Below are 72089 nucleotides of genomic sequence, written 5' to 3' on the forward strand. Positions count from 1 at the left end.
TCCATTTAATTAAGCCTTTTTATACCTTTTTTCGTAAATGCGCGATATTCCAGTCCACTGTTGTTTGGGACATAGCCTTTTTAGAGCCCAAATATTATTCAATCCAATAGAACATTCAGTATTTTTCATTCACATATTTCAATTTTACACATTTCAACAGCAAGAAATCAATAATTCTCACAATTAAATGATCAAATCCAGAAATCCCTCAATGAAACTCACAACAGCTCATGCACATCCGCACGATCCATCAAGTGTACATACAATCGGAAACAAATACACACGCACCAAAACATGGTGGCAACATCAACTAAAACTATTATGCACATCTCTAGGCTTCTTCTGTTCTTCGTTCACAGCAGCAGCCACTCGACGACTTTAGATGCTGATCTACATAAATTATTAGTAAGATACAGTGGAAGTTAAATGATTGTCAATAAAAAAATATCCATTCAAGAGAATAAAAATTACACCTAAATTCCCAAATGCCTCAGTTCAGTAAACACTAAGCATGGCATGGCAAAACTTCCAAAACTTGACTGCAACACATTGACCTGGTGATGTTCTACTAAGGCCCTGTTCGGTTTACAGGAATTTCAAAGAAAAGGTACAGGAACCCAAAACGGAGGAAATCTGCTAAGAACTAGCGTTCGGCACGCATGATTTCAACCATCAGATTCCTCTGACTTTCACAGGAAAATAAAAATCTAACCGGAGCTCGTGTCTTCGCGTAAGAGCGAAGCAGCCCAGAGCTAACAATGAGTGCAGGCTGACAGTTGCACTGTACATCCTAATAAAATATACCTTTGTGTGCCAGCAGCTTGGAGACCAAAGCAGCTAGTACGTTACATGCCGAATAAATTATATTTTAATCTATACTTCACAACCCATGCATAAGCCGACTCCTATGTGTTTTTGCAACGACCCGAACTCGTTTTTCTCAAGCTTTCCTACGTTTCTAGATCCGCAGTTTTGCTCTGCTTCTCCTTTCCCATTCCTACTGTTTCTTAAATTCCTGTGTTTTAATACCCTTTGTTCCGAACAGGGCCTAAGACATTCAAGCTCATAGTAGGCGGCAACAATACTAACATATAGGTACCAGCAATCACACGCAAACTGGTTTGGGTCAACAACAGCAACAAGGCTACGAAGAACCACACAGGAAATGGTTAACGCCAACAGATGCCGGGCCTATCAAAAACCACGGAAACTAACATACCATCTGAATATATGATCGTTTCCAGTGCAGAGGATCTAGCAGTGCTCCCAAATCTAGAGAGACTTGCGGGAAGGGGCGGCTGGGCAAGGGGAGCGCGACTCACAGGTGGGGGTAACCGAGCATGTCGTTGCTTGCCTCGCGCTGGCATAACTTGTTGGTCGTGTTCGCTGTTATAGTCAAGCAGCAGCCTCTTGTACTCGAAGGCCTATAAAATAAAATGGATAAGTTAGATTGATTATTGTAGGTGCAGCACATTTTCTGGAAGAGGCATAAACATGGAATGAAATAGATGTAGTATCATCACTACATGAAAGGAGCATTATACTTGGAAGTAAAAAACAGCATCCTGTCACCAAACAAACACTACTTGACAGGAAACTGTGCATTTCGTCCTTGTATCCATTAGTAGCAAGATAGCAGCAATGATTCACATGGCACGAATAATTCATTATGAGGAAACATGTTACTGGGTATGAAACAAACTATTTACACAGGTAAAATGGACACATGTACAATACATAGCTTGTAGTAAGCAGAAAACACTAGTGCTCATATACCAAAATCAACGACAGTACTTATGGACAAGCGTAACAAGGTTAAACATCAGAGAAAGCACTTGCTAAGATATCATCATTTAGGGGCATTTCCATCACCAATGTGGCAAACTGCAAAGCTGGTCAGCAGAACATATCTGTCACCAGTTACAAGCATATTCTTGTTCATGCATAACTATAGTCACCTCTATTTCAAAAACAGAAGCAAATCAACCACCCTTCAAAATTTTTGTACTATCTAAACCAACAAAGATGTCAACTTAAATACTTCTAGAAATCAGTGCCCATACGCACTTGTAGGTTGCAGAAACACTAGGGTTTCACCACAACAGTGCACAAACTGCAACAAATGAATAAACAAATTAAACAAAATGCCACAATTTCCTCGGTGCCTACAGTACCACTATGATTCATTGACATTGCCAGGGGCAAGGGAAGCACCCAGCGAGTGTTTCTACAAAGCTAGAGAGAGGGATAGCAGCAGAGTAGAGCGGACCTTGGTCATCTTGTGTGGCAGCCTGAAGGTTGTCCACCTCCTCGTAGCCTTCTCCTCGCCATCATTGTGGTCGTGGTCAGGCGAAGACAGAAGAGGTTAGATCTGCAGCAGGAAGCAAGCTCATCATATTCATCCTTGCCAACAATGTACAGGCAGACGTCTCCGATCATGATATACACGATGGAAACCGACCTGGGAGAGTGTCAACATCAGATATTTATGGACGAGGAGTTAAGAGACACATATGCTTGGTTCAGACTAAAGTCATGACAAACATGGAACTGGAGTTGATGATTCGTATGTACCAGCTCCAATCCTCTAGCATGTGGTTAGTTGTAGGGATGCCTAAAGGTCAATCTTAGGAATTCTTGCAGTACTGGGCTAATAATATAAATCCGGTGCCCAAAAGGCTAGTGGTCCAAATAACAAATCAAGTCCATGGCTAATTTGTAATTCTGGGAAAATGTAATGCAGTGATAGCTCACAATGATGGCTTTGGCATAGTAGAGAGCAAACTAAATAAAAATGGCTTAGTTCACCCACTTGAATAGAATAACAACTCATGTAAACGTTTAATCAAAACGTGATGCTTTGGTTTTAGTCAAGGTTTAATCAAATCGACACATACAAAACTGAACCAAGACCTGATTTGTTTCATATATAGCTGCACAATTGCAAGTATCCAGATCTGGGGTAGGGGGTAGAGGGGAAGTTCACCACGCTAGGAGAGCAAGAGGACGCAGCCGTCGGTCCACGCGCTGGAGGATAGGAGGCCTTGCTACTCCACCTCCTCTGACCAAGAGAGCTCTTCGGGGACAGCCGTGTCGAGGAGGACGACATCCAGCACACTGCCGGATGGGCGGAGAATGGGGTCCAGGGGCATTGCCTGCGCGTTAACAAACTTCAAGACAACCTCAAAAAATCAAATGCGTCGAGCATGGCACATACCCCAGCAGCATGGGCTCATGTCTAATGTATGAAAAATTCTTCAATTATTTATAAAGAATATATATTCTTTAATTACTTTATCATTATATAGTGTTTCCCAATTACCATGCTCACTAATGGAAAATTACATCTTAAAAGTTAATTGTACAAGCAAGTCGGCTCAGGTTTCTGTACGAACAATACCATGACCATGGTCTCCGAGCTAGAATTATCCTATGATATGAAATACGGCTTGGTTTGAGATGTACAAAAATGCAAAACCATAGACTTCTATAGGGAAAATGAATAGTGTGCATGCATCCACCCCGTGCGTGTCTCTCACAGTATCACAGAAAACGTCTGCGTCCTCACTTGGTCCTAGTGTTAATTCTGCTGCTAAGATATCATGATTCCTTTTCTAAAAAAAGATGTCCAGATTACGTGGTCTCCTTCAGAAGCTAGCTAGCCACACGCTCTACCGGTCTCTCTCGGCGCTTAGCATTGATCGAGTCATCGGAAGCTAGCTAGCTAAGTCAAATTCTCCGGCCATGTACCCAGAAATAATGTATCTCTCGACACCAAACACTGCAACGATGGCAGAGCCTAATGCAAAACAAATAGGGAGCCCTCTAGTGGATCTGACGATGTATCTATCATAACACTGGGAAGGGACAGAAGAAAAATGAGGGGATTTGGGCTGTGCGAATTGGATCAACCTTGGCGGCCGCCGGTGAGCTTGACCTGGACGCCCTTGTCAACGAACTTGCCAGGTCGAGCGCCATCTCCTTGCGCCCTGCCTGAGTAAAAAAACAAACAAACAACACATCATCAACGGGACGCTCGCACCAACACGAATCGAATCATCGAACCAGCCCGCAGCACCAGCTTACCATCTCACCAGCCAAATCCTCCTCCGCCGACATGCTCTCGCCTCAGGGACGCGGACCGAGGGGGAGCCTGGGCGGACCAAGGAGGAAGACGTCGGCGTTGGGCGTTGAAGATCTGGCGGCACGCGTAGAGTAGTCAGGGGGCTCCTCTTCTCGCTTGTCTATGAATCTCGCCCGATCTGCTCCGCGGCAGGCGTCTTCGTTGAGCAGCGAGGCGAACAGAGTAGTTGGCGTGTTTGTTGATGGTGAAGCAGGCGGCCGCCGATGGCGAAGATGGCTGGAGCAGCTAGGCGACGTGGGTGGGGCGGCGGTGGTGGATGGGCGGCAAAGGTGGGGGGTGGGAGGGTGCAGACCGGCGGCGAGGGGACAGGGAGATGGCGGCGGATCTGGATCGGGGAGCAGCGGTGGGAGGCGGCTGCAAGCGCTAGGGTTGAGAGGGGTTTGCTGCAAGAGAGAGCGAGAGAGAGAGAGCGCGCGGAGCGCTAGTATGGACGGGCGGACGGATGTATGGATGGATAGATGTTTGCCATGTCATCGATCCAGGGCACAACTGATTCCACCAATCAGAGTTAAGCTTATATAATTTTTCTTTTTTTTCTTTCGTTTCTCTTATAGTTTTTACCTTCTTATTCAGGATAAACATTCAACATATTAACTTATTATATTTTATTCAAATGAACCAATTTTTTGCATGTGTGTGTATGTAGGGATGACAAACAATGTTGATTTGCGGGGGTTTCATTTTCTTTGCGCGAAAAAACCATTTTTCATTTTCCGAGTGACCAAAATAAGTTTTTCTTATGATGGACCTATCAAATTTTCATGGCATAGTTTATTCAAATGATCTCATATTGTGCACATGGGTGCATCTTGGAATTCTAAACAATGTTGCCTAAGGGAATTTTCATTTACTTCGCACGGAAAATTCATTTTCCATTTCCGAGTGCCCGAAATGAGTTTTTTTTGTGAAGGACCTACCATATATTTGTTACAAAATCATACCAAATAAATTTTCTAAAATACTAGGACATATTTAATGTACAATTGACCAAATGGTTGGGTGTCAAAAACTTTGATCCACCTCTCGTGAAATAGACAAATTCTCGCCGATTCAGTAGGAAGCGGGTCAAATTTGAACTGCAGCTGCCTCATAGTTTGCTCTTTATTTTTTCCAAAAATCATTTCTAGGTACATAAATACCTATTTAATCAGAGAAACACGAAAAAAAATTCCAAGATTCAACCACTAGCTAGGAACGGTCATGCCCGCCGTTTTGACGCATTTTGAAACAGACATAAAAATTTCAAAAAAATCAAAAAATTGGGAAACCTTCACATTGTGTCATTATATGTGACCAAGTTTCCAGGAAAAATAATAAACTTGTAACACGACAATTATTTTTAAAAAGTGTTCTCAAAAATGAGCTATCGCGCGTGAAGATTCAGGGTTTTCAAGCCAAATGATCAATCTTATGGCCACATTCATGGCATAGTTTGTTCAGATGATCTCATATTGTGCACAAGGGTGCATCTTGGAATTCCAAACAATGTTTCCTAAGGGAGTTTTCATTTTCTTTGCACAGAAAATTTATTTTCCATTTTCCGAGTGCCTGAATTGAGTTCTTTTTGTGAAGGACCTACCATATATTTGTTGCAAAATTGGATCAAATCATTTTTTCTAAAATACTAGGCCATATTTGATTCACAATTGACCAAATGGTTGGGTGTCAAAAGTTTTGATCGACCTCTGGTGAAAAAGACAAATTCCCGCCGATTTAGTAGGAAGCGGGTCAAATTTGAACTGCAGCTGCCTCATAGTTTGCTCTTTATTTTTTTCCAAAAATCATTTCTAGGTACATAAGTATCTATTTAATAAGAGAAACACCAAAAAAATTCAAGATTCAACCACTAGCTAGGAACGGTCATGTCCGTCGTTTTGACCGCATTTTGAAACGGGCATAAAAAAATCAAAAAAATCAAAAAATCGGGAAACCTTCGCATTGTGTCATTATATGTGACCAGGTTTCCAGGAAAAATAATAAACTTGTAATACGACAATTATTTTTAAAAAGTGTTCTCAAAAATGAGCTATCACGCGTGAAGATTCAGGGTTTTCAAGCCAAATGATCAATCTTATGGCCACATTCATGGCATAGTTTGTTCAAATGATCTCATATTGTGCACAAGGGTGCATCTTGGAATTCCAAACAATGTTGTCTAAGGGGGTTTTCATTTTCTTTGCACGGAAAATTCATTTTCCATTTTCCGAGTGCCTGAATTGAGTTCTTTTTGTGAAGGACCTACCATATATTTGTTGCAAAATTGGATCAAATCATTTTTCTAAAATACTAGGCCATATTTGATTCACAATTGACCAAATGGTTGGGTGTCAAAAGTTTTGATCCACCTCTGGTGAAAAAGACAAATTCCCGCTGATTTAGTAGGAAGCGAGTCAAATTTGAACTGCAGCTGCCTCATAGTTTGCTCTTTATTTTTTCCAAAAATCATTTCTAGGTACATAAGTATCTATTTAATCATAGAAACACCAATAAAATTCCAAGATTCAACCACTAGATAGTAACGGTCATGCCCGCAGTTTTGACCGCATTTTGAAACGGGCATAAAAAATTCAAAAAAAAATCAAAAAATTGAGAAACCTTCGCATTGTGTCATTATATGTTACCAAGTTTCCAGGAAAAATAATAAACTTGTAATACGGCAATTATTTTAAAAAAGTGTTCTCAGAAATTGAGCTATCACGCGTGAAGGTTCAGGGTTTTCAAGCCAAATGATCAATCTTATGGTCACATTCATGGCATAGTTTGTTCAAATGATATCATATTGTGCACAAGGGTGCATCTTGGAATTCCAAACAATGTTGCCTAAGGGAGTTTTCATTTCCTTTGCACGGAAAATTCATTTTCCATTTTCCAAGTGCCCGAAATGAGTTTTTTTTGTGAAGGACCTACCATATATTTGTTGCAAAATTGGACCAAATTAATTTTCTAAAATACTAGGCCATATGTAATGCACAATTGACAAAATGGTTGGGTGTTAAAAGTTTTGATCCACCTCTCGTGAAAAAGACAAATTCCCGCCGATTCAGTAGGAAGCGGGTCAAATTTGAACTACATCTGCCTTATTATTTGCTCTTTATTTTTTCCAAAAATCATTTCTAGTTACATAAGTATCTATTGAAGCATAAATACATGGTTTGGTGGCGATACGTCGAGGTTTGGATGGTGGCCCAGGGCCCCAACTCCAAAGCATGTGAACTCGCATGCCTGGTGCGTGGTCACCGCGTGACCTTGGCGTTGACATGCGTTCTGGGAGGCCTAGGCATGTCTAGTGGGTTGGGCACTCCCCAGGTAGGTGCTAGGTAGAAAATTACAACAGAAGAATCTCACGAGGAGATCGACCTATGCTCAAAGATGAATTAACAGCCAAGTGTTTGTTTGGCAGTATGGGAAATGCACATGGCCAATGGGCGTGAGTTTTGGCTGAGGATAATCATCTACTAAGAAGAATGTCTTCGCAAATTTTCAGATCAAAAGGAGGATCCTAGGTGGTACTTGCTTTGTAAAGTACCACACTGGACAGAAATATGAATGTTGAAGCTGGGCTCAAAATAATGAATGGATTGAGCTGAAATTTGGTGGAGGATGGTTATTTGGGCATCGGAAAGCACCGTAGAAAATTGATACCATTTGGACATGCCTAAGTGGTACTTCCTTCACAATGCTCTTCTATGGACAGAAACTTGGGAAAACTAGTGAGAGAAATTGGATAAAGAAATGAGCTCAAATTTGTTGTAGGTAAGTTACATAGGTATGGTCATGCCTTGGTAGATTTTCAGATCATTTGGGTAAGCCTAGCTAGTACTTACTTCACAAAGCTTCTCTCGAGGTAGAAACTTTGGAAATTTCCTGAGAAAGATTTACTAGGAAAATGGAGCTGAATATTATCATGTGGCAATGATTTGGGTATGGAAGAGTGCCCAAAGAGGTTGAGGGTAATAGGAGGGGTCTAGATAACTCTTGCTTTGCAACGTGCCAATCTGGCCATAAAATATAAATTGAACCTGGGCTCACATAGATGATTCGACTGAGCTGCAATTTGGAGGAGGGTGATAGTTTGGGCATATGAAGGAACTATATAAATTTCATGTCATTTGGATATATAAAAGGTACTTCCTTCACAATGCTTCTAGGTGGACAAAAACTTTGGAAATTTGTCCAGGAAGATTTGCTAGGCAAATGGAGCTGAATTTTGTCATGCAGCAATGATTTGGATAGGAAAGAGTGCCCAAGAATTCTGAGGGCAATCAAGAATATATAAATAGCATTTCCTTCATAAAGTGCTATTGTGAGCAGAATAGGAAAATGAATATTGTTGAATTATTTTTGAACTAGGCAAGGAAGGATTTTTACATATTTGATGAAGATATGACCCAAAGAATTTATGAGATTTTTTTGGGAATTTTCGGAATGACAGAAATATAGATTGCTTCACAACCTAGGGCAAAAATTGACACATGGACATGACACATAGGCAAAACTGATGAGATGGCACCAAGTCATACCAATCCACCACAATTTACAAGGTTATGATCATCTATATTGGTCATGATCAGCTAGAAATAAGGCAGCAGACTAGTGTTGTCTGCTTTATGACCATTTCGTGTAAGGAAATTACGACCTTTCTGACCAAAATGGTCGCAATGGTTTAGGGTTTGGAGCCCCCCCGAACAGCTTTTGACCAATTGGTCTAAAAAGGTCATAGATTTATGACCAATTCTTCCAGGGTCACTGACAGAAGGTCATAAGTTGACATATTTCTTGTAGTGTGTTTACCCAGGTTCGGGCCCTCTTGATGGAGGTAAAACCCTACGTCCTGCTTGATTGTTCTTGATGATATGAGTATTACAAGAGTTGATCTACCACGAGATCAAAGAGGCTAAACCCTAGAAGCTAGCCTATGGTATGATTGTTGTTGTCCGTCCTACGGACTAAACCCTCCGGTTTATATAGACACCGGAGGGGGCTAGGGTTACACAGAGTCGGTTACAAGGAAGGAGATCTACATATCTGTATTTCCAAGCTTGCCTTCCACGCCAAGGAGAGTCCCATCCGGACACGGGACGAAGTCTTCAATCTTGTATCTTCATAGTCCAACAGTCCGGCCAAAGGATATAATCCGGCTGTCCGGATACCCCCTAATCCAGGACTCCCTCGGTAGCCCCTGAACCTGGCTTCAATGACGATGAGTCCGGCACGCAGATTGTCTTCGGCATTGCAAGGCGGGTTCCTCCTCCGAATACTTCATAGAAGATTTTGAACACAACGATCGTGTCTGGCTCTGCAAAACAAGTTCCACATACCACCGTAGAGAGAATAATATTTCCATAAATCTAATCTGCTGACGTACCCCGTAGTGTGACATCACACCACAGCCAGGTCTTTATTCGAATCATTTTTCATAACCAATCTCAGCGTGTTTCGTGAGGCGGTTTCCTTGGCACGTCTTGTCGAAGCAGAGATTGTGTCCCCTTTATTACGGGATTCTCATCAATACGGACGTGGGTAACCCAATCGTGCCTATTGGTAGGACTCCTAGATCTTAGGCAAGTCCCAAACGGCTACGAGGAGGACGCTTGATATTCACCCTCTTTATAAAGGGGATAAGGCCTTTTCCTCTCGATCTTAATCGAATCCGCCTCCTGCCTCGAGTTCCAACACCCAAGGCTCAGGTTTAGGCACTTCAGACCTTCAACTATGTCCGGATCCAACCTTCAAGGTCGGTAGATGCCTTCCTCCATCACGGAGGAGGACATCAAGACGTTGAGAGAGGCCAGATATCTGACCGCCGAAATTTCGCATCGGCTGCCTGCCCGAGGGCAAGTCATCCCTACTCCCGAACCAAACGAGAGCGTCGTGTTCGTCTCCCACTTCCTCCGAGGACTAGGCCTCGCTCTGGATCCCTTTGTTAGGGGTCTTATGTTCTATTACGGGCTAGATTTTCACGATCTGGCCCCGGATTCCCTTCTTCACATCTCGACATTTATTGTCGTATGTGAGGCCTTCCTCCGCATTACCCCTCACGTCGGCCTGTGGCTCAAGACCTTCGATGTGAAGCCGAAGATGATCGAGGGGCAGCATGCAGCGTGCGGAGGCGCTTCAATAAGAAAAATTGCTGATGCTCCATGGACTGAGGGTTACTTCCCAGAGGTGTCCGGATTGCGGCAGAGGGAGTGGTTCTACATCACAGCTCCCAGAAGTGCCAAGTGGGTAGCTGCCCCCACCTTTCGCTCAGGCCCCCCACCACAACTGATGTCATGGATCAGCAGGGGGCTGAGCTGGGGTCCAGCCAAGGACTTGCCAATACTGCCAAGCCGTATCCGAGATCTCTTTGAGGGAGATTTCAGTCTGGTTATGGTAGTGTAAGTCATGCTAGTTCGTCAAGTCCAGCCTTGCAAACGACGGCCCCTTCGCATGTGGGAATTCAACCCGGAAGTACCGCGAGCTATTCAACATTTCCTCGGCATGACGCATGAAGAGATGTACAAATTGTTCTTCAGACCACAAATAATGTGTCCGGACATCACTAAGGATGCAGGTCTGAGCTGCAATCGCCCGGATACCCAAGTAAGTAGCCCCGCATCCAAACACACACTGTCCGTTTATTTATCGCAACATTGCCCTAAAAAAGCCGCTCTTTGACTCAGGATTGGATAGGGAAGGCAAAGTTGATCAGGTGTTCGGCCCCCTCCCTGAGACCTCACCAAATCCCGTGCTAACCAGGATGTTGGAGATCACGTCTTATCAAGCGCCCTTAGGAGAAGATAAAGGGGGAACAAGGAGGCTAGCGCCTCCGCGAAGGAGGTTACCCGGGGGGAGGAACTGAAACTTCCTCTCCCCAGGGACAGAAGAGAACTGCCTCTGAGGACCCGGAGACAAGGGTCTCCAAACGGGGGAAGAAATCTCCACCGGAGGGTCCTGCCCTGGGGGATACCCTGGCCGCACTATGCCCTCAAGGGGATCAGCCCTCCACCGAGCTGTAAGTAAAAAGGTAAATGAAAATATCTCGCTTTACCTCTGAGGAAAATAACCGAGGCATTTATCTTGCAGTAGAGCTTGCCCGAGCCAAGGAGCAAGCAAGGAGTAGCAATGCGGCCGCTTTAAAGGCGGCCGAAGAGTTAAGGGCCGAACAGGCCGCACATTGCGAGAGCAAAGAAAAAATTACCAAGATGGCCGTGGAGTTAAAAGATGCTACTGACCATTACCGGCTTCTTGAAGAAGAAAACCGGGTGAAGGCGACGGACCTGGAGAAGGCCTGGGTGGCTGCCAAGGAAGCCCGCTCCAAAATTAGAGCGACGAAGGAGGAGTTGAATCAAGCCGCGGATATCATTTCTGGGAAGCCCTTCTTGTTGCGGACTAAGTTTGGAGATCCGAAATATGCTCCTCTGGACCGGCTATGGAGTTCTGCGGACGAGTACATGGATTTGGCTGCAAGTGCTGCTGATGCAGCCGAGTACTTCAAGGATCAGAAAGGTCCTGAAGTGGAGAAGCTGTTCTGGTCACAGTTTCATGCTCCAGTCCGTCCGCTGTTGCTGAATGAGCGATTGACCGGTTGGGCCGAGCTCCATAGATTATCCGGACTTGCCATGAGGTCCGTTGTGGATCATCTGTGGCCAGGAGGGCCAAGGCCGAATAGCTACTTTAGCTTAGTGCAACAATTCCTTGGTGCTGTGCCACACATCGATGTTGTAAAGAGGTCGGCGTGCATAGAAGGCTCGCGGATGGCCCTTTCCCGTGTCAAAACATACTGGGCGGAGATGGATGCCACCACTGTTGCGGCACAGGGTTCGGTCATAAGCCGAGTGGCTGCCGAGCACTACTTTGAAGAAGTTCTTGAAGGCACTCTTTTGATAGAGGCTCAGTGCTCGAAGAATATTATGTTTACGTGACATGTATTCCCATTGTAAAAACAATGTTTTATTGAGTTTATCAAGGCTGTATTTATACTTTTGCCCGAAAGTACTATGATGCCTCCTGTCCGGCCGTTTATGTATATAACCTGAAAGATGGCAGTCGTCGGCTTCAGCCCCCACGCATATAATGTGGGGGTGTTCGCAGAAGACGCATGTTCACACTTGATCCAACGTCTTGGTCCATTAAGGAGGTGATAGCGCAGCGAACTAGGCAATCAGACTATAATGCTTTAACACTTTCACTTAGCCAGAGGAGTTTGATAGTGGGGCTACTATATAGCCCCTGGTGGCTCTGCGCTCATCCGGATTCGGGGCGCGTACATGCCTGGCCGGGAAACAGCCCTTCATTAAGGCGGAGGAATCCCGAAGATTCCGCTAGGTCATCAAGTGGTTGACCAGTCTCACGCTATATCATGACAATGAGTTTTCGGCTTTCTTTACTGAGGTGCTCGTCTGGATGAACCAGGGCACAATCGCAGTAGTTCTCCTGGTGCCGCCTTAGCCGATAGAGCGGAACGTAAGGCAGCAAAACACAGGAGCCGGGCAAACCCAACATTTGACCAAAGACATGATTCGGAGCTGATGCATATAAGGCCAAATTCGCGACGCCGAACACTCCCTAAGGTATTCGGTCTTTATGATGTAAACCGGGCCTAAACAGTGCCCTTTGTAATAAGCCCCTAGTGTCCAAGTACGTGCAATATTCTGACGTGGCCACATGCCAATACGTCAGCATCCTTCTCAATTGTATTGAGAATTCGGGGGATGTGTATCAACAAGAGATAGTAAAAAAGGTTTACGCAGGGTCTTAATCTAAAAAGAATCCTTGGAACGGGTCCCTGCTGCACGTCTGTGCCTGTGTCTCCGTTGTGTCGTATCCTGGACGGGTGTAGCATGATGGTCATCTATAAAAGAGAGGAACTTAGTTGAAAAATTGTCATGCAAAAAGGTAGGTTATACTAAATAAACCATGTACAGTTCAAGATAAGTAAGGTTGAGCCTAATTGTCACTTGTTTACACGCGTTGAGCCCCTTATATTGTTATAGGGGTATAGCCATCAAACATGTATCAATTATATATTGCCGAACCGGACTCGTCTAACCATGTCCGTGGTCTTAACGACCTGTCAGATGCTCTAGTTGGTGAGGCCGTCTAGTGTGCGGCTGCCAAGGCGGCCGCACGGTCTTCCGCGCTTAAGGAGCGCTCCATATTTCCACTTACTGTAATGATGCCACGTGGACCGGGCATCTTAAGCATGCGAGAAGCGTAATGCGGTATTGCGTTAAAGCGAGCGAAAGCTTCGTGTCCGAGTAGTGCTTGATAGCCACTTTGGAACGGAGTGATGTGGAAGGTTAACTTTTCGCTGCGGAAGTTATCGGGAAAGCCGAATATAACCTCTAGTAGCAGGGAGCCCGTGCAATGGGCTTCTGGGCCTGGCGTTACTCCTTTAAAGGTAGTATTGCTATGGCTAATTTTTGTTGGGTCTATCCCCATTTTGCAGACTGTGTCCTGATATATCAGGTTTAAACTACTGCCTCGTCCATCAGGACTCGTGTGAAGTGGTATCCGTCAATTATCGGGTCTAACACCAAGGCAGCCCATCCTGCATGCCAGATACTTGCCAAGTAATCCCGATGGTCAAAGGTGATCGGTTGGGACGACCAGTGGCAGAACTCCGCGGTGATAGGCCCTGGGGCATGTGTCTCTAGGAGTGCCTCTTTGTTTCTCCCCTTTATCACGTGTAACACGTTTACTGTTTTGACTTCTGGTGGGAATTTCTTCTGTTCCCCAGTGCTTTGCTTGCGAGGCTGATTCTCATCTTCGCTTGGTGTATCCTGCCCCTTGTGTTCGGCGTTGAGCTTGCCGGACTGCTTGAAGACCCAACATTCTCTATGGGTATGATTTGCAGGTTTATCGGGGGTGCTGTGGATCTGACATATTTTGTCCAGAATCTTGTTTAGGCTGGACAGTTCGTCTCTGTTGCCTTTGGAGGGCAACTTTTGCTGACCTGGCCGAGAGCTTCTGAATCCGGCGTTTACCGCCGTGCTCTTCGGGTTGTCTTCTTTATTCCAGCGCTTGTTTTTGCTGCGTCGTGGCTTCCCGTTTCCATCCCTGACTTCGGATGTACTTGGGTCGCTGGTGCTGCATCGGGCTAACCAGCTGTCCTCGCCCGCGCAAAAGCGGGTCATGAGGCTTGTTAATGCTGCCATTGTTCTCAGCTTGTCTTGGCCGAGGTGTCTGGCAAGCCATTTGTCTCGAACGCTGTGCTTGAAAGCTGCTAAGGCTTCGGTGTCCGGACAGTAGACTATTTAGTTCTTTTTAATGAGAAACCTGTTCCAAAGCTTTCGGGCTGACTCTCCGGGCTGTTGAGTTATATGACTTAAATCGTATGCATCCGGTGGTCGGACATAGGTCCCTTGAAAATTTTCCCGAAAAGCATCTTCGAGCTCTTCCCAGCTTCCAATGGAGTTTTCGGGGAGGCTTTTAAGCCAGTGCCGAGCTGGCCCTTTGAGCTTGAGGGGTAAGTACTTGATGGCGTGGAGATCGTCTCCTCGAGCCATGTGGATATGGAGGATGTAGTCCTCAATCCAGACCCTAGGGTCTGTCGTTCCGTCGTACGCCTCTATGTTTACGGGTTTGAATCCCTCTGGAAATTCATGGTCCAGCACCTCATCGGTGAAACATAGGGGGTGTGCGGCACCCCTGTATTTGGGTGTACCGTGGTGTTCGGATTTTTGTTGTGTTGCATTGCATGATGGAGCGTGTGAAAGTGCAACTATCCCTAGGTGTTTTTGGTAATTCATAACAACATATAGCTCATTGAGCTAATGCTATTCCAAGATGATTATTTCAGGAAAGCTCAATGATTGGCATGGCATGGATGTGAAAGTGGAACCCTCAAAATGCTAAGGACAAAGGATTGGCTCAAGCTCAAAAGCTCAAGACTCTTCATTTTATATATTTTAGTGATCCAAGATCACATTGAGTCTTTAGGAAAAGCCAATACTATCAAGGAGGGATGAGGTGTTGCTTAATGAGCCTCTTGCTTCATGTGCTTAGTGATATGCTCCAAAACCCTCAACTACTTTCCCATATCCACATATGACCTAAACCCTAAGCCAAACTCGGTCCTACCGATTCTTTCTATCCGGCGCCACCGAGTTTCACTTGTCATAAGCCACTGCCAAACCCTAGCAATTCGGTTCTACCGATAGGGATCTCGGTCTCACCGAGATGGGATTGCAAACTCTCTGTTTCCCTTTCGTAACTTTTCGGTCTCACCGAAAGAGCGAATCGGTCCCACCGAGATTGCAATGTAAATTCAGTGTTTCCTTTTTGTAACTTTTCGGTCTCACGGAAAGAGCAAATCAGTCCCACCGAGTTTGCCTGACCAACTCTCTGGTTAGCTAATTACCAAAATCGGTCTCACCGAGTTTGGGTAATCGGTCTCACTGAGATTACGTTATGCCCAAACCCTAACCATATCGGTCCTACCGAGTTGCATGTCAGTCCCACCGAAAATCTCTAACGGTCACTAGGTTTACCTTTTCGGTCCGCCCGAGTTTGTTGATTCGGTCCCACCGAGATTGGAAAACTGTGTGTAACGGTTGGATTTTGTGTGGAGGCTATATATACCCCTCCACCTCCTCTTCATTCGTGGAGAGAGCCATCAGAACACATACACAATTCCAACTCATATGTTCTGAGAGAGAACCACCTACTCATGTGTTGAGACCAAGATATTCCATTCCTACCATATGAATCTTGATCTCTAGCCTTCCCCAAGTTGCTTTCCACTCAAATCTTCTTTCCACAAAATCCAAATCCTATGAGAGAGAGTTGAGTGTTGGGGAGACTATCATTTGAAGCACAAGAGCAAGGAGTTCATTACCTGCACACCATTTGTTACTTCTTGGAGAGTGGTGTCTCCTAGATTGGCTAGGTGTCACTTGGGAGCCTCCGACAAGATTGTGGAGTTGAACCAAGGAGTTTGTAAGGGCAAGGAGATCGCCTACTTCGTGAAGATCTACCGCTAGTGAGGCAAGTCCTTCGTGGGCGATGGCCATGGTGGGATAGACAAGGTTGCTACTTCGTGGACCCTTTGTGGGTGGTTGCTTCTTCGTGGACCCTTCATGGGTGGAGCCCTTCGTGGACTCGCGCAACCGTTACCCTTCGTGGGTGGAGCCCTCCGTGGACTCGCGCAACCGTTACCCTTCGTGGGTTGAAGTCTCCATCAACGTGGATGTAGGATAGCACCACCTATCCGAACCACGGGAAAAACATCCGTGTCTCCAATTGCGTTTGAATTCTCCAAACCCTTCCCTTTACATTCTTGCAAGTTGCATGCTTTACTTTCCGCTGCCAATATACTCTTTGCATGCTTGCTTGAATTGTGTGATGATTGCTTGACTTGTCCTACAGTAGCTAAAATCTGCCAAGAACTAAAATTGGGAAAAGGTTAAGTTTTTATTTGGTCAAGTAGTCTAATCACCCCCCCCTCTAGACATACTTTCGATCCTACGCGTGCTTGCTTGGCCCGTAGATGGATCTGGTTGCGTCGTCGTTTTGATGCGAGCCCTCACGTGGATCGCGTACTAGCTTGTGTGCGGCGTTGTTTGCCGCTGTAAGTTGGCCACGAGGTCGTCTATCCGACCGGATGGCTGTTTAGTTTTTTGATTGCGGAGGATCTAAGGCCTCCTTATCGAATTCTGGTAGCAGCTTTCGCTTCGGGTAGCTCTTTGTGTGGCGACTACCGCCGTATTTTGCTGCAGTGTTGAGTACTTTACTCCATCTAATTCTGAGTGTTTCTTGTGCATCCCTGAGCCTTTGCTTCTGCTTTTTCAGACTCCTCACGGTGGCAACAAGCCTTTTATGGGTATTCTGTTGCTCCGGGTGCCTGTCCGGTGTGATGTCATCCGGACTGTTATCTTCGCCGGAGTCGGGTTGTTCGGTTTGATTCTCTGTGTTGCCGTGGTCGGACGGTGGTTCAATGCCCTGCTTGTCGTCTGCTGGCTCACCCTGCTCTATCGCTGGGTCTATATGATCGATGTTTCTGCCGAGGCGGGATTTGGAGCGGCGCTTACGCCGCCGCTTTGACTGCTTCTCGAGGGAACGATCCTCTGCTGCGTCCTTCCGTTCCTTGTCGTCATTTTGTTTCGGTGTGTCCACCATGTATACATCATATGATGAAGTGGGCATCCAGTGCCCTGTGGGCAGTGGCTCCTGTTCGTCTCCTGCATCGTCGTCCATACCGTGGATGTCTTCGGAGTCGAAGTCGAGCATGTCGGTCAAATCGTCGACAGTGGCTACTAAGTGGGTGGTGGGTGGGCGGCGAATTTCTTCGTCATCCGCATCCCAATCCTGCCGGACATAGTTCGGCCAGGATTCTCCTGACAAGGAGAGAGACTTTAATGAATTCAGTATGTCGCCGAAGGGCGAGTGCTGAAAGATATCCGCAAAGGTGAACTCCATGATCGGCGCCCAGTCGGATTCGATAGGCATGGGCGCAGGCGGTTCGGAGTCCGTGGCTGGGGAAGGATCCGACAGTTCGGCGACATGGCTCTCGTTAGTGGTGAAGTTAGTATTTGGCTCTATCGTCACTGAGAGTGCGGCCTCCATGGCAGGGTCTATCCACCCGTCCTTGGATGGCGAAACTAGCTCCGAATTGAGGGTCGGAGTGGTCGCCGGTGCGATCTCCCAAACACTGTCCGATGGTAGAGCTAAATCATGCTCATCGTGACCGTGCGGCGCACTCGGCAAGGGCTCGAATCCGTCGAAGATCAAGTCTCCGTGGATGTCGGCCGTGTGGTTTATGCTTCCAAACCTGACCTGGTGGCCAGGGGCGTAGCTCTCGATCTACTCCAGATGGCCAAGCGAGTTGGCCCGCAGTGCGGAGCCGCCGAATACAAAGATCTATCCGAGGAGAAAAGTCTCACCCTGGACTACATCGCTATCGATGATTGAAGGAGCCATCCAGCCTTATGGTGACGACACAGAGGAACTCTCAATGAAAGCACCAATGTCGGTGTAAAAACCGGCGGATCTCGGGTAGGGGGTCCCGAACTGTGCATCTAAGGCGGATGGTAACAGGAGGCAGGGGACACGATGTTTATCCTGGTTCGGGCCCTCTTGATGGAGGTAAAACCCTACGTCCTGCTTGATTGTTCTTGATGATATGAGTATTACAAGAGTTGATCTACCGCGAGATCGAAGAGGCTAAACCCTAGAAGCTAGCCTATGGTATGATTGTTGTTGTTCGTCCTACGGACTAAACCCTCCGGTTTATATAGACACCGGAGGGGGCTAGGGTTACACAGAGTCGGTTACAAGGAAGGAGATCTACATATTCGTATTGCCAAGCTTGACTTCCACGCCAAGGAGAGTCCCATCCGGACATGGGACGAAGTCTTCAATCTTGTATCTTCATAGTCAACAGTCCGGCCAAAGGATATAATCTGACTGTCCGGATACCCCCTAATCCAGGACTCCCTCAGTCTCCACGCTTAACGTTCGATGGCGATTTGTATTATGAGTTATGTGATTTGATGTACCGAATGTTGTCCTGAGTCCCGGATGAGATCACATACATGACGAGGAGTCTCGAAATGGTCAAGACATAAAGATCGGTATATTGGAAGGCTATATTCGGACATCGGAAAGGTTCCGAGTGATTCGGGTATTTTTCGGAGTACCGGAGAGTTACGGGAATTTGCCAGGGGAAGTAGTGGGCCTTAATGAGCCATACGGGAAAGGAGAGAAGGGCCTCAAGGGGTGGCCGCGCCCCCCCATGGAAAGTCCGAATTGGGTGCTCACTATAGTATCAAAACATTTCCGGCAAACAACCAAAGTCTGGCACAACTACAGTAGCACAACAATATAGGATCCTCACTATAGTAGCACAACAAACACATGCACATGTACTCTCCTCTAGCATCTGCATGGATAGAGCTCTATATAGTGTGGGTTTTGGGATGCTCACTATCTGCCTGTTGAGGATGTGGGTGTGGTGTCGATGATCTTCGAGCGGCGTCGTCGAGCAGTACGTCGGTGATCTACCTGTGCGTCAAGCATTCACAAGATCAATTATTGTAGACACACAAGATCAATTGTGGACCTACAATCCGCCTAATAAAATGCTCATTTTCATTTTATTTACTCTATCAACAAACTAAACACTCATTTTCATTTACTCTAGCAACGAAATTCAAATGGATAGCAATAATATGAATTATGAACCAATTTGTCGTTGCATTAGCAAGCATTTGAACACTCTAACAATAGGCATTTTAATAGCAATATGAACACTCTAACAACAGACATTTGAACACTCTAACAACAGACATTTTAACACTCTAACAACATGCATTTTAACATCATTCTAACATGCATTTCAACATTTGGACAACAATCATTTGAACAAAACAAGCATATGAAGAGGGAGGGAAGAGGGGGTGGCACACCTCGGGTTTGGGATCAGGGTCGGGGTCGCCGGGGCAGAGGGGGTGCGTCCTTATCCTCCTCGTCGATCTGCAGAGAGACCAAATTTGGTCAGAGAGAGACCTGCCGGCGGAGAGAAGATGCTGCCAGCCTATGGAGGGGTATGCTCGGGGGAGGGGCGACATGGGGGGAGGGGCCGGGCCAGGGGTGCACCTAGGGCAGGGGGTAGCACGGGGGGAGGGAGCGTCGGGGTGGCCAGTGGCCGGCGTCGGGTTCGGGTGTGGCGCGCGTCGACGGCGGCGTGGGAGGGTGCGGCGTCGGTGGTGGCGTGGGAGCTTAGAGAAAGGGGATCGAGCGAGAGTGAGAGAGAGGAAAGAGATAAGTGTGTGGCTCGATCGTGTTGTGTAGGCAACTTAGCTATAGCGCGGCGTGGCAAAATGCGTTATAGCTAACTTAGGTATAGCGCTGCCCATCACAAACCGCGCTACTGCTAACTTTTTCTTTTACTTTCCTTTATCCTTTTCTTTTTCTTTCGTTTCATATTCCACAAACTTCGTTCCTTTTTCTTTTTCTTTTTGTTTCATTTCAGTTTCCACAATTTATTAGTTGCTTTTTCTTTTTCTTTCATTTCATTTTGCAAAACTTTCTTCCTTTTTCTTTTTTTATTTGCACTTTTCATTTTCTTATCTTTCATTTGCATTTGTACAAGTTTGTATAGAAGGGGTATATATAGCGCTAGCTAGCTAGGGTTTAATTTGGTCTATCGTTGGAGCAATACCACTGTTGTTACCCTCCGGATAATAATTAGTATAATATATATTACATCATTTGACCGCTAATGGCGGTAAACAAAATAGACACACACAAAATTTGTGGATTACTTTGTCAGCTTGGGTGACGACGATGCTTCAGACTGATCTTCTTCCCTCTTTTTTTCATTGTCGAATAATCGAGCCAATGGTCGTGACTTTTCCTTTTCCAGGGATTACGATCTTTCTTAGGTAATGTAGTCTTCATTCTTCTTTTAACATATGTTTCACCGTCACCGTCATCAGCATCATCTTCCCTCATCGGGTCACCGTACTGGTCGTAGTCTTCCTCGTTGGCGACTCCATCCATTCAGATGATGCTCCTTTTACCTCTCCTCACGACAACACGGCTGGGATTGATCGGGTCGGTTATGAAGAAACATTGTGTCACATGTTTAGCATGTACCCATGGCTCATTTTTGGCGGTGACGTTGACAGTACTGCTATCGGAGTCGGGTATACACATGGTAGTGAAATTTCGGTTTTCTCTTTGTACATTCTTAGCCCATCTGACACAGAACATCCTCGCGCTATGCAATCTAGAGTAGTTAAGCTCCCATATCTCTTCGCCCCTTCCGTAATATCTTTCAGTTACATTCCCGGTTATGGCTTCCATCGTCACCCCTGAGTTTTGGTCATCACTGTTTATATCTTTCTCCTCCGTGTAGAACGTGTATCCGTTGATATCGTATGCTTGATAAGTCGCGAGGTTGGTCGACGGGCCATGTGCTAAGGCGTATACGAGTGTTCCGTTTGGACAACCCTCTTCCGGGGGATTAGCCAGAACTCGCTCTTTGAACCAACGCAAGAAAGTGGAGTTGTGCTCTCTAATAACTTCAGCGTCCATCCTGTGCACCCCACAGTCATGGTACTTCTTTGCGATGGTCTCTTTGTGCAGTGTCACGAAATCTTCTAGCACATCTAGGTGTTGTAGCACTACTAAGTTTGCCCTGTCAAGGTCGTTTTGTCGGCCCGAGCGTAACACATTCACATCCCTATGACCGTCGGTGTGACCTTCGCCTTCGAGCCTTCCACAGTGCTTGTTGACCGGTGTCGGTGTCAAAACCGGCGGATCTCGGGTAGGGGGTCCCGAACTGTGCGTCTAGGCCAGATGGTAACAGGAGGCAGGGGACACGATGTTTTACCCAGGTTCGGGCCCTCTTGATGGAGGTAAAACCCTACGTCCTGCTTGATTAATATTGATGATATGGGTAGTACAAGAGTAGATCTACCACGAGATCAGAGAGGCTAAACCCTAGAAGCTAGCCTATGGTATGATTGTTATTCGTCCTACGGACTAAAACTCTTCGGTTTATATAGACACCGGAGAGGGCTAGGGTTACACAGAGTCGGTTACAATGGTAGGAGATCTACATATCCGTATCGCCAAGCTTGCCTTCCACGCCAAGGAAAGTCCCTTCCGGACACGGGACGAAGTCTTCAATCTTGTATCTTCATAGTCCAGGAGTCCGGTTGATGATATAGTCCGGCTATCCGGACACCCCCTAATCCAGGACTCCCTCAGTAGCCCCTGAACCAGGCTTCAATGACGACGAGTCCGGCGCGCAGATTGTCTTCGGCATTGCAAGGCGGGTTCCTCCTCCAAGTACTTCATAGAAGATTTTGAACACAAAGGTAGTGTCCGGCTCTGCAAAATAAGTTTTCACATATTGCCATAGAGAGAATAATATTTACACAAATCTAATCTGCTGACGTATTCCGCAGCGTGACATCACACCACGGCCAAGTCTTTATTCGAATCGTTTTACTGTCCCACCTCAGTGCGTTTAGTGAGGCGGTTTCCTTGGCACGTCTTGTTAAAGCAGAGATTGTGTCCCCTTATTCCGGGATTCTCATCAATACGGGCGTGGGTAACCCAACCGCGCCATTGACTACGACGCTTGGGAGATAAGAGAGTTTTACCAGGCTGGTGGGGGCGCATAGTCGTGTCCGCCCATATAAGGGGATAAGGATCCGCCTTTTCATCCACGCCTTCTTCCTCCTTTGCCTATCCATTTCCGCGCACTCGAGCTCCAGCGCCCAAGTCCGCACACCCCACCTCAACCTTCTCCAGCCATGTCCGGAGCGGGAGGCAAGTGGATGGTCTCCTCCATCACGGAGGGACACATCAAAAAACTGAGGAAGGTCAGATACTTGTCTAACGGCATTGCGCACCGGCTTCCCGAAGAGGGGCAGCTCATCCCCACCCCTAGGCCCCATGAGAGGGTGGTGTTCCTCCCCCATTTCCTCCGCGGACTGGGCTTCCCTCTCCACCCATTTGTCCGGGGGCTCATGTTCTACTATGGCCTGGATTTCCATGGTCTGGCCCCGAACTTTGTCCTCAATATCTCGGCGTTTATCGTCGTGTGCGAGGCTTTCTTCTGCATCCGCCCCCATTTTGGCTTATGGCTCAAGACTTTCAACGTCAAGCCGAAGGTGGTGCGCGGCACCCAGGCGGAGTGCGGAGGCGCCATGGTGGGCAAGATGCCCAACGTCCTATGGCCCGAGGGCTCCTTCGTGGAGTCCCTAAAGGGGTGGCAATCAGGGTGGTTTTACATCACCGAGCCGCGCGACCCTGAATGGGTCGCAGCCCCCGAGTTCCGATCCGGACCCCCTACGCGGCCCACCTCCTGGAAAGAGACGGGCCTGTCGTGGGGTAAAGAAGGAGAGTTGACCGGACTCCAAACATGCGTCCAAACCCTGGTGGACAAGAAGCTCCAACTTGTCAACGTAGTCCAGGTTATGCTCATCCGCCGGATCCTCCCGTGTCAACAACAGGCTTTCAACCTGTGGGAATTCGACCCAGCGCAGCACCGAACTCTGAGCAGGCTCTTCGACACGACGTACGAAGATGCTTGGAAGGTGCTTTCAAAGGGCGCCGAAGCCCCCACATCAGCTACCGAGGATCGCGGATTCAGCACGCAGCGTCGCGCTCGTGCGGTAAGCGGTTTTTACCTTTATAGGGTATTAGTTTTTCATAGTTTGACTCCATGCGGGATCTTAAGCTCCCTTACCTTTGAAAGGATTGGCAGGAGACGTCCAGACAGATCAACTGTCCGGCTCCTTTGCCCGAAGGCCCATCGGACGCTCGCTTGGTGAAGCTGCTGGTTCCGGCACCCTATGTGGTGCCGGAGAAGAAGGCCAAGAAGAAGGCCACGGGGATGCGGAAGAGTGCCCGGCGCCTGGGGGTGTCAGATTCATCATCCGACGACTCCAAGACGCACTCCTCCCGTGAAGACGAGGAGGAGGAAGAAGAGACCTCTCCCCCTCCAGCGGGGGGAGAGAAGAAAAGGAAGGCCGCCCCAACTGGGGAGGCCGAAGGGTCCAAGAAGGGGAAAACCCTTCCTCCGGACGGCTCCACCAACGTCGACGACGACGAAGAGGAGTGGCCGCACAGGGCCAAGCCCCTGGCGAGATCGTAAGTGTCCGGATACCAGAGTGATTCATAGTATTCCTCCATTGCACAGCTTTTCCTTATGTCGAACATGTTTATGCAGTCCACCCAAAGACTGGCTTGATGTGTCGTCGAGCGGTTCCCTGGATTTGTCGGATGTGAATTCGCTTCCGACGGCTACCTCCCCCACCCTACAGACGACGCCGAGGTGCTGTCACAACAGGTTCCAAGCCAGGAGGAGGTGGTCCTGGAGGCGCCGCAAGGCGACCTCCCGGACTCCAGGCGTAAAGGGGATAAAACTCCCAAGGGCTCCGAGTCCGGCCTTGAGCCAGACACCGCATCGGAACCTTCAATGGTTCCGGACTCCAGTAGGCAGCCTCCTTCCAAGAGGAGCGAGCCTACCGAGCCGGTGACCTCCGTCCAACTGGAGGCACCGGACAATTTGCTAGAGATGCTTAATGGCGCCTCCATCGACGAGGAGCACCGCACTATTATGAGTGCGGTGATCCAAAAGGTTCAGTCCGCCAAGAACGGACTGACTGAAGCCTGTGCCAACCTTCTAACAGGCTTTGAGGTAAGTAAAGAATATGTAAAAATATTACCGCATAGACAGTAGCCCCTGATGCTCTGTTCGGCGTTCGGAAAGAAAAGACGAATAGAGGATCTAATAACATTCGCAGGAGTCTAACATAATCAAGTCAATATGCCTATGCAGGCTTCACTGCTGGCCTCCGCCGCACTGACTGCGGAGGTGGATACGCTGAAGCAAAACCTTGCGCGGTCCGAGAACGAGCTCGGCCATGCCAAGAGGCAACTCGAGGAGAAGGAAGGTAAGTAATACCTTGCGCAAGTATATAGAGAAGATGTGGTTGCAAAAATGACAGGATCAACGTGCTATTATAGGGGCCACGACCGAGGTGGCAACCCTTAAGCAAGCGCTGTCCGAGGCTGAAAACAGAGCGGCCGCAGAGCGCACGGAGAGAGGGAAGCAGGAGGCGCGGGTGGAGGAGGTGCAGAAAGAGCTCCAGGTTCTCGTGAAAAAACACGAGAGTTTGGTGCTTAACTCAAAGACGCAAGCGTCCGAGCTTGCGGCTGCCCTTAAAAGCGCGAAGACTGCCAAGGCCGAAGCCTAGAAAGCCCTAAAAGAAATTGAAGCGATGAAGAAGATAGCGGTGGGTAAGGCATTCATTATGCAAAGCAAGCACGTGAAAGTGAACTACTTGTTACTTACCCGAGTCCGGAGCTCTCCAGGAGCATTCGCAGATTTGCCCCGCAGTGCGTCGGATGCCGCCGCCTACTACCGAGCTGAAGAGGGGAGCTCGACGGAGAAGGTGTTCTGATCTCAGTATGCTGAGGCCGGACACCTGGTGCCTTTGAGCGACCAGCTGAAGCAAATGGTCGAGCTCCACAAGGTTGCCGAACAGGCCATAAAGGGCCTCATAGTTCGGCTGTGGCCTCGAGAGGCTCTGCCTGGGAGCTACTTCGGGCTGGTGAGGCGGCTAGTGGATGCCTGTCCACGGCTTGAAGTAATCAAGCGCTCCGTCTGCATCGAAGGTGCCCGTAGGGCGCTTGCCCGTGCTAAAGTGCACTAGGGCAAGATGGATGCGGAGAAGCTGGTGAAGGACGGGCCGCCGCCGGGCAAGGAGCATCGCGTCCCGGAAGCGTATTATGAGGGCGTCCTGAAGGGTGCCCGTCTTATAGCGGATGAATGCTCCAAAGATGTAATTTTTGAGTAAACTCTCATTTGTGATCCTGTACGCTGAAAACTTGTTCATATGCGCTAAGCAACGCTTTTGAATTTAAAATATTACCTTCTGTGAGGCCGTTTATCAAATTTGAGAGATGGTGAGTCGTCGGCTTCTGCCCCCATGCCACGAGTGCTGGGGTGTTTAGGATAAACATGAGCGCTCTTTTTCCCATTCTTGGGTCCTTCGAGGGAGGCGCTCAACACAACGAACAAGGCAATCGGACTATAATGCTTGAACACTCTCACTTAGCCATAGAATTCTATAATTTTAAATTTCGGCGAAGCCCCTAGTGTTCGGAAGACCGAGTTCGGGGCGCTATCCACGCCTAGGCCGGAGAAAGCCGACTCCTCGCTCTAAGCGGCATAAGTCTTTAGGACTCGAAAACCTCTCGAACAGTGACGAGCTCTCACCTTATCATGACGGTCAGTTTTAGCTTTCTCTGCTGAGGTGCTTAGCCCAGCTCAACTGGGACACAATCGCAGTAGTTCTCCTAGTGCCATCTTAGCTGATATAACAAAACGTAAGGTACCAAAACATAGGAGCTGGGCAAACCCAACATTTGACCCAAGACATGAGTCGGAGCCGATGCATATAATGCTATAAGTTCGGGGTGCCGCAGTTGTGAAAGTGTTCGGACTTCTCACGCCGTATTGTGGGGTACTTGAGCCCCTGGCGTATTGGCCGTACCAAAGTGTACGGGTGCAACATGTCATTAATGAACATATATTCGTAAAAAAGGTAACACAATAATTGATGGAAGCTATGCATTGTTTATTTAAAAAGGATGCGATCAAAGCGGGACGATACAAATAGTGCGATAAGCAAAATATGGGACTATCAAATATGTCCTTTCCTGGGGCGAGCTGCGGAATGTTATGCGAAACAGGTATACTGCTCATTATAGAGACCACCTTAGAGTTCCGTAGTGCGGCGTAGCTTTCTGCTTCCCTGGTTGTATCGTTTGTGCGGCAATTGTACTGCCGGACAAGCCTTCCGAAGAAAGGAGTCCTGAAAATAAGAGAAAATTTAAGAAATCGGCAGCCCCTAGTGTGGTTTAAGCCGTCTTTCGGGCGTGCCGTGATGGTGCCCCTCCCCCTGTGCCCATGGTATTTCTAGAGCATAGTTATGTACATGCAACACTGGTTTCGCAAGTTCGCGAGGGCTGGGGTTGGGGCTGCATTGCTACGCTTGCTCGGAACGTGCCAGGCGGTCTTGTTGTAGGTTACTCCGGGCGCGCTTGACGGTGTCCGGACGTTTAATGGCCGGACTGGAGAATTGCCTTGAGAGGCTGCTTTGTACTTCCGTTGCGATAGCCGCCGTATGCTCCTCCATTCGGAGAGAGCGTTCGGTGTTTCCATTGACCGTGATGACTCCTCGAGGGCCTGGCATCTTGAGCTTGAGGTATGCGTAGTGCGGCACCGCATTGAACTTGGCAAATGCGGTTCGCCCGAGCAGTGCGTGATAGCCACTGCGGAACGGTACTATGTCGAAGATTAACTCCTCGCTTCAGAAATTATCCGGAGATCCGAAGACCACTTCAAGTGTAACTGAGCCTGTACAGTTGGCCTCTACACCTGGTATGACGCCTTTAAAGGTTGTTCTAGTAGGTTTAATCCTCGAGGGATCGATGCCCATTTTCCGCACTGTATCCTGGTAAAGCAGGTTCAGGCTGCTGCCGCCGTCCATAAGGACTCTAGTGAGGTGAAATCCGTCAATAAATGGGTCTAGAACCAATGCGGCTAATCCGCCATGACGGATGCTAGTGGGGTGGTCCCTTCGATCAAAAGTGATTGGGCAGGAAGACCATGGGTTGAACTTTGGGGCGACTGGCTCCATCGCGTATACGTTCCTTAGCGCACGCTTCCGCTCCCTCTTGGGGATGTGGGTTGCGTATATCATGTTCACCGTCTGCACTTGTGGGGGAAAACCTTTCTGTCCACTGTTGTTCGGCGATTGGGGCTCCTCCTCGTCATCGCTATGCAGCCCCTTGTCTCTGCTTTCGGCCTTTAACTTGCCTGCCTGCTTGAACACCCAACAATCCCTGTTGGTGTGATTGGCTGGTTTTTCGGGGGTGCCATGTATCTGGCATGAGCGGTCGAGTATTCGGTCCAAACTGGACGAGCCCGGAGTATTTCTTTTGAAAGGCTTTTTCCGCTGACCGGGTTTAGAGCCTCTAAATCCGGCATTAACTGCCGTATCCTCAGCATTGTCGCCGTTAATGCAGCGCTTTTACTTGTTGTGACGCGACCTGCCACTGCTGTCCTTGGTATCCGAATTACCAGGGCTCTTGGTCATGTTATTGCTGCGAGCTAGCCAGCTGTCTTCTCCCGCGCAAAAGCGGGTCATAAGTGTCGTGAGGGCTGCCATAGATTTCGGCTTTTCCTGTCCTAGGTGCCGTGCAAGCCACTCGTCGTGGATGTTATGCTTGAAGGCTGCTAGGGCCTTTGTGTCCGGACAGTCGACGATTTGATTTTTCTTGGTTAGGAACCGTGTCCAGAATTGTCTGGCCGATTCCTCTGGCTGCTGAATTATGTGGCTTAGGTCATCGGCGTCTGGTGGTCGCACATAAGTGCCCTGGAAATTGTCGAGGAATGCGGCTTCCAGGTCCTCCCAACAACCAATTGATTCTGCTGGCAAGCTGTTAAGCCAATGCCGGGCTGGTCCTTTAAGTTTGAGTGGGAGGTATTTGATGGCGTGTAGGTCATCACCGCGGGCCATGTGGATATGAAGGAGATAGTCCTCGATCCATACTGCAGGATCTGTTGTGCCATCGTATGATTCGATGTTCACGGGTTTGAAACCCTCGGGGATTTGATGATTCATTACTTCATCTGTGAAGCATAGTGGGTGTGCGGCGCCTCTGTATTGGGCTACATCACGATGCAGCTCAAACGAGCTTTGTCTAATGTGTTCGGCCCGGCCGGATTTACTGTATCCGGCGTGACGAGTATCGTCTCGTGCCGTGGGGTGCCCACGTGATCCGTAGATCGATCTTGTTTGCCTTGCCTTGTCCTCCAATATATCTCGCAGGTCTGGCGCATTTTCCCATGCCTTGGTAGTTTTTGAGCGGCGCCGGGGTGCGGCTTGAGTGGAGGGCCGAGAGGCCTCTCTGTCGCGGCCACGGGGTGGCCGGTCGGCCGCATCATGCGTTGGTGATATAGGTTTAGGTGCTTCCTCCTCTAATTGGGGTAGCAACGTGCGCTTTGGGTAGCTCTTGGAGGGGCGTTCGAGTTCATACTCTTCGGCCGCAAGGACTTCAGTCCATATGTCGGCTAGCAAATCTTGATCAGCTCTAAGCTGTTGCTGTTTTTTCTTGAGGCTGCTCGCCGTGGCCATAAGCCTGCATTTGAAACGCTCTTGTTCGACGAGATCCTCCGGCACGACAAATTCGTCGTCGTCGAGGCTTGCCTCGTCTTCGGAGGGAGGCATATAATTATCGTCCTCGACCTCTCTGTCTGCCGCTCTCTCATGAGGGCTGGCTTCTCTATCCTCCTGTGCTGAATCTTGCTGGAGGTGGTTGTCTTTGGCACTGTCCGGGGTGTTATTATCCCCCGTGCCGGAATCACCGTTTTTGTTTTGGCGGGATTTAGAGCGGCGCCGCTGACGCCGGCGCTTAGGCTGCTTCTTGGAGGGGTCATCCTCCGCTGTTCCATCGCCATTGCCTTCTTTTGGGGTGTCCACCATGTATATATCATACGACGAGGTGGCTTTCCAGTGCCCTATAGGTGCTGGTTCTTGATCGTCTCCTGCATCGGCGTCCATACCATCGATGTCTTCGGAGTCGAAGTCGAGCATGTCGGTTAAATCATCGACAGTGGCTACGAAGTGGGTGGTGGGTGGGCTTTGAATTTCTTCATCATCCGCATCCCAACCTTGCCGACCATAGTCCGGCCAGGGCTCTCCTAACAAAGAGAGAGACTTTAGTGAATTCAGAATATCGCCGAAGGGCGAGTGCTGAAAGATGTCTGCAATGGTGAACTCCATGATCGGCGCCCAATCGGGTTCGATCGGTCGGGGTGCGGAGGGCTCGGAGTCTAGAGAGGAGTCCGGCTCCTTGGAGTTATGGGCTTCGCAGAGAATAGGGCTGGTGTTCGGCTCGATCGCCGTAGAGATTGCAGCCCCCGAGGCGGTGTCTAACCACCCATCCTCGGTTGGTGTGATCGGCTCCGAGCTAGGGGTCGGAGCGGACGCAGGTGCGGCCTCCATGGCACTGTTCGGCGGCAGAGCTAAATCATGCCCATCGTGACAGTGCGGCGCGCTCGGCTGTGGTTCGAATGCGTCGAAGATCAAGTCTCCGCGGATGTCGGCCGTGTAGTTCAAACTTCCAAATCTGACCTGATGGCCAGGGGCGTAGCTTTCGATCTGCTCCAGATGACCAAGCGAATTGGCCCGCAGTGCAAAGCCGCCGAATACGAAGATCTGTCCGGGGAGAAAAGTCTCACCCTGGATCGCATCGCTGTTGATGATCGGAGAAGCCATCGGGCCTAAAAGTGACGACACAGAGGAACTCTCAATGAAATCACCAATGTTGGTGTCAAAACCGGCGGATCTCGGGTAGGGGGTCCCGAACTGTGCGTCTAGGACGGATGGTAACAGGAGGCAGGGGACACGATGTTTTACCCAGGTTCGGGCCCTCTTGATGGAGGTAAAACCCTACGTCCTGCTTGATTAATATTGATGATATGGGTAGTACAAGAGTATATCTACCACAAGATCAGAGAGGCTAAACTCTAGAAGCTAGCCTATGGTATGATTGTTATTCGTCCTACAGATTAAAACTCTCCGGTTTATATAGACACCGGAGAGGGCTAGGGTTACACAGAGTCGGTTACAATGGTAGGAGATCTACATATCCGTATCGCCAAGCTTGCCTTCCGCGCCAAGGAAAGTCCCTTCCGGACACGGGATGAAGTCTTCAATCTTGTATCTTCATAGTCCAGGACACCCCCTAATCCAGGACTCCCTCAACCGGTAAACCAACAACAGGGTCTCCAGTGCCTACTAGATAACTCTCACAGAAAGAGATGCACTCTTTGGCCAGATATCCCTGGGCTATGCTTCCATCTGGACGGGACATGTTACGAACGAATCCTTTGATGACCCAATTTATCCTCTCGAATGGCATCATGTTGTGCAGGAATGTCGTTCCTAGGTCGATGATGTCGTCCATGATGTGGACACATAGATGCACCATGACATCAAAGAAGTGGGCAGGAAGTACATCTCTAGCTCATTTAGTATAACGATCTCTTCCTGTAGCCTATGGAGTTGCTTCACACTGATCGACTTTCAAGAGATAGCATCAAAAAAGTGGCATAGGTCACTAAGCCTCTCATGCACATGTGTGTCCATAATCCCTCTAAGTGCAATCGGGAGTAACTGCGTCATCATCACATGACAGTCATGAGACTTCATCGCACTGAACCTTTTTTTCTTAGTGTCCAAATATCTGCTTATCTTCCCATAGTATCCGGAACTAACTTTGATTATGGCAAGGCACTTGAACAATTAATCGACCTCCTTCGGATCTAAGGTGAAGCAAGAGGGGGGGCAATATTGTTCTTCCTTCTTGTTTACTTTTTCGCCCCTATCTTCCGTCTCCTCTCCGTCTCGGTCTCCTCTAACGACTTTTTACCGAGCATTTGGAGATCTTTCCTGATATTCAAAAATTCCAAGTCTTTTCTTGCCTTCAGCCCATCCTTGGTCCTCTCCGGCATGTTCATCAATGTTCCAAGCAAACTCTCAAGGATATTTTTTGTGATATTCATTTGACCAAGGCTATGAGGCGTGTCGAGTTTGTGCCAGTATTCCAAGTCCCAGAAAACAGATCTCGTCTTCCATGCCTTCAGCAGGGGCTCCGGCGCCTTTTTCTTCGTCTTTCCCGGCGAGGGGCACTCTTCCTAGTTCTTCAATAACTCATATATTTTTGCACCGCTACACTTATGTGGAGGACCTTGATGCTTGGCCTTACCATTGAATAGATCTCCATGCTTTCTCCACAGGTCATCCTTCTTGAGCCATCTTCGATGCCCCATGTACACGATTTTCTGAGACCTGCCATCTTTCGATAGCTGCTGAGAAGTTGTATCATCCATGTTGTAGGATCGAAAGTATGTCTAGAGGGGTGGTGATTAGACTACTTGACCAAATAAAAATCTAGCCTTTTCCCAATTTTAAGTCTTGGCAGATTTTAGCAACTTAGCACAAGTCAAGCAACCAACATACACATGCAAGTCTAAGAGTATAGCAGTGGAATGTAAAACATTTTCATATGAAGGTAAAGGGAGGAGTTTGGAGGGAGCAAACACAATGTAGACACGGAGATTTTTGGCGTGGTTCCGATAGGTGGTGCTATCGTACATCCATGTCGATGGAGACTTCAACCCACGAAGGGTAACAGTTGCGCGAGTCCACAGAGGGCTCCACCCACGAAGGGTCCACGAAGAAGCAACCTTGTCTATCCCACCATGGCCATCGCCCATGAAGGACTTGCCTCACTAGGGTAGATCTTCACGAAGTAGGCGATCCCCTTGCCCGTACAAACTCCTTGGTTAAACTCCACAATCTTGACGGAGGCTCCGAAGTGACACCTAACCAATATAGGAGACACCACTCTCCAAAAGATAATAGATGGTGTGTTGATGATGAACTCCTTGCTCTTGTGCTTCAAATGATAGTCTCCCCAACACTCAACTCTCTCTCACAGATTTGGATTTGGTGGAAAGATGTTTTGAGTGGAAAGCAACTTGGGGAAGGCTACAGATCAAGATTCATATGGTTGGAATGGAATATCTTGGTCTCAACACATGAGTAGGTGGTTCTCTCTCAGAAAATGTATGCTGGAAGTGTAGGCACATTCTGATGGCTCTCTCCACTAATGAAGAGTGGGTGGAGGGGTATATATAGCCTCCACACAAAATCTAACCGTTACACACAATTCACCAAACTCGGTGGGACCGAATCAGAAAACTCAGTCAGACCGATTCAGTTCAAAATGTGAATGTTAGGCTTTTCGGTGGGACTGACATGTCAACTCGGTGGGACCGATTCCATTAGGGTTAGGGCATAAGATAATGTCGGTGAGACCGATTACACAAACTCGGTAGGACTGACTTTGGTAATAAGCTAACCAGAGAGTTGGCCAGGAAAACTCGATGGGATCGATTCGCTCATTTTGGTGAGACTGAAATGTTACGAAAGGGAAATAGAGAGTTTGCTTTGCGAACTCAGTGGGACCGATCGCTCATCTCAGTTGGGCCGAAACGTTACGAAAGGAAACAGAGAGTTTGCAATCCCATCTCGGTGAGACCAAGATCCCTGGCGGTGAGACCGAAGTGACTAGTGTTTCTGGCAGTGGCAATGTCAAGTGAACTCGGTGGCGCTGGATAGAACATTTCGGTGGGTCCGAGTTTGACTTTTGGTTTAGGACATATGTGCATATGAGAAAGTGGTTGAGGGTTTTTGGAGCATATCACTAAGCATTTTGACCAAGTAAGCCATTAAGCAACACCTCATCCCCTTTTAATAGTATTGGCTTTTCCTATGGACTCAATGTGATCTTGGATCACTAAAATGAAAATGTAGAGTCTTGAGCTTGAGCCAATGTGTTTCCTTAGCATTTTGAGGGGTCCACATTCCTAATCCATGCCATGCCAATCACTGAACTTTCTGAAATGATCATCTCGAAATAGTATTAGTTCAATGAGCTATATGTTGTTAGTAATTACCCAAACCACCCAGGGATAGTTGCACTTTCACACGCACCTCGTGCATCCGCAATATCCGTGGCACACCTGGCCAGAGAGATAGCCGTAACCGAGATAGCCCTACACCGTCGTGATCAGCGCGACTCTCATGTAGAAATACTCTCCTATGCTTGAATCCCATGTCTTGGCCGACATTGTCCATAAGGTCTGTAGCGCCTCTTTCAGTAACCCGAGATACAGATTTATATCATTTCCCGGTTTTCTAGGCCCTTGAATAAGCATAGCCATGTGTATGTATTTTTCTTTCATGCACAACCATGGGGGGAGGTTGTACATCCATACAAACACTGGCCATGTGCTATGATTGGTGTTCTGGTTGCCAAATAGTTTCATGCCATCACTACTAACACCAAGCACGACGTTCCTTGGATCATTTGCGAAAAAAATCAAATTCAGCATTAATACTCTCCACTGGCTAGCATCTGCGAGGTGTCTCAGCTTCGGATCATCTCCGTCATCTGGCTTCACACTCTCCGTGTGCCAGCGCATAAGCTTTGCTTCCATAGGATCTACGAAATACCACTATAGACGCGGAGTGATCGAAAAGTACCATACAACTATCTTTGGAGCTCTGTTTTCGTCCTTTTTAAATTGTGAAGCATTGCACTTTGGGCAGATGGTTTTTTCCGCATACTTGTTCTGATATATGATGCAACCATTGATGCATGTGTGATATCTAATGTGTGGCAGATCAAGAGGGCACACGATTTTCTTTGCCTCCTCGACACTAGTAGGACACAGGCTTCCCACGGGAAGAACCTTCTTTAGATACTTCAAAAGCTCATCCAGGCTTGCATCTGTCCATTTGCTTTTTGCCTTTGTCTTTAGAAGTTCTAGTGTGAAACTCAAGCGGGTCACCTCGGGATTGAAGGAAATATGCCCTAGAGGCAATAATAAAGTTATTATTTATTTCCATATTTCATGATAAATGTTTATTATTCATGCTATAATTATATTAACCAGAAACTTAGTACATGTGTGAATACATAGACAAAATAAAGTGTCCCTAGTATGCCTCTACTTGACTAGTTCGTTTATCAAAGATGGTTATGTTTCCTAACCATAGACATGTGTTGTCATTTGATGAACGCGATCACATCATTAGGAGAATGATGTGATGGACAAAACCCATCCATTAGCTTAGCACGATGATCGTTTAGTTTGTTGCTATTGCTTTCTCCATAACTATACATGTTCCTATGAGTATGAGATCATGCAACTCCCGAATACCGGAGGAACAATTTATGTGCTACCAAATATCACAACGTAACTAGGTGATTATAAAGGTGCTCTACAGGTGTCTCCGATGGTGTTTGTTGAGTTGGCATAGATCAAGATTGGGATTTGTCACTTTGATTGTCAGAGAGGTATCTCTAGGTCCTCTCGGTAATGCACATCACTATAAGCTTTGCAAGCAATGTAGCTAATGAGTTAGTTACGGGATGTAGCATTACGGAACGATAAAAGAGACTTGCCGGTAACGAGATTGAACTAGGTATTGAGATACCGACGATTGAATCTTGGGCAAGTAACATACCGATGACAAAGGGAACAACGTATATCGTAATGTGGTTTGACAGATAAAGATCTTCGTAGAATATGTAGGAACCAATATGAGCATCTAGGTTCCGCTATTGGTTATTGACCGGAGACATGTCTCGGTCTTGTCTACATAGTTCTCGAACCCGTAGGGTCCGCACGCTTAACGTTCGGTGATGATCGGTATTACGAGTTTATGTGTTTTGATGTACCGAAGGTAGTTCGGAGCCCCGGATTTGATCACAGTCATGACGAGGAGTCTCGAAATGTTCGAGACATAAAGGTCAATATATTGGAAGCCTATGTTTGGACATCGGAATGGTTCCAGGTGAAATCGGGAGTATACCGGAGTACCATGAGGTTACCAGAACCCCCTGGGAGGTATATGGGCCTTATTAGGCCTTAGTGGAAGAGAGGGGAAAGAAGCAAAGGAGGGGGCATGCCCCCCAAGCCCAATCCAAATTGGGAGGGGGTCCGCCCCCCTTTCCTTCCTTCTTCCCTGTCCTTCCTTCTCTCCTAGAACCAACAAAGGGAAGGGGGGAATCCTACTTCCGGTGGGAGTAGGACTCCTTGGGGTGCGCCTAGAGAGGCCGCCCCCTCCCCCTCCTCCACTCCTTTATATACGGGGGAGGGGGGCACCCCATGGACACACAAGTTGATCATTGATCTTTAGCCATGTGCGGTGCCCCCTCCACCATAATCCACCTAGGTAATATCGTAGTGGTGCTTAGGCGAAGCCCTGTTCCGGTAGCAACATCATCGCCGTCATCATGCCGTCCTGTTGACGAAGCTCTCCCTCGAAGCTCTACTGGATCGTGAGTTAGTGGGACGTCACCGAGCTGAACGCGTGCAGATCGCGGAGGTGCCGTATCTTCGGTACTAGACCGGTCGATCGTGAAGATGTACGACTACATCAACCGCGTTGTCATAACGCTTCCGCTTATGGTCTACGAGGGCACGTAGACGATACTCTCCCCTCTCGTTGCTATGCATCACCATGATCTTGCGTGTGCTTAGGATTTTTTTTTGAAATTACTGCATTCCCCAACAGTGGCATCCGAGCCAGGTCTATGCGTAGATGTTATATGCATGAGTAGAACACAAAGGAGTTGTGGGCGTGGGTATATACATATTGCTTGCCGTCACTAGTTGATTCTTGATTCGGCGGTATTGTTACGCGTGCACTTACGCTTACACAAGACTGGTTCTACCGACGTGCTTCGCACACAGGTGGCTGGTGGGTGTCAGTTTCTCCAACTTTAGTTGAATCGGATTCAATGAAGAGGGTTGTTTCTGAAGATCAAAAAACAATCACTATACCACGTTGTGGTTATTGATGCGTAGGTAAGAACGGTTCTTGCTCAGCCCATAGCAGCCACGTAAAACTTGCAACAACAAAGTTAGAGGACGTCTAACTTGTTTTTGCAGGGCTTGTTGTGATGTGATATGGTCAAGACGTGATGAGATATAAGTTCTTGTATGAGATGATCATGTTTTTGTTGAAGTTATTGGCAACTAGCAGAAGCCTTATGGTTGTCTATTTATTGCATAAGATGCAAGCGCCAAATAATTGCTTTACTTTATCGATATGCGATAGCAATAGTTGCAAGAGCAATAGTTGGCGAGACGACCATGTGATGAAACGTTGATAGAGATCAAGATGATGGAGATCATGGTGTCATGCCAGTGACGATAGAGATCATGACGGTACTTTGGAGATGGAGATCAAAGGCACAAGATGATCATGGCCATATCATGTCACAAATTTTGATTGCATGTGATGTTTATCCTTTATGCATCTTATTTTGCTTAGTTCGGCGGTAGCATTATAAGATGATCTCTCACTAAATTTCAAGGTATAAGTGTTCTCCCTGAGTATGCACCATTGCGACAGTTCCTCGTGCCGAGACACCACGTGATGATTGGGTGTGATAAGCTCTACGTTCACATACAACGGGTGCAAGCCAGTTTTGCACATGCGGAATACTCAGGTTAAACTTGACGAGCCTAGCATATGAAGATATGGCCTCGGAACACTTAGGTCGAGCATGAATCATATAGTAGATATGATCAACATAATGATGTTCACCATTGAAAACTACTCCATCTTATGTGATGATCAGACATGGTTTAGTTGATTTGGATCACGTGATCATTTAGATGACTAGAGGGATGTCTATCTAAGTGGGAGTTCTTAAGTAATATGATTAATTGAATTTTAATTTATCATGAACTTAGTCCTGATAGTATTTGCATAACTATGTTGTAGATAAATAGCTCGTGATGTAGCTCCCCATTTATTTTTGATATGTTCCTAGAGAAAAACTATGTTGAAAGATGACAGTAGCAATGATGCGGACTAGGTCCGTGATCTGAGGATTATCCTCATTGCTGCACAGAAGAATTATGTCCTTGATGCATCACTAGGTGGCAGACCTATTGCAGGAGCAGATACAGACGTTATGAACGTTTGGCAAAGCTCGGTATGATGACTACTTGATAGTTCAGTGCACCATGCTTTACGGCTTAGAACCGGGACTTCAAAAACATTTTGAACGCCACAGAGCATATAAGATGTTCCAAGAGCTGAAATTTGTATTTCAGAATCATGCCCGAGTCGAGAGGTATGAGACCTCTGACAAAGTGTTTTGCCTACAAGATGGAGGAGAATTACTCAACCAGTGAGCATGTGCTCAGAATGTCTGAGTACTACAATCGCTTGAATCAAGTGGGAGTTAATCTTCCAGATAAGATAGTGATTGACATAGTTCTCTAGTCACTATCACCAAGTTACTGGAACTTCATGATGAACTATAATATGTAAGGGATGACGAAAACGATTCCCGAGCTCTTCGCGATGCTTAAATCAGCGAAGGTAGAAATCAAGAAAAGCATCAAGTGTTGATGGTTGACAAGACCACTAGTTTCAAGTAAAAGGGCAAGGGAAAGAAAGGGAACTTCAAGAAGAATGGCAAGCAAGTTGCCACTCCCATGAAGAAGCCCAAAGCTAGACCCAAGCCTGAAACTGAGTGCTTCTACTGTAAAGGAAATGGTCACTGGAAGTGGAACTGCCCTAGATACTTGGTGGATAAGAAGGATGGCAAAGTGAACAAAGGTATATTTGATATACATGTTATTGATGTGTACTTTACTAATGTTTATGGCAACCCCACAGTATTTGATACTGGTTCAGTTGCTAAGAGTAGTAACTCGAAATAGGAGTCGCAAAAAAATAGAGACTAGTTAAGGGAGAAGTGATGATGTGAGTTGGAAGTGATTCCAAGGTTGATAAGATCACCATCGCACACTCCCTTTACCTTCGGGATTAGTGTTGAACCTAAAATAAATGTTTTTTTGGAAGCTAACCTAAAATAAATGTCATTTGGTGTTTGCGTTGAGCATAATATGATTGGATCATGTTTATTGCAATTTGATTATTCATTTAAGTCAAAGAATAATTGTTATTCTGTTTACATGAATAAAGCCTTCTGAGGTCATACACCCAAGGTGAATGGTTTATTGAATCTCGATCGTAGTGATACACATATTCATAGTATGAAGCCAAAAGATGCAGACTTGATAATGATAGTGCAACTTATTTGTGCCACTGCCGTTTAGGTCATATTGGTATAAAGCGCATGAAGAAACTCCGTTCTGATGGACTTCTGGAATCACTTGGTACTTGCGAACCATGCCTCATGGGCAAGATGACTAAAACTCCATTCTCCGGAACAATGGAGCGAGCAATAGAGTTATTGGAAATCATACATACTGATATATGTGGTCCAATGAACATTGAAGCTCGCGGCGGATATCGTTATTTTCTAGCCTTCACAGATGATTTGAGCAGATATGGGTATATCTACTTGATGAAACATAAGTCTGAAACATTTGAAAAGTTCAAAGAATTTTAGAGTGAAGTGGAAAATCATTGTAACAAAAAATAAAGTTTCTGCGATCTAATTGTGGAGGAGAATATTTGAGTTACGAGTTTGGTCTTCATTTGAAACAATGCGAAATAGTTTCGAAACTCATGCCACCTAGAGCACCAAAGCATAATGGTGTGTCCTAACATCATAACCGTACTTTATTAGATATGGTGCAATCTATGATGTCTCTTATCGATTTATCACTATCGTTTTGGGGTTATGCATTAGAGACAACTGCATTCACGTTAAATAGGGCACCATATAAATCCATTGAGACGAGACCATATGAACTGTGGTTTAGCAAGAAACCTAAGCGGTCGTTTCTTAAAGTTTGGGATTGCGATGCTTATGTGAAAAAATTTCATCCTGATAAGCTCAAACCCAAATTGGAGAAGTGTGTCTTCATAGGATACCAAAAAGTAACTGTTGGGTACACCTTCTATCACAGATCCGAAGGCAAGATATTCGTTGCTAAGAATGGATCCTTTCTAGAGAAGGAGTTTCTCTCGAAAGAAGTGAGTAGGAGGAGAGTAGAACTTGATGAGGTAATTGTACCTTCTCCCGAATTGGAAAGTAGTTCATCACAGAAATCAGTTCCAGTGATTCCAACACCAATTAGTGAGGAAGCTAATGATGAAACTTTAGATCAAGTTACTACCGAACCTTGTAGGACAACCAGAGTATGGCCCGCACCAGAGTGGTACGGTAATCCTTTCTGGAAGTCATGTTACTAGACCATGACGAACCTACGAACTATGAGGAAGCGATGATGAGCCTATATTCCGTGAAATGGCTTGAGGCCATGAAATCTGAAATCGGATCCATGTATGAGAACAAAGTATGGACTTTGATTGACTTGCCCGATGATCGGTGAGTCATTAAGAATAAATGGATCTTCAAGAGGAAGATGGACGCTGATAGTAGTGTTACTATCTACAAAGCTCGAATAGTCGCAAATTTTTTTCGACAAGTTCAAGGTGTTGACTATGATGAGATTTTCTCACTCGTATCGATGCTTAAAAGTCTGTCCGAATCATGTTAGCAGTTGCCGAAATTTATGAAATCTGGCAAATGGATGTCAAAACTGCATTCCTTAATGGATTTCTTAAAGAAGAGTTTTCACTACAAAAAAATACACTTCCGTGATGATACTTGTTTGTCAGAGTAGGTCGCTTTTTTTGCCATGCATGTACATCCATGACAAATTTATGACAGAATCAAGATAGTCATACCTATGCTGTCATAGAAGTGTTCCATGACATTACCAAAATTATCATCACGGAAGTGTCCACTTCCATGACGATAAATCGCGCGTCACAGAAGTGCTTTCGTCAAGGGTGACCGACACGTGGCATCCACCGTAACGGAACGCCGTTAAGCTATCGGGTCAGGTTTTGGATCCAATAACCCGTTAACAGCCCCAACCAATGGGGATTTTCCACATGTAAAATCATCATTGGCTAGAGGAAACATATGTTGGCTCATCTTCGGGACAGATGTCATCCACTCACTAGACAGAAGGCGCCTATGATACGTCAACACGTGGCACGACCCAACAAGTTTAAATGGCCCGGCCCAACTAAAGGCCCACAAGATTTTGCGGGCCATAATGGGCTGGCCCAGCTAAAGGCCCATGAGATTTTGCGGACCATAATGGGCTGGCCCAGCTAAAGGCCCACAAGATTTCGCGGGCCATAATGGGTCGGCCCAGGTAAAGGCCCACAAGATTTTCGTGTGCCATAATAGGCCGGTCCAGGTAAAGGCCCGGTGACTCTAGCCCATAATGAACAATAATTTTATTTATACCTGTTAACGGCCTGTGATTTACATGGGCCGTTTCCAGCCCGTGTTAGCTTTCGGCCTATTGACGGCCCATACGTTCTTGGGCTCCTTTTCGGCCCTCGATTACTTCCGGCCCGTTACTGGCCCGTTCCCCTAATGGGCCAAATTCGGCCCATGGCAACAGTCCGCCCGTTACTGGCCTGTTCCACTAATGGGCCAAATTCGGCCCATGGCAAGAGTCGGCCCGTTACTGGCCTGTTACCCTAATGGGCCAAATTCGGCCCATGGCAAGAGTCGGCCCGTTTCTGGCCTGTTAACCCATTGCACCATTTCCAGCCCGTCCTATATTCTGGCCCATTAACGACCCATTATGCCTGTGACAGAATTAAGCCTTTGCTGTCCTACGGCCTGTTAACGGCCTGTTACCGTGCTGGGCCGATACCAATTACGCCAGATTATGGCCCATGTAGACCCATTTATCCGACGGCCCGAGGCCCACCAATTACAGGCCCATTTATCAACGGCCCGTAGGAGACCCATGGATCCTACGGCCCATATATGGCCCATGGTAGTTGCGGCCACTAGCAAACCAGGGAAAAAGAAGACTAGGAAATAAATAAGGCCGAAACTAACGCTAGGCTATTAAGGCGATTGCACAGATTACATCCACTCGGCATCAAAAATCGCCACCAGTGCAAATATAGGGAACACCCTACACTATACAAAAATGGCTTGCTGTTTTCTTCAAGCGGTAGCTGCACGTTAAGAATACATTTTGTATCGCACCAAAACAAATTACAACTATATAACAAAAGGAAGGTTGGCATAAAACTTAACAGTCTAGGAGATAAATGCACCACCAGTAGTTCAGAAGCTCAGTTCATTTGACCTGACTGTTACGTTTTCATGCTGTATTATCCGATGGAGCACCATAACCCTCGCCTTCATTTCCCCTAGGCTCTTGAACAACATAGAAAATGTCTGATAGTCTGGTTTCAAAACCATGCATATCTTGACGACATTGAGCAATGTTTCTCCTTGTTTCACAAAGGGTCTCTGTTAGGGAATGGACTTGTGTCTGGAGCGCAGATACAACATTGCTTTGAGCTTGAATATCTTGATCATGAGGCAGTTTGGACGATATTGCCTTAACAACCAACCCAGTATTACGCAGGAACGTGCTTTTGGCACTGTTAGTGGACAGGTACTGACCCACTGCAGCAAGAGCTGACATTGCGGTTATAGTTGCCTCGCCACCTTTAGAAGGTGGCGGTTCCACCATTTTTCCATAGCTCGCTGAAAAGTTGAGGTTTTACATTAGTAGTACCAGAACATAAGATATTAAGGAGGCAGCAAAACCAAACAAAATAGCTTTGGTCTATATACATAACTTATTCTGGTGAACCCATGTAAAATATTAGTTGTATTTTATTGCAAAGTACATAATAAAACCAGGTTCCAAACATATGACCATGTACCATTGCTAATGTATTGTCTATTTCTTCACATTGTATTGAGGGCTAAGGATAAAGAGACGAAGTTTATAATACGGTAAGCATAGTATGACGTCATTCATATCACAAAACAACTGAGAACAGACAAACAAGCAATTGTAACGTTGTGTGGGCAAGTCCAGCACGGAACTAGATTACGGGTCAAGATCAAAGGAACATCACTCCTCTCTTTTAAACCTTGTATGGTGCAATGATACGCTAAGACAATTGTGTATAAAATTGAAAAGAGTAATAGACATTGGCTGCAAACCATGCAGTTCAAGGCACAAGTCAGAGTAAGTAGTAGTTAAAAGGCATGAGGATTAAGGACTTACAATAGCGGCTTTGACTGGTGTAGTCATGCCCTTCTTCTTGCTGGTGTGAAAGTCCTTGAAGATTTCCACAGCATTTGGTTCAGGTACTTTTTGGTCCTTGCGAGCTTTCCTCTGCATTTGGAACAAGTCAATATAGATCTGATAATATGGTACAGCAAAAAGAGTGAAACACCAGCTAATTACAAGAGCCTCGCAGTGTGCAATATAGCTACGAGATCCTGTCGTCTGTTGGAATTTCACTTTCGTACGGTTGGCCTTGTTCTTTGAATAGTTCACCTATGAGAAGATAGATTTGTGTGGCACATGCGTAAATAGGACTTCAACATGTGATCTGATGACATATATATAATGTACCTGATACTTCGGATCGGACCAGTGTTTAACGAGGCCTCTTCAGTCTTCATCAGATATATTTTCCACTCGAGATGTTTGGGCAAGTTCACTGTTAGCCTTGCCTTCAAAGTGAGTTTTCCTCAAGTTATACCGATACTGTCGCAGAGTAGACTTGAAAACATGGGTGCAAGCTTGTCTGGTTGCATCATCTTGGCTATCCAACTTGAACCTCATCTGTTGAAAATTATGGGAGTCTCATTATCAGCAACCTAGAAAGTATTGGACAGAGCAAGACGATATTACTAGTTTCCATACATAACCATACTTACAGATAAATGGTCGAGGAAGATGTTGAACTGGGTTTCGTCTTTGTCATTCCTGTACTGAATCCATGTTGGGAGGATACGTACATGACACCTAACAGCAACTGCTGCCTCTGATACTAACTTGGCTGACTCTGTAGCATCACGTGGCCTTTTTAGACCTGCCTCAAAACGGATCTCCATTATTCCTCCTCTAGATTTAGTTAACCTATCGAGCATTATCCCTGATGTTTGTTTCCTCTTGCGCCTAGGTGCTAGTCCAACAACAAACATAGGAAGTGTTAGTGTACATCAAACTGTGAGACTACATATAAAGAAGCATGCAACTGTAACTTGACTCCAACAACTACCTTGTTGCTGTTGAAGCTCACAAGGTTCATCTGATATTGCCAACTCGTCTTGTGTCAAGAGTGCTTGGGAAGTAGTGTCAGGTGGCAAGGGAGCTTGGGAACGTGTTGCTAGCTTAGTTGACGTAAGAGTACATCGTGCAGCTGGTAGTACTATGGTAGGTGTTGCAAGAACTAGGGCTGTCTCTGCTTGTTTGGTGGCAGCTATTTGTTTCTGTTTGTCTTTTTTTGCAACTCGTGTAGCATGGGATGCCGTGTTTGTAGAATTTTCTGCTGGACTTTGACCTTCTATTGCACCATCAGTACTAGCTGAATCTGCAGGATTCATCCGCTTCTCATTCCCTGCCATTCTGTGTTTCTTCCTCTTTCTCTGTGCCATGTTAAGTCAAGCCGACAAGAAAAACAAATAACAATTTAGTTCTTCAGAACAAATTGATGCGTGATGCAGACGAACTGAACTTTGATGTTAGACAACCACATGATAGGAGGATGTAATATGTATGAAAAACAGGACGGAAGAGATAACCAGAACTATGATGTGTAAACTAAGAAGAAGGCATTTCACCAAATTAGAAGCAATGCAATGGAAGGTAGACACCATATGAAAGATGCTACAAATATCGCTCTGCCAAGTTAACAGTGTCCCACCATAAATGGCGTTTAAACAAATGTGAAGCAGTACAAGAAATAAATCCTATGCAAGATGTAAACAACATCACACTACCATGTTAGAGGTCTCTCGTCATTAGTGCCATTGCTTATTCACAGCATTGCATATTCACAACTTATGATGTGTAAACTAACGAGAAGGCATTTCAACAAATTAGAAGCAATGAAAGCTAGACACCATATGAAAGATGCAACGAATATCACTCTACCAAGTTAAAACTGTCTCGTCATAAGTGCCATTTCAACAAATTAGTAATACAAGCTAGAAAAGAATGTGAGATGTAACCTATATCACACTCCGAAGTCAAACGTGTCTTATGATAAGTGATTGTTGCAGGTTACACAACGGTGGTAATTTGATGTGAGAACATGGTGTGATAGACAGATATTGTATGTTCTAGAAATAGGAACACGTGTCTTATTCAAGTATAATGTGTAAAGTAAGCAGATGTTATTCAACAAAATTAGAAGCAATACAAGCTAGACATCACACATAACATGCAGCCACATATAACAGTGCCAAGTTAGAGGGAGCACCGGTGATGCTGCACTAGGGGAGACGTGCTCATCATAAACACAGCTTTGTTGAGTGTCTATGCATGTGTTGTCTTGGAAATCATCTTGGGGGTGTCGAGGAGTAGAAACTGTAGAGGCCCTCCGTTCGGAAGGAGCACCTTTATCCGCTGCCTTGCTAACTTCCTTCCGCTTTATTGGTTTTGAATTGTCAAGTAAAACCGACAAGAAAAAGCAAGAAAATTCTCTCTTCAGAACTCATTCATGCATGATACTGACAATCACTACTTTGATGCAAGGCAAACACATGATACCAGGATGGAATATGTACGAAAAACAGGACGGCATGGCATGTTCACAACTGTTTGTGTAAACTAAGCAGAAACCATTCCAGCAAATAAGAAGCAATACAAGCTAGACACCACATGAAAGATGCAACCAATATGACTCTGCCAAGTTAAAAGCGTCCCATCATAAATGGAATTTCAACAAATTAGAAGCAGCGCATGCTATAAATCATATGAAAGATGCAACTAATATCGCACTGCATATACTAAAGGTGTCTCGTCATGTTGATTGATGCGGGATACAAAAAAATAGTTTTATGTAAGGACATGCTTAATAGACAGATGTACTATGTACTAAATACAGGAAGGCATGTCACATTATAATGTATAAGCTAAGCAGACTAGCACATGTAGTTTAACCAGATTGGAAGAATTACAATCTAGACACCATATGCAACATGCAACCACATATCACGGTGCCAAGTTAGAGCAAGCACCTGCGTTGCTAGTGTAGGGGAAATGCTGTAATCAACTACAGAACTACGTTCACTATCTTCATCTAGCATTTCTGTTTCTTGAGAATCATGTCGGGAGGCTGACGCTGCATTCTTTAAATGAGGAGTAGTCCCCTTGCCTGCCTGCCTCGTCATAAGTGATTGATGAGGGATACACAAGAACATTAGTTTGATGTAAGAACATGGTTAATACACAGATGTACTAGTATGTACCAAAAACAGAAAGGCATGTCATATTCAAAGGTATAATGTGTAAGCTAAGCAGATGCAATTTAACCAAATTGGAAGCAATACAAGCTAGACATCCGGCTGGAGTGGTGAGCATGATCATCTAGGACCTGAGAGCCTGGTGGGAGGCGGGCTGCTTCGCCACCATCGTAGCTTTTTAGTTGGCTTCCAGGTGATGCCTATCTTTGCTGGGCTTGTCACTGGCTCGGCCAGTGCCCTGACTAGCTATTTGTCTTCTGGTGCTCACGGGATGGTGGTTCATGTAAAAAAAATATCTTTCCCTATCTTACCAACTTCGGCCTTTCGAATACAAGCTAGACACCATATGGAACATGCAACCACATATGACACCGCAAAGTTAAAGCAAGCACCTGGGATGGTGGTTCATTGCGAGCGAGGTCGTCAACTCCAGAGCTATGTTCCCCGTCTCCATCTGCTGACACTGCACCCTTTAAAGCGTTGAAACGTGTCTTGCCTAGCTGCACACCAAACTGGACCGAATTCTCTCTTTTCTTTTTGGCTTCTCTCATGGCAGCAGAGTCTGAAATACCCTTGCATAAAAACACAACAGTGAGAGTAAGGGTGAAGTGTGTGCAGAACTAGTGCACTGTAAAAGTAGCAGACAGCAGGTGGCTGAAAAATAAATGACAGGAGACATATGATAGCTCTACAACATTGCATGGCAAACAAAATTAGATTCTACTCTGTATGATTTTGTAATATATGAGCACAGGAAATGCAGGTACTCCTCCAGCACACCACCACATGTGGTCATATCTAAGATAACAGTCGACTGAAAATAAATAGGTCGGTCGATTTTTTTAATGAACCGTCCGATCTATAAGGAATGGGCAGATGGCCTTTGTCTACCTCCCGCCAGTCACTGTTGACGATCTTTCTCGAACCGCCAGCGACCACCGGCCCAGACCCATGCCTCCGCCGCCCGCCCTCCCATCGACCTCACACCACCGCCATGCTTGGCAGCGCCCCCAGGCCATCCCTTTAATCCTGGCCGACCTCCAGATCGGGCACCAATAGCTCTAGGCCACACACGCCCCTAAGATAAACACCAAGGCGCTGCTTCCCCGGCGTAATAGGCGTACTAGCGTCTGTTACGCCGGGGAATGCTTCCGTTAATTGGGAATCAAGTGGCCAGAAATTGAAATTTAGGGGGGTGACGGACCTCTAGCTAAGGTGAAATAGTATATGAGGAGAAACCTTGTGCATCACGAGTTACTATGAACATCTAGTATCAAGAAGAAGCGGTCAACTAGTGTCTTATGTGGGATGAATACCGTGCAAGCAGAGATGTAAGATTTGCATGAATAAGGGAAGAAGAGTACCTTTTTTGGTTGACGGTGTGGTCACCTCCACAAGTCGCGCCGATTTTCTTCTTTTTACTGGGGAAACCGATGTTCTGGAGGGTGCAGGCTTGGACGAACCCATGGCCAAATTGTTGACTGTGTTGCCTCTCGGTGTACAAAAAGAGGGGTACACTTTTTGTACCCCTATAACTGTGCACGAGCAGTCTGAGCCGCGGATACCACCACACCAAGCAAGGCAAGGGAGGTGAGCCAGGGTAAGACCGAAGCTCAAGAGAACTAGAACGACGCCAAGGCCAAGACCACGAAGAGCAAAGGGGACGAAGCGGACTCCCCCGGCAAGATCCTTGCCGGGAGACAGTTCTAGCAGCCCCGACAAGACCCTTGCCGCGGCGACTCGTCCCGCGCCTACGGAGCGAATCACCCTTGAGTCCACTGCCCCCAAAGGGCAAGGTTTCGAGAGACATCCCCGTGGCGGCATGCAGATCTTTGTGAAGACATTCAAGATCAGATACGCACTAAGGAGACGACAACCCTTGGCGAGATCCCAGCCGAGGAAGACCACAAGGCCCCCGGCAAGCGCCTTGCCGGGGATGACAGCAGGCGCCTCGGCAAGACCCTTGTCGGGGCCCCGGCAAGGCCCTTGCCGAGGACACCCGCAGGGCCACCATCAAGCCCACGCCGACTAAACCTCCACCACCGCATGCATGTAGCTGCCGACCCAACCAGCTGGGCAGGCACCCGCGTGGCGGCATGCAGATCTTCGTGAAGACCCACCACTGCGCCACCTCAGCTGCCTGCCTACCTACATGGCATCGCAGGCGTCACTGGCCAGGGCGCGTGTCGACACAAGAAGGAGCAGCGACGGACGAGACAGGTTTCTCCCCCGTCCCCGATAAAGCAAGGACACCTAAGCAAGACACATTAAATGCGCCTTGTCATGTGATGCGAGGGATAACCTCGCAGCACTGTACCCTTTCCACCTCTTGTGTGCCACTGTGGCAACCCCTTTTTTTATAAAGAGGCCCGAGGCAACCAGAGGAAGGATTCGTCTTTTTGGAGCTCCTCACGCCCCATAGCTAGCTCAAGAACACAGATATACAATCCACCAAAGCAGGAGTAGGGTTTTACGCATCCTCGCGGCCCGAACCTGGATAAAGGAACCGTGTGCTATCTATTTGATCCGCTCTTATCACGACCCCGCGCCCCGCTAACCACAGTAGGGATTCTTGTGATCCCATAGGTGTCGTTCCCACCGACATCTTTGGCGCGCCAGGTAGGGGAGCGCAGTTGTGAGAATCGGCTTTAGCAGTTAGCCCGGCACTCCTTCATCTTCGTGACCCTTAGAGAAGAAAGGAGGCCAGAAGATCGGCACTCGAGTGATTGCAAACAGAAGCTAAGTTGCACTGAACCCTTATTTGTTCTATCCTTCTTATATGAGGTTATTCCCCCCCGGAGATGTCACGCCTTTGTATGAGAAACCTGCACGCCAGGGGGCTCTCCCATGATCAGCAACGCCCTTGCCCTGTTTCGAGTCTGCTCAACAGCTCAAGCGGCTGCGTCGAGAATGGCAGAGTAGCCTTCTGCGATCAACAACGCTCTCGATCCTAACTCGAGTCAAGCTCGGCAGTTCGAGCGACCGCGTTTAGAACAGAAAGGTGGCTCGTCCGGCAGCACGCATACCCAGCAGGCCCATGGGGATCCGTCCCCAAAACGCCGCTAGGGGCTTCCACGCCGGCGAGCCTACCCAATCGACATAGGGCGTGCATACAAAGAGGAATTGAACGGGGAAATAACGTGCATGAAATTAAGAGTACCGCAAAAGTTATGTTACATCACATCATTGCTGCAGTTCTAACTAAAGATAAAATTTGTCTTGGTCAGGAACCCACAGCGGCGAAGAAGAACGGGATGCCTAATCCCGGCGCTGGCCTTCCACCCTCTTGATTTTGTCGATGCAGTCGATGATGGGCTTGATGCGCTCCTTGAGCACCGTGAGGTCAGTACCATCCGACAAGCTATCCATCGCGGCCTCAAAGTCAAGGTCGGGATTCCAGTACGCCATCTTGGTGAGGACCTTGGTCACGACACTTCGGCAAAGTCGCCGGGCCTCCCCGGCCAACGTGGCCGCTCTACTGGAGTGAAGATAAGCCAAGGCTCCAAGGACGCCCTCGAAGAACTGGGTCAGCTTGGCGTTGACGGTCCCGCTGCGCTCAGGGGCATACCTCACGTTTGGCATCCCCATGGTGGCCAACTACGAGGTGACCCTGCCGGCGACGTCCTCCAGACGGCTGATCCATTTGTTCTCGCCCGCCACATATTCCTGGTGGGAGGCGGCCTCGTTCGCCCGCAGCTGCTTCTCCTCCTCCAGGCTCCTGGTCAAGGTCTCCTCCCGAGCCGTGCTCTCCGACAACATCTTCTCGAGATTCTCCAGCTTCAGCTTGAGATCTCTGATGGAGTTTTGCGCTTCGGAGAGCTCCCCAGCCCTGCTGATGACCGATCCTTGCGCCTCTACCAAGGCACTGTTGAGCGTGCTCTTCTCGTTGGACAGCTTGAGGGCCTGCTCCTTCAGCTCGTCCTGCTCTACCTTCAACTCCTTCACCTTGCCGGCATGGGCCAGAGCTTGGGCATCGAGTGCCTCTTTGTGCCTTTGCTCCAGCTCGCGAGTCCGTCGCACGACAAGGGCCTCGAGCTCCTCATCCTTGCCGCGGAGCGTTGCGGCAAGGTTCGCCTCACGCATGGAGAGGTCCTCTTCCTGGGAATCCAATGCGGCTTGATGCTGGTTCCGGGCGGCCTCGGCCGCGGCAGCCAAGTTCGCCGCCTTTTCCTGGGCCTTCTCGATGTCAGCCATCTTCATGGTGAGCTCTACATCACGCTTGGCCAATTCCTCCTGAAAGGCCCTGTCGGGGATATACCCCACGGTATGACCCGGCCGGAAGTATGACCCAGCCGGACTTGGCGCTTCACCGATGACCCGCCGGAGGACTGGCGACTCACGGGCCTGGCGGTTCACTGATCAGACGACTCACGGATGACCCCGATGGCGGGTCACATAGAAGTCTAGGCCCAAGGCCCAGTAGGCCGGCTCATATTATGGTGGGCCGGCTTAAGACAGAAGACATGAGGAATATTTCCTTTACGAGGAAGCAAGACCCGTACTTGTATCCGACTTGTAATAGAGAATAAGTTAGTTCTAATCCTAATAGGACTCTACATGTAAGCCGCCCCTTCAACTTATATAAGGAGGGGCAGGGCTCCCCAAAAGAGGGACAAGCAACAAGAAACAATATCTAGGGCTAGACACCAAGAGGAGAGCCGGCTTACGGCGACTTCCTCATAATCATAATGAGACCTAGCCACAAACAACATGTAGGGTTATTACTGGATGATGTTTCCCGGGGCCCGAAGCTGTCTAAATCCTCGTCTTGTGTGTTGCATCTCTCGATTCCGCTCAACCCCTTGAAGCTACCACATAGATGTGTTGGCCTCGTGACTAAGTCCTTACACTAGGACATCTGTCGTGACAATTCCACGGCAGTTGGCGCCCACCGTGGGGCGACGCACGGTGGTGTTGAGTTCTTGGAGGGATCTCTCCCAGGGATCGGGAAGTTTGCATTTTGTTAGAAGAGCCGGTTTGAAGGGATTTACAACAACTTTAAATTCATCAATCCAGATTTAAATCTATGAGATTTGAAGTCAAAAGGAAATTAGGGTTACGTGTGGGCGATCGTGACCCGGCGATCCGACGAATCCAAAGGTGAATCAATATCTGTTGCAGTGGCTATTACGCGAGCCAAGACCAACATCTATTCGGCGGAAACACATCATCCTGGAAATACCAGAAGTATCAAAAAGGAGTTTTTAAAAGTTTGATTAGAAGACCACCATGACCCGGGCGTGGATTGCTCAAGATCATTACAACCCGGAGGTTAATTTATTTTGCGCGTGTCACTACGCCGACTGGTTGCCTGCGCCACTCGCCTTCGCCTCCGCTTCAAGTCGCCGGGACCCTGCGGCTGCCGCATCCAAAACGGTGTTCTGTCTCGATCAGGTCCTACCTGCGAGCCACCGCTTGAAGATTCAATTAAAGCAAGTGTGCCAGATCAAATCGCTACTGAGTAGTACTACTATTAACACTCCGAGTCAAAATCAAAGCCATCCAAAGGAAGCATCCTGGAATAGTAAATTGCAGGCTACCATGTGGACTTGTCAACACACCCGAGGCAGTACGAGCCACTCTGACCGGATCTCCACCGCCGTTGCCCCGAGAGCCGCTGCTACCTGGCCGCGACCCGTCTTGCCGACGCCCCTCTGGGGTCACCGGGTTACGCCTCTACTGCTACTTTTGCGGGTGTCAGGACCGAGTCAAACTCAAACTTTGAGGAGGCAATCTGTACAAGGAAGAAATAATGCTTGTAGGAACTTCTTGCTTCACGTGAGTATGCATGTTTGGGCAAAGGACTCCCACGCCGGATCCAATTGGCGGATCAACAGCGCCTACGAGATGCCTTTTCCGCGTACACCATTGGACCTCGTTGACCCGCCCCAGTTGCAACCAACACGCGTATGCTGGTCTCTGCTTCTGTCTATTTCTCGGCAGATGCGACAAGGCGCCTGAAGAAAATCAGATATAAAAAAAACTAGTTATATGATGAGCATCCACGCTGCTATTGGGCCTTCATCTATTCCGGTTAAATTCTGGTCCGCACAAGGATCATATATCGTCCGGACAAATCAGGTGATATCCATCTAAGTTTATTTTATTAGTTTTCATCAAAAAACAATCACTTTGGTTTGTCTATTATGTGCAGCAAAGGAGGTGTCATATTGTGCCTATGAAGCGTACGTTGGCACCAGCACGCACCAGCGTCTGCGCCCGCTTACTGATGGAACAGGTGTGCGCAAGTCGCTGCCCGTGTAGCGTAATCTATGTCAACCCGTCGGAGCCGCGTTAAGCCACTCTTGCCACTTTGAGCCGCTGGGGTTATATTAAGTCACCGGTCTACCCGAGCCACCGGAATTATATTAAGTCGCCGGTCTGCCTGAGCCGCCGAAACTATAATGAGTCGCTGGTCTACCTGAGCCACCTCTGTCGCGATAAACAGATCATCCGTCATCCAAACAAATCAGGTGTTATCCATCCAAGTTTGATTTATTAGTACATGTTGTTTTTGTCAAAGAACAAGTTTATCTTTGCCTTGGTCTGCAATATTGTTTATACAAGGCAATTATTTATGACAAAAAGTGATATTATACCGCGGAGATGGAGGCACGCCAACATCTTTTAGCACAGGTGGTCGTCGTTACTCAATGGACTCCCGCACCGACTTACAATGCCGTGGCCGTCTCTTGCGACCGCACCGGCTTACAATGCCCTGGCCGTCTCTCGCGACCGCACCGGTTTACAACGCCGCGACCGACTCTCCCGTCCACAGCGGTTTAAAACGCTGCGGTTGACAAATCTGTCAGCACCCGCGGCCGGCTCGGCCGTGATTGATTTCAGTTTCACCATGGTGATCATCAACTCCGTGGTGATAATTGCTGACCTGACGCATCAGGTGAAATCCATCCAGCATATTTTTATATATTATATATTGATTTCTTTAAAAGAGCAATTGCTCTGGCTTGCAAGTTCTTCAATGCAGGACAAGTTATATCACTGAGCTGTTGAATGACTCATACCGTTTTACATCTCGATCAAGTATGGAGAATCTCAAGACAACTCCTTGAGTTGCCTCGAGACTTGGGGGCTATGATGACATGACTCAGTAAATGATTGCTAGTTTAAGGCAGATTCAAGAACTCCGGTCATTGGAAGAAAAAATAACCCGGCCCTGGAGGCTAGTGTCTTTTTGACGAATATTTAAAGGCCGTCAGGAAACATCCGGCTCAAGGTAAATTTGTCTCTTACAAAGCTTTTAAGCTATCAAATCCGGTTCAAACATCTGGTTCAAGGACAATCTGTCTCCCACAAAGTTTTGAAGCTTTCAAATCCGGTTTAAAGTTCTGGTTCAAAAAGAATTAATCTCTCGCAAGATTCTAGTTCTTAGAAAAATAAAGGTTGCCAAAGAGAACTTGTTGCCATGATGCATGGTTCAAACATGGGTATCCTGCCTTACGGCTTATCTTATTATGGTCACTTGGGGGTTTCCTACTGATCGAGCATAGCTGTTAGTACCCTCTTGATCGGCGCGATGCCAAAATTTATATGGTCACTTGGGGGCTTCCTGTTTAAACATAGGTCGTATTCGAACCAAAGAGAACATAGCTGTCGTAACCCCTTTGATTGGCGCAAAGCCAAACTCACTGGGGGGCTTCTTGATCGTATCCGAATCATAGCTTAACCCCTTTTGGGTCCGACTTGGATCGTATTCGAATCAGGGTCGTTAAAAACCTCCCGAGGTCATTTGGGGGCTTCCTGTTCAAACATAGGTCGTATTCGAACCAAAGAGAACATAGCTGTCGGTACCCTCTTGATCGGCACAATGCCAAAGCCACTGGGGGCTACATGATCGTATTCGAATCCTAGATTAACCCCTTTGGAATAGTTTACTGATCGTATTCGAATCAGGAACCTTGATTTTTATTTGGTTTATGTTTTTGCAAACAATCTTTTGGGTTTTGATACTTTTTGCTCATATCTGAAGCATATAAGTGTGGTTTCGTTTAAACCCGGCTTGGCTTTGGATGATAAAATCGCCAACATGTGACAATCATCATATATTTGGAAGTATTGGTTTCTAAGGATTGGGTTATCACCCTTACTGCATAGGTCATGTAAACCGGCAGTACAAATTCAATATCACAATGGTTATATGTGGGATATCGTGACCCGCCGTGCGGTAAACCGCCAAGGGATCTTGTGATCTACTTGTGTGTAGGATAAGACTACATTTGGGTGGTTACCCGCCCTGGCTTTTGACGTTAAGTCGCCAGGGAATATGTTGTTTAAACTCTGTGCAGGATTTACAGAGCTATGACTTACATAAATGATTAAGTTCCAGCCCATCATCACTAATTGAATTGGTGTCTCAAAAGGGTTATCAATTCTTGATTTTCTCAAAGGCTATAAGTCGCCGGGTTATAAAAATTCCATTTTACAATGGAGGTGTATTAAATCGCCATCGGTCAAGAGCCGCCGGGTATTTAAACTCCAGATTTACTTGTCAACAGATAAGGTATTTGAATCTTTAAATAGCCAAACTTGGCTGGATTTTCATTATGATATTGAATGATTGAGGTTTTCAAACCGGGTTATTCAAATCTTTAATAGCCAACATGGCTGGATTTTTATTATGGTTATCAGTAACTAAATATTATGATTGAGGTTTTCAAAGGCGCTTCAACGCAAAGGATATTATTTCACCAATGGATATGATTTATTCTACAATCAAAGGAATAGTCCTGAGTCGCTGCAGGCTTATGACACGGCACTTGGGGGCTACATTATTCAACTTGAGATTACATCAAATATGCAAGTCACATGTCACTGCCAGCATGCACCATGGCAGTTGAGGGCTAATGCAAAGACAATTTTACTAGCCTTATTGAAGACCCGACTCATCACATCATAATGAGCCGGCCCTTGGGGGCTACCAATTGCTCCTGTCAACAATTCAAGGTACACAAGTTTTATTCCATTATATTGAAGGGTCCAATGCTCAGTTGGTAAAGCACAAAGCTCTTAACCTTGTGGATGTGGGTTCAAGCCCCATGGTGGAGACTATATTATATGATGTTATTATCAATTATATACAAAGTCCCAGCTTAGTATTATCTTACTAAGCCGGCCCTTGGGGGCTACACATTGTTGTTCAAATTTACATGGTTATATCTACAAAGTCCCTGCTCATTATTGCATAATGACCCGGCCTTGGGGGCTACACTGGTTCCAGTTTTCATGAGCATAAAGCAATTACAAGTCCCAGGTTGCTGCAAGCATGACAACCCGGCTCTGGGGGGCTACATGTGTGGAATATTCAGTTTATATGATTGAGATGAATAAATCGGATTTCTTCAAGGTTGCAAAATTTATTGGAACAAGTCTTAAACCATCACTTTGTTCTGCTCAAGACTTGGGGGCTACAGGTAATATGGATATAAGGGAGAAAAATCTTCAAATTATCAGTTTTGAGCAAATCAGGAGGATCAATTACATAAACCAGTGTCAACAACAATTATGACCCGACATCGTCTGTTTTATAATCCGGCAGTTTTTGGTAATGATAAACTGGCAAGTTTTACATCTTCAAACCGGCTGAATACCAGATGAGTATTTGAAGACCAAAATTATTTTAACCCAGCGCTTTGGAAGCCGACTCAAGTGGATTATTCTTCACAATATTTTTCTTGTGAGAAACCAACATCAGCAAATTGAGTATGAAGCTAGCTTATTTGACCCGGATTTTCTAGATAAAGGAAATGACAATTGGACTTAAGGATAATCAGGTCCCGTCTCAGGAGAATATTTAACCCGGAGCACAAGGAATTAAGGATGACCAGGTGCCGGCATACAAGAATTTTTAACCTGGAACACAATCTATCAAAGTTGTTCTTGTGTTTGTTTTACAGGATCAGTTTAACATGGATAAATCCAAATTAAACTGGGGGCTAATGTCGGGGATATACCCCACGATATGACCCGGCCGGACTTGGCGCTTCACCGATGACACGCCGGAGGACTGGCGACTCACGGGCCTAGCGGTTCACTGATCAGACGACTCACGGATGACCCCGACGGCGGGTCACATAGAAGACTAGGCCCAAGGCCCAGTAGGCCGGCTCATATTATGGTGGGCCGGCTTAAGACAGAAGACATGAGGAATATTTCCTTTACGAGGAAGCAAGACCCGTACTTGTATCTGACTTGTAATATAGAATAAGTTAGTTCTAATCCTAATAGGACTCTACATGTAAGCCGCCCCTTCAACTTATATAAGGAGGGGCAGGGCTCTCCAAAAGAGGGACAAGCAAAAAGAAACAATATCTAGGGCTAGACACCAAGAGGAGAGCCGGCTTACGGCGACTTCCTCATAATCATAATGAGACCTAGCCACAAACAGCATGTAGGGTTATTACCGGATGATGTTTCCCGGGGCCCGAAGCTGTCTAAATCCTCGTCTTGTGTGTTGCGTCTCTCGATTCCGCTCAACCCCTTCAAGCTACCACATAGATGCGTTGGCCTCGCGACTAAGTCCTTACACTAGGGCATCTGCCATGACAATTCCACGATAGGCCCTCTGCTCCTCGCGAGTCTGGTGAAACCAGGTCTGCATCTCAGCAACGCGCGCCTTGAAGTCCACCTCCGCGTTGTCCACCGTTGCCATCCTGGACTTGACCTTGTCCAGGCGAGCACAGTAGAGCGCTTGGAGCTTCCGGAAATTGGCCCCCATGGCACGAAAAAGCTGATCTTCTGGAGAACCATCGCCGCCAACGCCCGGCTCATCGACAACCTCGAGCCCGGTGGCGGCAAGCACCTCGCCGTCAAAGACTTCCCCTTCGGCGGACGCTCGGGAACTTGACGCCCCTGGAAGATGGACGAAAAGATCGTCGCCCACCTTCAGGTATCTGCCGGGGCCCGAGGTTGAGGAGGAAGGAGGCTGATCATCAACCACCTCTTCCTCGGCGGTGGCCTTGCTGGCTTCCCCGACGGGCCCACCGCTGGCGCCCTCGGCAGAAGCCTCGCCGGTCGCCTTGGCGGCCCCCGTAGCGGTGTCCTCGGCAGCATCCTTGGCGACCTCATCAGCGGCGGCCTCGTCAGCATCTCTGGCGGCCTCCTCGGTGGCAATCCTGTCGGCCTCCGCCGCGGCCTCCTCAGCAATATTCCCAACAACAGTATCCACGTCCTCCATACCTATTGAAGGAGGGCCTGGGTAGTAATGGGAGCATTGAAGCCAAGAAAAATAATAAGGAAAAAACAGAGACGGAGGACAGGCGACTCACCAGTGCCAGGCTGTGAAGCAGAAGTCCCCTCCCCGCCAGCATTTGGCGCTGTGGCAGAGTCACCAGCGCCCAAGTTCCTCTCTTCCTCCATGGGTGTGGGCTCCGTGCTTGATGCCCTTGCCGGGGACGCCCCTCGCGGCAGTGTAGTCGATGGGGGTGGTGTGTTGGGGGTAGCCCTCTGCGGCTCCTCCTGCTGCCGCTCCCCTCCTACAAACCCGACAAGGTCAACACCATAGCATCGAATGCCTACCACGTGTCGAATAAGAGGAGGGTGACGAACTTACGCTGGGGGCTGTGCCGGGGGCTGCTGTTCGGGCTGCTCAACACCACCAGTGGCGTCTTTGAAGCCCCAGCCGGGGGCTGACTGCTCGCCGAGGCCTTCGCCCTCTTCACCCTCTGGGCCAACGTCTCTGCATCCCTGCAAAAGCAAAAACGGATCAAGATGAGTGACTTAATCCAGAGGAATGGAAATGGCAGTAAGGAACGGAGTACTTACTCGTCATCTATCTCCTCCTCTTCCACCACTTCCCTTTTCCTCTTCGGGCTGAGAGGCCCAAGATCAAAAGGGAGCTCCGCGTCAACATCCGAGTCGACATCTGCCGGAGGAGGCGAAGAAGGCGGGGTTTGTGCGCGCCCAGATGGGGAAGGGGCAGTTGTCTTCTTCTTCTCAGCGGCCTTCATCAGCCTCTTCGCTGTCGTGGCCCTCGTATGACGCCCGGACCCCTCCAGGGTCAATTGAGGCCGCGCAGCCCTGCCGGGCCAGACCGGCTCGCCATAGCCAGCCCGCCGCAGGACTCGCCCTCTTCCCTTGGCTGGCGTCGAGCCCGCCGCCACATCCTCCTCCCCCGACGACTCGTCGGCCGCATCTTCGACAAGCGGAGCTCCCGTGTCAGCGCTGCTAACCTCCCCGGAGGCCACCGCCCATCGGGTGAGCTCCTCTTCCTCCGCAACCATTGCGGCCTTGTCCTCCACACCCCCGGCGCTGCCGGCCTCCATGGCAAGCTGTGCCTCCCTCGCCCTAGTGGCGATGTAGTCCAGCTCTGCCTGGGTGGTGTCCATGACAAGCCACTGCTCGGCGTCAGCATTGACATACACCTCGATCAGGGTGTCAAAGAATTGCTGCACATCAGCATCCTTCGGCTCCTTCCAGCTCGGGACAGGGTCGTGCGCATTATAGTCTGGCATCATACCGATGATCTCGGACCGACGTGAATTATTGTACAATGGGACCACCCCCGCTGGCAACTTGAAAAACGGCCCCTTGATGGCCTTGCTGACCTTTGCGGCAGCCCTCACGGCCTTGCCGGTCCGTTTGACCTCGCCGTTGCGACCCACATCAAGCTGAAAAAGCCGTTGGCAGAAGTGGGCATGCGCCATCACCGTGAAATTGTGGTCGAGGCCGGGGCGGAGTCACATAATATCAGCCGGATTCGTAAAAAGCCAGGCTGGCCTCCCCTTGTTGTGCAATGGGGCGATCCAGCGATGAATGAAGTCCGCCTCGATCATCTCAAGGGTGAGTCCAGCCCGGGTGAGCCGGAGAATCCTGGTGGTGGCAATAGTGAGCCTCCCGTCGGCGACGTCGACATCACTCCAATCGCTGCCGCGGACCGGCGGCACTCGGCGGACCTTGCAGAATTCCAGCGGGTCTTCATCTTCAATACAGCACCACCGGCCATGCCATTCCTCCCACCTCTCCTTCACGGCACCGTCCGGATACGCCCCCTTGGATCTTGGGATCCAGGTGACGCAACCAGAGATGGCACCTCCTGGTTGGATCCGAGGGGAGAAATAATGGCGGAAGAGTGCCGTGTTGGGCTGCACCCCGGCAAAGCCTTCGCAAAGATGCGCGAAGAAAGCCGTGCACGCCACCGCGTTCGGAGTAAAATCCAAGAGGCGAAAGCTGAAGGTGTGCATGATGTCGCAGAAAAAATCGGAAAAAGGGGGACATAACCCGCAAGAAAGATAATCGATGAAAAAGGGATACCGATTTGGGGCAGGATCGGCGCAAGCGGCAGGAATGACGCGCGTCGCCGGATGTCCCGAATTCTCTCCCCTCGTCTTCACTCCCCATAGAGGCCTGAAGGAGGCCCGGAGCTCACGAACATCAACCGTCGAGGGGAAGAAGAAGGCGGATTTCGTCCGGTCCCCCAATAGCGCACTCTCCAGCGGCTCTACAGTCCCAGCGCCCTTAGCCACTCCCTTGCCCTTGGCGGATTTGGGCGCCATGGTGGCTTAGAAAGTTAGAGGACCGAGGGAGGGGGATGGTGAAGCAACGATGGCAGGCGACAGCGGAAGATTAGGAGGGAAGGAAGAGAGGAAACAGCGGCTCTGAGATTGGAGAAGGCACGAGGAAAGAGGAGAAAGTGAGCAGCGCGCCCACGGTTATTCCTTCTTATGGGAGAAAACACGGGCCGCCTCCTTTCACCTTTACTACGATGTGACGCATGCCTGCGGGAACCAACCCCACGCATGCCGCCCACGTCACACGCGCCTCCCCACGCCGCGCCACATGCGTGAATCATGGGAAGCACAGCGCGCGAAGAATCTTACCGCAGTAAAAACCGTCCCGCCTGCCCGCGCACCGTTTTTGGGCCAAGCCCAACAACGCGTTGCGCTTATGTGTGGCCCAGGCCCAGGGGCTCCTGTCGGTGTACAAAAAGAGGGGTACACTTTTTGTACCCCTATAACTATGCACGGGCAGTCTGAGCCGCGGATACCACCACACCAAGCAAGGCAAGGGAGGTGAGCCAGGGTAAGACCGAAGCTCAAGAGAACTAGAACGACGCCAAGGCCAAGACAACGAAGAGGAAAGGGGACGAAGCGGACTCCCCCGGCAAGATCCTTGTCGGGAGACAGTTCTAGCAGCCCCGAAAAGACCCTTGCAGCGGCAACTCGTCCCGCGCCTACGGAGCGAATCACCCTTGAATCCACTGCCCCCAAAGGGCAAGGATTCGGGAGACATCCCCGTGGCGGCATGCAGATCTTTGTGAAGACATTCAAGATCAGATACGCACTAAGGAGACGACAACCCTTGGCGGGATCCCAGCCGAGGAAGACCACAAGGCCCCCGGCAATCGCCTTGCTGGGGATGACAGCAGGCGCCTCGGCAAGACCCTTGCCGAGGCCCCGGCAAGGCCCTTGCCGAGGACACCCGCAGGGCCACCATCAGGCCCACGCCGACTAAACCTCCACCACCGCATGCATGCAGCTGCCGACCCAACCAGCTGGGCAGCCACCTGCATGGCGGCATGCAGATCTTCGTGAAGACCCACCACTGCGCCACCTCAGCTGACTGCGTACCTACATGGCATCGCAGGCGTCGCTGGCCAGGGTGCGTGTCGACACAAGAAGGAGCGGCAACGGACGAGACAGGTTTCTCCCCCGTCCCCGATAAAGCAAGGACACCTAAGCAAGACGCATTAAATGCGCCTTGTCATGTGATGCGAGGGATAACCTCGCAACACTGTACCCTTTCCACCTCCTGTGTGCCACTGTGGCAACCCCTTTTTCTATAAAAGGAGGCCCGAGGCGACCAGAGGAAGGATTCGGCTTTTTGGAGCTCCTCACGCCCCATAGCTAGCTCAAGAACACAGATATACAATCCACCAAAGCAGGAGTAGGGTTTTATGCATCCTCGCGGCCCGAACCTAGATAAAGGAACCGTGTGCTATCTGTTTGATCCGCTCTTCTCATGACCCCGCGCCCCACTAACCACAGTAGGGATTCTTGTGATCCCATAGGTGTCGTTCCCACCAACATGCCGTGGCCGTATGTCGGTGGAGGGGAAGCAGATCCGAGGCGGCGAAGGACGACGTAGCAGGAACAGCTCCGGTGCGGTGGAGGGTGGCGAAGTTAGAGCGGCAGCGGTGAGGCACAGGACGGCGTGGTTGAACTGGCTCGGATACGGACGGCTCGGCCTCGGCTTCAATTACTAGCCGTGGAGGGCGTTGCGGTTGAGGTTGCGGTGGACGACGACGTCGGGTATCGGCTCCGGCGTGATGGAGGAGGGCGGCGGTTGATGGGTGGGATGGGGTGGCAGAAGGAGGACGCCGGGGTTTCGCGGTTGGTGGAGAGGTAGTTTTGGCGCCCACGGAGTACGAATGGGGAATCGGACGGGTGGGGGGGGGAACCATGTTTCGGTCTGGGACGCGCTTGTTTTTGGCTTTTTTGAACAGAAATGGGACGCGCTTGTTTGAAATTTGGGGAAAGTACAAACTTTCCCCCTCTTAAATTTCGGACCTACTGTGGGTCGGGGGTAGGATGGTAATCCCAGGTGTCCCAAATAGTGGGCGGGAGCGATTTCGGCCGCGCGCATGTGTGCTTAGGCGGCCATTGCGTATGAATGTTTTTCGGATGCGGTTGCATGGCGTCTAGATGAAGCTACAAACCTACCCCGGTTTAGACCTTTGGACGTCGGGCCGGTAGGTTTCACGGGTCGGAGTTATTAGAAAAGTAATTTCCTTGTGCTACCAAACATTGGTCTCACGCGGTTTCGGGCGAGTAGAGGCTCTTTTGGCGCTTCGTTCGAAATTTTGAAACACAAGCATTCACGTTTAGAGTACTGTTGAACTATGAGGATTGACCTAAATATACAGCGTTATATTTGACCTTGTATGTTTGAAATCCTCATTAAATTATGCGCTTCTTTTTAAAATTTTGACACTTGAAAATCCTATAACTATGATTATTTTGGAATGGAGGAGCTAAATTTGAATCTATTTTGTACACGACTACATATGCTATTATGTACAAAATCAGAGCAAAGATTGGTGCCCCCATAATTTAGGTATGGTTTACAAATGCCATGATATCAAATTCAAATAATTGACTGGACTTCATGTTGAATTCGATTTTTTTAAACCACCTTAAGTTGAATTCAAATGTATGCTAGTTCATAGGTAGTAGCTATTTATAATGTCCATTGTGTAACTTTCGTATGTATAATGTGCTTTACACACACAACATGAACTATACTCACGTTTATATTCGATTGCTAAAGCGATGCATTGTCTGGAGTTCACAATACTAACTATGTGGATCAATTGTGTCGAATAATAACATAGACATGCTCAAATTCGATAGAATCTAGATGTATGATGGATCAATGACCGCTCCTTACGCGAATTGCAAATATCATGATCCCATCCTAATATTTGGATACAATTTATATCTTTAATCAATGTGTAGAGCAGTCTTTTACGTGTAGTTTCACTCTCCATCGGTGGTCTCTCACACATGCTCACACACTCTCTCTTGAGGTGTCTTTCTCGCACACATGCTCTAGATATAACCCTCCCTCCCTCTCGTAACCATTTACAACTGTTTTCACTAACCTTTATCACAAGAACTCTTCCTCTCGCAAGCATATACACGCACAATCCTCATCGACCCTTTCTATATACATGGACCTGCCTACGTGTCTCATGTGCGCACATTATCTTTAGGCCTATCTCTCATGCATTGTCTCACACCTCTCTTCCTAATCGACGAGTATGATTCTAGCAGAGCATTCTGTAGGATGCCCCTTAAAGTTAGGTTGGATGAATAGTAATATCAGAGATAAAGGGGTTACCTTAGTCCGAGAACCTAGGGTTACAAATCCTAGCCGGCTTTGTCAGTGGACACAAAGTACTTCACAATTCTGCTATCTTTGTCTTGTAAAACTAGTCATCCATGGGTCTTCCTAAATGCATCACGGGCCGACCAAGGTGGCGCAGGACGGAACAGAACGAAGGGCCTCACCTCGACCCACCGGACCTCACGCGGTGACACACCCTCTACCCCCACGTCTCATTATCTTCTCACACCCACACATACCAACACAAACACCACACACACAGAAAATTTCTCCTGGTGCCTCTATTCCCTCCTCCCTTGCATATACACACTCAAGGGAATGGAATCTCTTGTTGTGATGTCATATTCGTCTCTCTCTCTAGACCACTCTCATTTCTCGTGCTATCTCTCCCACGCCCCCCGTCGGCCCCTCTATCCATGCCTCTCTCGAATACGTCATACACACACATACCTCTCTAGCCCCGCCAAATGCATCAACTACACATTCACACATGTTACATCACGTACCCCATTGATCTAAAAAGCCCTCTCTTCACGTTTATTTCACATACAACATTCCTTTTGAATAAAGTGCGGCCAAAAAATTATTTTAGAGTACGAACGCTAATTTGCATTGCATGGTGCCCACAATGATATTTATTCCGCACTGTGAATTTGTATATTTTTATACTATATACAAAGTTAGTCATAATAAAGAGAAACGAAGAGCATATCTCTCTCCATCGCATACCCCCCCTGTACGCCCCTTTCACGTATGCACACAAAACTATCTCCGGGTCCTCTAAAAGTAAGCCCCCCAGAAAATTCACGCATGTTTCATCTTTCTCTCGCGATATATGCAATGGCGATCATTGTATTTGAAGCGAAAGCACGATACATACATTGGACTTCAGAATCCAATCATTACGGTCACCATTTACGTTCAGTGGTTATTATGCAGTCACGGGCTCACCATACAACTCTGTATTTGCTCATGACATGACTAGTTGACCAGTTAAACGCTCCATGTGGCACCTCTAGTGTTGCATCACATTATCTCACTACCATCGTGCCCACCTGTCGACTTGTATCTACTCTACATCTACACTCTTATAAAATACATAAAATACACTCTTATAAAAAACAGAGTTGGTGATGATGGTGTGCCTGCCATCCTGCAATATAGGTCGTCCGATTTATATTTGATGGTTAGGAAAGGAACTATGGCAATTTTGCAAAAAGGTACCCACACACCTCTCCACATTTGCAAATAAGGCCTTCCCTCGTTCATCCTTTTCTCTCACAAGATAAACAAGTCATACAAATGCATCTTGATGTTACATGCAACGCACGGGCATCTTGCTAGTAAGAATGAAAACAAACGACAAAAAAATATTTGGACGGTGGTTCGAAGTCATGACCGCGGGCACAGCGGACAAGGTGGCCTTGTATTGGTATGCTGAGCCATCTGTTTTAACACACATGAGCTGGTGTGGTGATTATACACGCACGCACGCATGCACACAAACTGCATCCACGCAACACTCACACAAACACATGCACCCACGCACGCACGCAACACTCACACGTACACACGCAGCCATGCACGCACGCACGCAACACTCACACGCACACACACACATGCATGCACACACCAGTACACCACACGACCAACACACACTCTCACGCTCAAGTGCTCAACCTACACGTGCATGCGCACACATCAGGCCCTGACAGACACATACACAACCAGGTGATTCCCGTGCACGGGTTGGAGCCTTGTCGCGCCTGCGTAAATTTGTGTTTATCTAACCTTTTGCCTATGCGAACTGACAGGTGGGACCCACAACGAATGTGGTCAATTTAACTAGTCAACATGGCGCCACACAGACTATTTGGCCGGTCAACAGAGTGCAATCCGACACTGAGCTATGAGCAAGTGAACGTATAATCACCGCAAAATGTATATAGTGACCGTAATCAGCTTATTCTGAAGTTCGGTGACCGTATTACGCTTTTCTCTCTGTAGGCCCTCCAAAACTACATCTCTACACGTTCTCGCATGTTACATCTAACAACTATGCAATACAGCACTACTACTACACTCTAACACAATAAATCATATGTGTTTTTAGTTTTACTAGATATCATATTGTTACTTATAATTATTCAGTTTGCATACATTAAAATTGCCTTTGAAATGTATGGTCAGTATCATCTACCGCGCGGGAAAAATCCCGCCCTTTCCTGTTTAATCAGGTTTGTATCGATGCATCATGCGAAACAACAAAACTATAGTACTATACAGTACAAGTGACAGTTCACTAGGCCGTCGTGTCGTCTACTCATCCGTCGTAAGAGTGGAGCGCTCGCTTTCATAAATCTTCTAGTCCCTTTCGCCGACATGTGGGACATCAAGCTACCGGGTCCACGTGCCATACCGGAATACAGTGCAGAGCAGTCAGGGTGAAGCACCCCAGTCATGGCGCTAGCGTAGTAATGAGCAATGAGGCGTCAAATCACAAAGCTGCACCTTTCCCGCAGTTAAGTTGGAGGGACGAAGCAACCATCATTTCACTCGTTGCTGAATCCGCTTCTCCCTCATCTTCTTCAACTTAACCATGTGTTGATTCTGCCGTTGTTCTGCCTCATGTGGGACGCGGATCAGCTTGGTAAAGCACTGACACGTGGGACCGCATGTTAGCAAACCGCCAGGACAACGTCCTCCGAAAATAAGAAGCCTAATCCTAGACTTACAAAGGGCTACATAGCTGCTACGTATACTTTCAATCTAATCTATATATGCCCCCCTGATTTTCAGGTGGGGTGGGCCTAATCCTCTCCTTTAATCCAATCAAATAGTCCCACATCACATCAGTTCATAACTTTACGTAAACCATTACGTGGATGTAGCATTGCTCAAATAAGAAACCTCCCCCGCCATCCGCATGGCAAAATCACCTCCTTTTTACTAATCTCGATTGTATACTTTTTTAGATGAATATAATTGAGATTTGTATAGATAGCACACAGGAGCAAAACCAAGTGGTACGGTTAAGGGCATCCACAATGTGTAACCAAATGTGAAAATAGCTTTTGGCATCGTGGGAACCATTGTGGACGGTGTTGCCAAAGCCAAAAAGATGGAACCGAAGCTCCCTGATTGATTGATTGAAGGAATAGAAAAATGCAATGTCTCTCCTCTTTCTCCCATGCTTCGACGCATGTAGTACAGTATAGAGCACAGAGTCTACTCCCCTGTCCCTTCTATCACAAATCACAAAGCAGTGAGGCGTCAAATCACAAAAGCACGGACGAAGCAACCATCATTTCACTCTTCGCTGACTCCGCTTCTCCATCGTCTTCTTCGAGAAGCCATCTCACCGCATTAGTTATAGTAGTACTAGTAAAGGACTTCCTAGATGCAAATAAGGCGGTTGTCTCGGCTTGCAGGAGGCACTTGCGAACGACTTACCGTGGTCTCCCTCAATGGTGTTCTCCGTCGAACGCACTTCGCCAAACCACCCAAAAAAATATCGTCGACGTCACCGCAATGGGGAAGGAAGTCAAATATAGTTACTACCTCCATTTTTTTGTACACAAGGCCAGTATATCAAAATTAAAATTTGCAAAGGGCCACTAACACTAATTGAGGCAAAATTGATGGGGTTAGCAACCAAGGACATTAATATCCCCTGCATGCATGCGGAAGTGAGAAGGTTGGTTTGCATGGCGCTGCATTAATCAAGCGATGAGGAGTGAGATGGTTAGCTCTTTGGTCTTTGGAGAAAAAAATACGCATTAATTGACACGTGAAACGAGTATTTGTATCGATTAAATCCCGTGAAGGAAAACCCAGCCTTTCTTTTTTAACACTAGTACTCCTAGTATATGTACGTACTTATCCTGTTTGGGTCTAGGACTTGCATTGCCAAACTTCGCCACACATTTTTTCCAAGCTTGCCTAAAGTTTTCAAAATGAGAAGGAGGTACACTTGCGCACGGCTATCGCGGTCGCACCGCACCCTCACACGGTCGCTCCTGCACGCCGCGGTCGCACCGCACCCTCACACGGTCGCTCCTGCACGCCGCAAACCCAACCAAGGGAATGCACCCTCACTGACACGTGCTGTCACATGTGAACACACCAAACTCAGCCATCCTATCACTGACACATAATTTTCGTTCATAGAGTTTGTTTATCCAACCGCATGTTGGGGAGTATCCGTACGGCCCGTGCGGTGGTCTGTTGGGGAAGAAGAAGAGGTGAGGAAGAAGGAAAGAAGGGTTAGGAGACGTAGGATATTCATCCAACCGCCTGAAGTGATAGACTAACCCAAGTCAGGTGACTTTCATAACAAATATATGTTTTTACACAGCCAAAGATACATAAAAACAACAACATAAAGAAAAAAGATCACTGCTCGCGGAAAGAGACGACCTCGTCGTCTTTGGCTGTCGGCACAAACCAGCCGTTGTTGCCGACGTGTGTCTCCGCACCGTGGTTGTCCTCGGCCTCCGGCTACTCGTTCAAGCGGAGCATGCGGGCGCTCTGCACGGACGAGAGCACGGCCCGGTTCAAGTCGAGGACGTCCGGTTCCGCCTGCAGGAGGGCCTCGATGGCAGCAGCATCCATGCGCTCCGCGTCGAGTCGAGCCTCCGCCACCCGGTTCAAGTCCAGGACGTCCGGTTCCGCCTGCAGGAGGGCGTCGATGAGAGCGGCATCCGCGCGCTCTACGTCGAGTCGAGCCTCTGCCGCCCGGTTCAAGTCCAGGACGTCCGGTTCCGCCTACAGGAGGGCCTCTATGGCAGCGGCATCCGCGTGCTCCACCTCAAGTTGAGCCTCCGCCGCCCAGTTCACATCCACGACATCCGGTTCCGCGTGTAGGAGAGCCTCGATGGCAGCGGCATGCGCGCGCTCCGCATCGAGTTGAGCCTCTACCTCTCGGTCCTCCTTTAGTATTGCCATGTTGAACCGCTGGTCCGCCTGCACCATGGGGGACTCGGACGCCGGCACGAAGTCGACGTCCATCGTCTCATACCCATCGCGGGCCTTCTGCGCCGCAACCTCCGCCATGAATATTGGATCGGCTTCCTCCTCCTCGTAGCTTGGGTCCAGAGAACTCGGGGATTGGCCCGCCGCAAAGCGAGCTTGGGAACGAAGGTCTGTGGCGCCGACCGCCGCCGCGATTTCTGCGCGGCGCTCCAGCGTCAGCATCTTGTAGTAAGTGATCTTGCAGCGCACCATGGCTTTCCGGCGAACTAGGGGACGCTTGATGCGGGCTAGGGGATCGAAAGGTGGGGGAATGGGCTAGAGATTTGGTGTGGTTTTAGGGCAGTAGCTGGCGTAGGCCGAGCAGCGAATGTTCTGGTGTGAATAGTGGTTCCGGTGACGACCGGTCAATCGGTTTTGACTGTACATCGCTCTTGTCGATTTCGCGTTGCAGCCCGGCACGCTGGACCCTCCACGTCGCTCACCGAATGGAACACGCTTCGTCTTGCGTTTTCGCTCGCTTGTGGGACCGCAGTTGAGAGCAAACCGACGTCTCTCCCCCTCCCCGCCTGTGTCATTTATTATACCACCACTCCCTCCGTTTTATGTGGAGTAAATAAAAACAGAGGGAGTATACTACGGATGAGGATCCCCTGATGTGGCCGAACCCATTGAGTAACTGACATGCGGGGCCTAGCAAGCATGGGGTCTGCCAGTAAGTGACCGAGAGGGAGGGTAAGGAAGGGATACCTACGTCAGAGGATCCACTTCCACTATACTACTTTGACCAAATGTTAGAGTAATAATATATGACATGCAACTTACACAAATGTTAGAGTAATAATATATGACATGCAACTTACACAAAGCATACAGGGTCTAATGCGTTTTTCGAGGCTAACTTTGACCAAATGTTAGAGTAATAATATATGACATGCAACTTACACAAAGAATATGGTCAAATTCGTATGTGAAAGGAGTTTCCAATGATATAATTTTCACATTATACATCTCATGTACTATTAATCTTGTCAATAGTCAAAGTGGAAACCATCTCGAGTACAAATCTAGGAGTACATACGAATCTAACAATATTGATTGGGCGTTGTTGAATGTTGATACCTTTTTGATCAAAGTAGATATACTTTGACTACACATAAAACTTATATGTAAACTAGAAAGGATAGGAGGGAGTATATTGTACGTTCAAAAATGAAATGAACATTGAATACCCTTTATATATGATTTGCGGATGCTATGATCACCGGTTCAAAATTTTGAATCCGCCTTAGGTATCACGTGCCCCCACTCGTCCCCTCTCGATTTCATCTTGGGGTCCGGAGATCTACTGAAAGTGGACTAGGGTGGGTACATGCGAATGATACTCGGTGGAATGTTCAAATGAGGCATGCGGGAGGATGGACTCGACTGGAGGCCGACATGATCGATGGAGAAGAGGGTTGGAGAGGAATGAGAAATAAGCAAACGCCACATGATTATACTTGAACGGCTCAAATAAACAATAAGTTGTCTCGCTTGAGTGAAAGGCCTAATGCGCAACTCGGAGCACTGACGCTTGAATATGGCCGGGAAAACAGGGAAGCAGACATGTGGGGCACACCCGTCGGGACGACGTAGCGTAGACTAGTCCAATGGAGGAGCTGGCCCACGACCTCCTCGCCACCGACAACCGTTCATGTGGGTCGTTGGGGCCAACAACGGGGCGCAGCTCCAGCACCGCCTCTGGACACGGCGACCGCGGTGAGTGACACGCTCATATCGTCGCTAGACACGATCAGTTTCAGTTTGCTAAGGGTGGCGTTAGTGCTGTGGCATGACCAACGGTATGTTTGGTTTGTGCCCAAGGTTGCCCCATCAAAGCATTGGGTAGCCAAAATTTTGGTTGAGGTATTGGTTGCCCATGATTTGGCCGACATTGGCAAGAAAAATGAACTTGAGTTGGCTAGAGTTCATTGGCATGCCAAAGAAATGGCAACCATCCAAACAAACACCAATCTTTGGGTCATGACCAAAATTTTGGTTGAGGTATTGGTTGCCCATGATTTGGCCGACATTGGCAAGAAAAATGAACTAGAGTTGGCTAGAGTTCATTGGCATGCCAAAAAAATGGCAACCATCCAAACAAAGACCAATCTTTTGGTCATGACCAAAATTTTGGCAAGGTGCACTTTGGCCACAATCCAAACACACCCCAACACCTGGCTCGTCGAGGATGCACGGGGCGCCACGATGCGTCCGCGGAGTGGTGTAGCGCGGCCAACTGCATCCTCTGGACCTGAGACCATGCCAGGTCGTCTTGCTTTTCCAATGACATGCGGGGATCACATGTGAGCAAAGGGCATCTCCAATGTTGCCACGACCCCAGCTGACTACCCTGGCAAACCAAAACCCTCGTCCCTCGCGCCGTTGGGCGGTGCGTTCCCAGCCGGCACCAGCTGCCCGCATTCAAGCCGTCCATTCGTATGTCGTCATTAAGAGGCTCGGTGCCCGCGGAACCAACTCCGGCGACTTAATGACACACTCGGACGCTTGGCCTCACCGGAATGCGCTACTTAAAGAGGCAACGCCCAGCTAACCTCCACACCATAGCGCATCGTCCTCCTACCTGGAACCACATCCGCCATGACCGCAAGCGCGAACGCTCTGCGGGAGAGCTTGTCTTCGGGGATGGAGCTCGAGGTCGCCGCCCTCGCTCAAGTCGCCGCACAAGCGGTGGCCACGCTGGCGGCTAGCAATGGGAGCACCGCCGTGGTCGGGGACTCCTCCGAGGATGAGTAGGGCATGGGAGGCGGCAGGGCATGGTGTGCCAACTGGCCGGTCCATCTCTCGTGTTCTACTTTTCCTCGCCGGAGACCGCACTTTCACTTCACGGGTCTTGAAGGACGTACATGGAGATCACAGATGGAGGACGTCGGCCGCCGCCGTAGAATAGGTTTAGGGTCGGGTTTCTTTTTTTTGTCCTATAAAAGTTCGAAATGTAATGCAAATCTGCCATGTTTGCATTAATCTCGGCCGGTGTATATGAACTTTCACAATAATATACATATTGTAGGAGTACTAGCAAGATGCCCGTGCGTTGCACGGAAGATCAAGATCTTGTGGGAGAAAAGGATGAACGAGGGAAAGTCTTATCTGCAAATGTGGAGAGGAGTGCGGGTAAATTGTCATAGTTTCCTTCCTATCCGTTAGATATAGATCGGACGACCTATATTGCAGGATCGGACACATCTTTCTACATCTACGGGATCCTACGAAAGGGTTAATGTAAATTGCCTCTCTCTCCTTCCCTGATTTTCATGGTGGTGGGCCCCTCCCTCCCCCAATCTACAATCAACAGCGCACACGTTTCACATTACGTTAATTACATAACTGGGATTACGTAGGTGTAGCATTACTCGTCCTAAAAAACCCAACTAAGCCAACCTCCCAGCATATCAAGCGGGAAAAGACCCAGCCGCGCCGTTTTAGTTGGGATTACCGGATTACTACTAGTATCGATGGATCGTGCGAAGCAATAGATTTTTTGGAGGGGCGAAGCACCTAGTTTAAAAGGAAAAAATGCGGTACACTCACAGCACTCCTATCGTGGTCGCATTGCACCCCACACACGTTCGGTCCTGCACACGGCTCACGCAAACGGAATGCGCTTCGGCTTGCCTCTTCACTGACACGTGGGGCTGCACTCGGAGAAACTGACCATGCGCCAAACTCCCCCCGCCCACCGCGCGACCCCCCCCCCCCACACACCCAAAAATTCCCCCCAAATCCGATTCAACCACCCTTCGGCCAACTAGCCAATAGTATTCCCCAAACACCCTCCCCCCTGTCCCCCTCCACTCCATTCGCTCCGTGAAAGCCGCCTTCCCCGCCGCGCCGATACATCGGCGCCGCGGTTCGGCGATCCTCTCGCTCCCACAGTACGCTCTCGTAGACTGTCGTCCTCTAGCTGCGCTGCCACCTCTGGCTATGTTCTTGTGGAGGCGCACGGCGGTCAGCGCCACCACCGCTGGCGATGTTCGTGTGGAGACGCACGGCGATCAGCTTCTCCCACGGTACGCGCATTCTAGACTGAGGCCCCGTTCATGTCGGTGTAGCACTGAATGTTAGCTGATTGACGCTGTTAATCTCACTGTTTACCGAAGTAGTTTACTGTCAATATGCTCTGCTTAAGAAGCTTCCTTGCCCTGTTCTGCACTCAATCTGCTTAGCTGAGATGGCATGCCAAGGCCGATTAGTTGCTAAAATATCCTGCCATATATTTATTGTGATGTAGATTGCCATGGTCTAGTAGCCAATCTGTTAGCTGAAATAGCTCTACACCGTTTTATACGCGATCTTTGTTGCTGCGATGGCCTTCGATAGTTCGATGGCTGTGTGCTCAACCTCATTGACTGCTGAAACAGCCTGCCATAATTTGGCACTCAAATCTGTTTGCTGAATTAGCTTTACATATATTTCGTTACTTAGATCTGCTCGTCCAAATATCTTGCCATAGCTTTAGACATCGACCTAGGTATTTTTTCTGGACTTCATAAAAAGCATATATGTTTTTCCTGTAATATCTAGTAGAAGAACTAATTTGTATGTCTAACAGATGGACATGACTTGGATAACTTCTGCTCGAAGATTCTCCGCTGCATATGTCGAGGAGGTTGAAAACTTCATGAACTTTATCAGAGCTGAGGACGGTGGTCCGAAATCAGATGTGCTCTGCCCGTGTAGCAGTTTTATGAAT

The sequence above is a fragment of the Triticum urartu genome, chromosome 7A (genome assembly GCF_056163025.1).
Source record: "Triticum urartu cultivar PI428250 chromosome 7A, HENAU_Tu73, whole genome shotgun sequence".
NCBI lineage: Eukaryota > Viridiplantae > Streptophyta > Magnoliopsida > Poales > Poaceae > Triticum > Triticum urartu.